Below are 72,089 nucleotides of genomic sequence, written 5' to 3' on the forward strand. Positions count from 1 at the left end.
GGGCAACGATGGAGTGGATGGTGACTCCAAAACCAAAAAGACTGTCTTTAAGGCTGAGGACACTTTGCATGAGAAAAATCTTTTTTTTTTCTGTTATTGTTTGATATTCGTTACTAAATTCTAACTCGGTATCACCTATTCTTCCAAAAAACATTGAAACCTTGAATGTTGTAGACACTTCATTTAGAAAGATTACTAGTTACTACTTAATAACTGAAATGTAGTTTTTCACATCTTTATGTCAAAAGATTGCTATAGATTTTAATTTTTTTTTGGTCATTGTTGCCAATACAATTATAATATTTATTTTTGCATCTGATCACTCTGTTACTGGTCCTGCAGGGATAATTGGGTGGCAGTATTGATGGAGCTTGGGGTAATCGTTATGCAATCCAAAGCTACAATATCACATTGTAATCCTGATGCTAAACTCCCCATTACCCCATCTGGGACTCAACTCCCCCCCAACGACACCACCACCTGCACACACACATGCACGCTCACAAAGCAACTGTGGCCGTAAGTGCTGTCTGTCCTGTTAGCGCCCGCCTGGGAGGAGGACGGAGGATGGAGGATGGAGGGGGGGGAAGAGGAATCATGTCCAGCAAATTAAAAGAGCTGGTGTAGGAATGTCGCCAAGTCCCACAGGAGCGCCTCGCACCCGTCCCTCTTCCTCCCAGTGCTGACCCAGTGGTCACCAGTGAATCCCCTGTTTGTATTCCACACACACACGCAGCCCCGGGGAGTGGTCCCACACGCCTCCTGTGGGAGTGCTGATAATTTAAGTCAAACATGATGTCCCCGCTTGTTTGACACCCATTTAAAGCTTTTCAATCACACGTGTTTGCTACAGTCCATTGCATAGCCTCAGAGTGAGATCCATGTCACACTCTTTCAAAGACCTAATCAATTTTGTTTGATCAAGTTCCTTGTGTCAAAACAATTGATTTTTCCTCCGAACGAGATTGTTGGAGTGAAAATTCAGAATCAGTTAAGAGTCCTTTTAGATGGGTTTTTTTTATTTCAGATAAAACCCCTCCCCCCAGTGTTCCTCCCCCTCTTCCCAGCATGCCCCTCCTCGTCGTGGGCTGACTAGTGTCAGTGCGCCACTAATTAAGGACTTTTAAAGAGCTATGGAGCAGACTCATTAATGAACTCGAGCATCCTTTACTGTCCGCAGAGCGGAGAGGGAGGGTCTGCTGGCACACGGTTCAGTTGGTGTCAGGGAAGCCTCACCGGTTTGAATTTTTTTTTAATCATCATTAAACTAAATCAACTGTATATGTATTTTCTGATTGAATAACTGTTCTCTGACCCCCCCCTTCCAAAAAAACCCCAACAAAACAATATTCAACATGTTCACATGTGTTTTGTTTTACAAATTCTCAGCCGTTTGCATGTATTAGGAGCGTCAGAAACTGTACATGTATATTCCCCGCTCCATACAAACACAGTAACAAAAGAAACAGAACAGAACAACAAATGCCAGCTGCCCCCTTCGTTGCCACTTGTTTATTCCATTTTCATGGAAATGTAAAACAAAACAAATGGCTGTGTTTGTCTTTATGAAAGTAGGCCAAACAACCGCTGACAAACAAGAGGGGGGAGTTGTAGGTCAGGGCGCCGACAATGTTGAAAGAGCATGTCACGCTGTAGTAAGCCACAATAGACACAAAAACATACAGAGACTCCTGCCAGAATGATGTAACTCTGTCTAGACTAAACAAAAACCCCATGCATGATTATTTTTAATATCCAACCAGTTCTAAAAAATATTTTAAAACTGGCATAGGACTTTTAGTAGAGGATTAAAGAGAAGTTCGGTTGTCCTTAAAACAAGCCCAAAACAAATGTATTACAACAAAATCCAACAATCGAACTTGATGTGAGAGCTGTTATAACGTCCTTTAACAGTCATAACTATGTAACACTAAGGTTTTTAGTTGTGAAATAATGAACACAAATACCTGAAACTTCCTCTATTAAAATGTATTTATAGGAAGTTATGACCGTAAGCCGTTTGAAGGAAATAAGAGACAGTAAAAGTTAAAATTCAGTCATGTTCACTTGCTCCGTTATTTACATTTTGGGAAGCAAAGTCTGTATCTGTGTTGATATTTAGCATCATTTGTAGATATTTATGTCTCTTCACAGCTCAGACTGATCTTGAGATGGTGGGTGAGGTCCTGAGTTGCCTCCTTTGTCCCCCATCACAGCTTGAATTGCGCGTTACGGTGCCTAATTTTCCTCTGCCAGCCTGGAGGTCAAGATCCTCGCGGCCTAGACGGGCTCCACTTGACATGACCCTCCTGATCTGAACCCAGTACCCCCACCGGGTGGCTGCGTTGTACCCCACTGGAGTTCATAAATCACTCCACAGCAGTCAATGGGGAACTCGGTCCACTCAAGGAAGCAAGGCATTGTTTTGTTTTTTTTTTCAAAGCAGTTAATTTAATTGATCTTTGAAGGGATTTGGGTGAGCAGAGCCGATCTGAAGTAAAAGTTTGTGAAGATGTTTAGTAATACGTCAAGCAGATGAGAGACTGTAAATCCTTTCATTTGAGTTTTAGTGATGTCATTAGGCTTACACAATACCTGCTGGATGGTTTCCATTAAACTTGGTGGAAAAGTGGAACATAAATGATCTAATGCGCATAAAATGTTGGTGTTGATCCAGTATTTGTGGTAAAATATGAGGGGTTTGGTTCATGGGTGCACAGATCTGAGATGATGTCTGCACTCTTTTGAACACCCTTTCCTATTTATTAGGAAAATGTAGCTAGAAAAGTACAGTTACTTTTACCTTCTTAAAAAAAAGAAAAGGAAAAAAGATTGCTAATCATTTATCAATTAGAAGTAAAAAAAAAAAAAAACAACAGATGTTTATAAATCTAGCTCAGGATGTATTGACAGAATTTCCAAAGATAATGTAATCTAATAACTTGCTTTCTTGGATGGTAAATAAAGAGAGGAAATATTGCTGCAGTTCTCAAGGGGTATTTACGTTTTCCATTCGTACTATGACGCATGCATAACTGCATTCTGCAGGGCAAAGTAGAGCAGTCTATATGCTGGTTGTTTTAAAATGCCCCTTTTTTAATGTATTTATTATTTTTTTACATGTTAGGAAATTAGTAATGGGCATATGTAAATAGAATAAGTGCGTAAGTAGCCCCACATGAATTTCATTAGTGGCAGAAGTTGACCTGTTATTACACCAACAACAACGCACTCAAGTGTGGACCTCATTTAATTATAATAGATGCAATTGTTTGTAAGTGGCCACCCTCCACTCTCACACACACACACACATCACACCCTTTGTTTCCTGCTCTCGTCTGGCATAATACCTCAGGTTAGACACACGCACACTAACACAACAGATGCCCCCTGACGCTCATTCATGTAAAGCGGGCACAGGATCGACAGGCCGGGCTCCGCGGGCCTGCCAGCCTCATGGCATTGTGTTCCCCCTCGGGCGGGCAGCCGGCCTCCCTAAATACCCTTTTGTCTTGGGTTGGATAACAAAGCAGCGGCCAAGCCGCCGGTGTGGCACGCGCACAACCACTCGTCCGCCTGGTCTGTGACCCAAACAGGTGGGTCGGAGGGAAGGTCTGGTGGTGGCGGGTGGAGACGGGGGGGGGAGGGAGGCTGCATCTGTCCCCACACTCAACGACTCCCTGGGTCAGCCACGGCCCCATATGCTCCCAGGGGAGAGGGAGGCACGCATGCAGACCCAGGCTAACAGGTGGAGGGGGGGGCAGACAGAGGGGGTTAAGAGAGGTAAAACTGAACAGAGAAGTAACATTTCATATTAGCTGGATGAGAAGAAAGAGAGCGATTTGACTAAACCCAGAAGATTTCACTTAAGTCATGAGGTTCTTAACCCGCGGGCCATATTAAGCTATTGGGGAGATTATGAGAAGCAGTTTTGTCTGTTGATTGAGCTCTCAGATCCTGCACCGCCAGGTCTTCAACAGGCAACACGTTGCTTGTCTGGCTTGACTCTTCTCCAGTCAGCATTTAATCAGAAATGTACTTGTTGACATACTCTATGAATATTCACACACAGGGAGAACAGTATCATCGTGCCATCTGGGGGCATTTGTAAACCTCAAGCCAGAACATTCAAATTATAGTGCTGCTCTAAAAAATGAAACCCTTGACATGAAAAGTCACCCTGCAGTGGATGTTGACTGGACGCTGGATGACCTTCTTTTGCGATCAAACATAAAACTGCTGTGGATGTACGTCTTGAGATGGCAACAGGTGATCAGGATCAGCGTGTGAACCGGTATTCAAAATTTCCATCAGAACTGCAAAAACTTTACATAGAAGCTCATGTATCACAAGTCTTATGTGGCCAGGGAATATTGTGCTATATATAAAAATGTACACTACTGTACAATGCTGAGATGCTCATAGGTTTATAGTTTTATAAAATAGTCGAGATGCCCCTGTTTAAAAACTATATTTTATTTTATTTTATGCTTTGTTACACTCAATACCGGGATGCTTGTGAGTCCATGATTATATTATGTCATTCTTAACCTTTCAGCAAGTTCGGTAAATGAGCTAAGATACAAAATCACTCTGAAGTACTTTACAAATAATTAAATAAAAGGAAATACAATTTTAATTTGAAAAGTGTAAAAAGTCTCCATTTCTGAAGTCACATGTTAGTTATATCCTGCCTTAACTTCCAGTCATAGAGACCCCCTACCCCCTGCTTCAAAAACTCCTGAGATGCTATTTCTGATTTACTAGTTACTTCGGAGAGCTTTGGCAGGTTCTCTGGGGTTGCAGGTGAAGAACTGAAAATGGAAAAATGTATTTCAAGTCAAGTTATGTTCACTCTTGAAGCCTCCGTTCTTGGATGAGGGGCCAAATAAAAATAAATGAAGTGTGCATTGTTAAGGTGATTACAAACGTAAGTCACTGCAGGCAGTTTTGGGATGTCGTAACAGAAGACACACGGGCATGTTTGACAGCGTTAACAAAGGTGTTTCTGCCTGGTACCTTCAGCTGTGATTGATGCTTTCAGTGTCATCTCTTAATGCTATTGTTTCTAACACAAATGGGAATTTTACCCATTAAAATGTCATGTGTTGATGCCTCTGAAACTGCTTTAATGATCCCTAAACTAACTCCAGATTTTGGTGTGGATGACCTCAGTTTAAATTGGATGAACCACATTTTTGCAAACTTGCCATTTGTAGAAAATTAGTAATTTTTTTGTAGCAAGAAAAATAGTTTAAAACAGTCTTTTACAACAATTACCTGCTTTTTCTTGGATTTTAAAGTCTGAAGTTGAGAACAGGAAGGAAAAAATAGGCTTGGTCATCTGGATTTGGTGCCAGCAGAAGTTTGTCTGTTTTAGCTGCTTTTTTCAAGGATTTGAAGCACGTTTTATTGTGTATATTTGCCGGCACCAAATTCAAAACTCTGTGATGACTCCCCTGAAACAGGTAATTGATGTATAACTGTCAATGAAATATTGAAATAAGCAAAGAAGAAATTCTGCCTCCGGGTCTGATCGCCTCTCCTTTACCTCTGTATAGCTGCTGCTGTCCGTCTGACGGCGGTGGGTTTATATATCGAATGGAGCTAATTAATATTTTGGTCTTTTTCTAGGCCATGTATGCAGGAGATTAAGTCATGTTTTAAACATGTAACTGTGTTAATTTTCATAATGAGCAGTCTCCTGAGAACAGTGGGTCTTTCACAGGTAATTCTTTTTTTTCTTTTGTTTATTGGGAATCAACTATGCCTGCGTTGTCTAAACAAATGTTCAGGGCATTAGAAAAGGTTGTATTCTGCTGCCAGTGTTAATGAATTGCTCTTAAATGTTTTCCATTTTTGACGTGGCGGAGTTAATGGAATCCGACATTTATTTGAGATGAATAAACTATATTGTTGTGCTACTTTTTCTCTGGTTATTTCTTTTTTTTTGTAGATTTCTTTATATTATTTTTGCAGCATGTGGTAAAAGCGTTGGTAGAATGGAGAGAAATTGGCTCCGTTCACCATGAAGTCATTAAATTTGCAAGCTATTTGTGATCAAAAGGTGCGTTTGAGGCCATTAACTGCTTAGTTTGATCATGGCTTGCTTGTAATGTCAAATGTCAGTTCTTCCTGCTATTTCCTTCAAATTTCAGTTGGAAGCAGGTATTAAAAGAGGAAGAAAAGGAAATGTTACACGCTTACGATGTAAATGTTATTAAATGTCACCACAGCAATGTGTTATATTTTGTATTCTTCACAACTTATTCTTTATGCCCAAAAACCCTCTCTGCTCTGATGTAGTGGGATTTGAAGTGGGTTTGACATTATTTTACTGTATGCATATTGGTTTAGATCACACAAACTTCAAACTTGACTGAAATATGAAATTGTTAGAACTCGAAGGGTGACTTTGATAAAAGAAACGGATATGAAAAAAAAAAGTCTTCTGAGCTTCCTCAGTGGAAGTCGCAGGACAAACTCACACGAACTCTTCGTGATGACTCCAACCACAGAAGAAAGCTGCAGAAGAGCATAAAATGCTTTTCAGCTTCAGTAATATTTATTTCCCTGGCTCATATCCATTCCAGAAATATTTATTCTACTGTATATAAACGGACTTTCTTCACTTGCTGATGATTTTTCTTCACCATACTATTCGTGCAAGAGGGAAACAAGTGGGAAAGATATGAGAACTGGGCGTCTCTTGCAGCTGAATGTGGCCCATTTTGCAGCCATATTCCCCCTCTGATCTGTATGTGTGACCTCCTGGACTTGAAGAGTATTAATAACCATTAGACATCACTTAGGGGTGATTACGCAGTACATATTTTAGCTTTGGTCCTCCCTATGCTGCAGGGTGCGGGTCAGCATCATTAGCCTGATGCAGAATCCACAACAACAACAAAATATGTCAATTTTTCTTGTTTAGAGTTTGTCATAAATGTCTGGGGAGGATTTACTGGCCATGATTTGTTATGTTGTTGCAACGTGAGGACAATTTTGTTTTTTATTTTACTATGCAATATGTGTATTTCTTTATTGGCACCAGTATACACTGTTTGAGCACAAGTGCTCTTTAAATGCACCACCCCGGTCCAGCTTTAACTAGGTGAGCTTTCACTAACTAGGTATTAACTCGGCCCATAATGTTTTTTAACATATGCTGAGGTCTGCTAATCTTCTTATGGGTTTGAGGGGTATTTTTTTCCCCTTCCCTTTCTGAATAGCTTAACAAAATATGCCTCAGTAATGGACGGTTATGTCCTCATCCATTGCCCTCCTCCCACCAACTATAACTTGAAATAGGCCATCAAGTGGCTAATGAACTGATAAGCCTTCTGTGTCCTGTGGGGCTTATGAACATCATAAGCCAAATGTTTGGGCACATTCGGTGAGAGAGTTTTTAAAGAGCACTTAAAGAGCAGAGGACCCTGTTGCTGCAACTGCCACAGGATGAAAGGGTCCCTTCACATGTGTGTGCTTGGAAAAAGGAAGTAAAAAAAAAAAAGAGACAGGCTCCAGGCTAGGAAGCAAATGATAAACTCTCAGAATTCCTGCTCAGAATTTTTCAGGAAGTCTCCGAAAGTTCTGTGAATGTGTGGCCCTGGGCTTCATCAGACCTCCAGCTAGTCAAGCTGCTACTATCATTATCAGTGTTGGATCTCTGTAAATCCACGGATTTGTGCGAGCAGTCTGAGAAATTAAAATAACATGCTTTTTACTGCGCTTACTTCAAATCTCTTTAGACTTCATTTTTTAAAACATCTAAATCTGTTATTATGCAAGCTATACAAAGCCCTTTTAATTTAATCTTTGACAAGATTATCAAATTCATTGATGATGTCACAAACTTAAATAATTTCATAAAATGTCGACTAAGCCTGGATAAGCACTTTCAAGGGGATACTGCTGGATTAGCTCAAAATATTTATTTTTGTTATTATTTTTTTTATTAGTTGTTGGCACAATTTACACATCATTATGTTGCCGGTTTAATTTGTATGTTTTATTGCAGTGTTTTGTAATAAAAACAAGTGATTTCATTTGAAGCAGGCTACCGTGGAGGATAGCACACAAATTGCAAGATGAAAGAATAATGTGGTAATTTTTATCTATTTGAGGGTTGTTGTTTTTTTTAGGTGAGAACCTCAAATTAATTTCTGTAATTTGGACAAACTGTCCCACATTCCTGGGCAGTTTGTATATATAGCCTCACAGTTTGGCTTTTGTATTTAAGTATTGTAATTAATTTAGTAATCAAGTGTACACACACCTGAGAGTTGAGGGTTGTGTGTGAGTTTAATAGTAAGCTTTTTGTGGAACATATTAAATATGTAGTAGAATGAATTGATTGCGTTGTAAAGACCACTTACTGTGATCTACTGTCACCAGCCTGCTGCTCAGACCCCCAGACCCCCCCAGCCTGCAGCCGCCAGGCCTCACACTGCAAAAACTCAAATGCTTAATAAGAATATTTGTCTTATTTCTAGTTAAAATGTCTCATTTTTAGTAAAAAAAAAAAAATCTCATTACACTTAAAAACAAGACTCATCACTGGAAAAAACAACAATGTTCACCTGTTTCAAGTAGATTTTCACTTAAAATAAGTAGAAAAATCTGCCAGTGGAACACATTTTTTTTGCTTGTAATGAGAAGATAAACCTTGTCCAACTGGCAGATTTTCTACTTATTTCAAGTGAAAATTTACTTGAAACAGGTGAAAATTGTCAAATAAGTTATTTAATGACTCTTTTTTTAAGTGTAATGAGATTTTCTGACTAAAAATGAGACATTTCAATTAGAAATAAGACAAATATCCCTGGTAAAATTTTGAGTTTTTGCAGTGCAAACTTGTAGCAGAGGCCGGTGCTCTGCAGAGAAAGCAACCGGCCATGCAGCCGTCAGACCGGGGGACGAGGGGCGCCTCGCAGCCCGCGGTCACACAAACACCAGAGGGGATTAATGCCGCGTCTGTTGGTCCCATATGCTCCGGAGCGCTGCTCTGCTCTTGATTAAAACTCTTTGTATGAATGAAAATACGGCGGAGGCCGGAGGAAGCTTAATCCCCCTCATGACTTGCGTGCTGTGAACACGCGAGACTTTGCGCTTACAATCACGTGCTGATATTGGTTTTATCATTGAATATTGATCAGGCTCATTTTGTCATTTTTTCGGGGGGGTGGGGGGGATTTCAAGTGACAAGGCCGATAACGGTTATTACAACGGTTATTATAACTTCCTCTGTGAGCAGTTTCCTTTGCAGGTCTAGTGTCATTTAAAAGTTATTGTCCTTGCAATTAATTTCTGAGTAGTTTGTTCAGTGAATATCTTCTCATCTCCAGTCTTGCACTCTCTTTGCTTCTGTCAGAAATTGAGATTTTGGGTCAGCTGTTATTTGAAAATAACCCTGCTGTTTGAAAAAGAAAAAAACTGTTTTCTTTTCTTTCCCCCTGTGAAGGAGTTATTGACACTGTGGCATCTCATGAATATTCAGGCTCCTGCAAATCTGAGCTATTGTCTCCAAGTTCAACTGTTTCATGTGAATGGTATTTATGTGCTTTTACACTGCACCATGTTATAATCGATTTCTGCTTATTATAACGCTAACATTTGAAGAAGTTGCACGGGTTGTTGTATGATTAAGCCTTTTATATTACAGTCCGACCACTTAAAACAAACAAACACACACACACACACACACACACACACACACACACACACACACACACACACACACACACACACACACACACACACACACACACACACACACACACACTCTTCTGTTTTTGACCACGCAGGAGTGGAATCAAAGTCTCTCCTCTCTTTAACGCTTCGATTATTTCAAGCAACGCTTTTAATTAGTGCGCTCCTTTTGCGGAGACTCCAATGAAAGAGAGATTATTGGCAATGTCAAGGATGCTAATTGAATGTTGGACTTCTAACAATTAGCCCGCTGCAGAGCCATGTCGACTCATTACAGATCCCATAAACCGGCTCTGACTCCGCCGCCGTCAACTTGAGAGGAACTCGAGAGTCGGGGAGTGCGACAAATAAAAACAAAAGCAGAAATTGTCTCATCAGTCTTCAAAATGTGTTTTAAAAAGTCCTTACATCATCTGTACAGGTTATACTATGAAAGGCAATATCTTCTAGAACAATAGAGAATTATGCTGGGAGAAATCCACTGACTTTTAATCTATTAAAAAAAGGTTTTAACAAGACAAAAGCTGTGAATGTGTGTTTTAGAAATGTCTAATTGGAAAGATTAATTTCCTCCTTGTCTGTTTGTCCCACAACCCAACCATCAAATAAGTATGTGTTTTTGTTAATTTCCACAAACAATTCACGGGACTTCAACTTTTCTGTCCTTTTTAAATCCAAATATTAATAAAAGCAGCTTCTATTTTTTCTTTTTTTGTGTGTGACTTCGGATCCCCTCGGATCGCTCATTTGGGGCATCTAGACTCCCGGAGGCTTTAGTGGGGCCACTGCCGCCCTGTGCCGCCGGTGAATATAGGGATTAACATGCAAACCCGAGATTAAACTCTGCTCTCACAAACCGCAAAAGACGGATTGCACCTAAAATCAAGAAAGATTAAAGTGCCGATTCACTCTTTTTTTGTTATTCAAATAGAAAAAGGTTTGGTTTATGTTCCTTGCACCGGATAGGGGGTGACAATCCAGTCCAGAACAGCAGCAGTTTGTCGGGAATTCGTGCTACTCTAAGTAATTATGCATGAAAAAAGGTGCAATTAGTCGTCAATTATTGTTCAAATGAATGTTAAACTGGATTTCCCCCACACCCACCTCTTAAGCCAAACGCATTTTTACCCACCTCTTAAGCCAAACGCATTTTTAAAATACATCCCATAGAAATGGACCAGGAATTTTTCTTTAATTTGTTTTCTTTGTTTTTTGTCTGTTTGGATGTTTTTTTTGTTGTTGTTGTTTTTTATTTTTTTTTTTCTTTAGGACTGATGTCACCCAGTTCGTTTTACGCACGTTCCCACAGCACCAATTCTTTTTCTTCTTTCAAGCACACGCGCCTGCGCGCACACAGCACCCCCAACCCACACACACACACACACACACACACATGCACGCACACACAGACGTCTTCGTGATGAAAGAATGAGCTCACAGGACTTTTATTCACGTCTTTTCAGCGGTGAGGTCACACCGTCTTTGGGAGCCCGTGAAGGATCCACAATCACCGTGTGTTGAGATCAATGGAGGAGGAGGAGGAGGAGGAGGGTGGTGTGTGTGGGGGGGAGCGGGTGTAGGGCTCTCAGCAGCCGAGAGTCTTTTCCAGTATGGCTAACCCTTCATTATTACCACCAGCATGTGTTTGCAAAGTCTCTTCTTTCTTTGTGATGCGGTAATTTAAAATTATTTGCATTTTTCCATTGTCAAAAAAAAGACGTTTGAAATCTATTAAAATCATTGCAGAGTCTGATGCCAGAGGGGGCTCACAAATTGCATACAATACAACAGATCACAGTTTCGAAGGCTAGCACAGATAAAAAAAAAACAAAAAAACAAAACACATATGTACCATTTACATAAGACACACACTGATTGTCTCTTAGAAACTACATATTGATTCCTTATAAACACTTTTTTTTAAATAAAGTAGTGCATCCATGTCCACGCCATCCCATGTTGCGTATAAGAAGCTTTGAGGACGCCATGCCCATCCCGAGGACTTCTCCACAATTAACTTTTGCTCATGAGTTTTAGTTCCGTGGCTGTAAGTGTGGGGTTTTCTTTCAGTTCACTCAGCTTCGTCCTCGGCGGGTGTTTTTTTATTTCTTCTATTTTCTTTTTAAATTTTCTTATTTTACGCACAGAGGCACATACTGACAGACATGGATGAGAGGCTACGACCTGTGTATGAAGGGGGAAAGTTTCAAATCTCCAGTGCTAAAATAAGTTAAACCTCTCCTCTAAAGGCTGATTTATGGTCTTAAATATATCAGCCTTTAGAGGACCAAAGACCGTCATGCCAAAAACTCGAGCCCCCCTCCTCCTCCTCAGAGAGCCAGGCCGCACCGTGCCAGGCTCGCGTTTTTACCAGTCTGATCGTTTCATTGATGTGACCGTCAGTGTTTGTGTGCTTTTTTTTTTCTTTTTTCTGATCGCTCTTGTTCACAGGACCTGGAATTTCCACGAGGATGTCTGATCCTTATAATCCAAGCAATCGGCATTGAAGTTCAGCTTCCACGACGCGGCTTGGTCCTTATAATCCAAGCAGTCCGCTGTGGAGTTGAAGCCCAGGCCGGACGCCCCGTAGCCCTGGGCGGACAGGGGCGCCGCCGGGGACTGGTTCAGGTGGCCCGTGACCGCGTTCGTGCTCATGGGGCTGAGGGTCGAGCCCGGGCCGGACAGCTGGTGGTGCATGGGGGTGAGGTAGGAGCCGCAGTCCATGCCCCCGAAGTAGGACGTGGAGCCCGCGTAGCCCTGGCTGTAGCCCGAGGCCTGCGTGTAGGTCATGGGGTAAGACCTCTGCATGCAGGACGAGGAGGTAGACAGCGGGTCCGACAGCGGGGAGATGGACGCGGGGCTCCAGATGGACACCGGGGCGGTGCTGGTGCTGGACACGGCCGGTGGGACGGTGGTGGTGCTGGCGGGGGGCGTGAACTGGCCGCTGGCCCCGCTCTCCGAGCTCACCTCTCTGCTCGGAGAACTCTTCTTTTTGGGAGGTCGCACCTTGTTCTGGCCTCCGTTCTGCTGCTGCTGCTGCTGCTGGCGACACTTCGCCCGCCTGTTCTTGAACCACACCTGGAGAGGAAAGAAGGTGGACTTAGTTTTTTTGATTAAAAAAAACAAAAAAAAAACAACTCTTTTCATATGAAATATCGATTTTAAGGAAGAAAAAAAAATCGAGAACGAAGACGAATTATTTTCGTTTCTATTCAAATCAACGTTTTGGTGGACCTCTTTTCAAATTCACAAATTCATTCATTAGGCTACTTCTTGCAGGTGCTTTAACATATTTGATTCTTTGTGTCAAATTTTTGGGCCCTTTCCGCAGATTTGTTAATCATATGACACACGGTTATTCCCACAAAGGCAAGGCAAGTTTATTTATATAGCACAATTCAACACAAGGTAATTCAAAGTGATTTACATCAACATTAAAAGCGGCAAGACATAATTAGACAGTAAATAACAAACAAAATGAAATAAAATTATGAGAAAAGAAGGTAAAATAATAAAAAGCAAAAGTTGCTGATTTAAGAGTAGCCTACGCTTAAATAACAAATAAATTAAATAAAATGATAAGAAAAGAGGTAAAATAATAAAAAGCACAAGCTGTTAAAAATAAGGGCAGTAGAGCAGGTAAGTATTTAATTTAGGAGTACGCTTGAGTAAACAGTAATGTTTTTAGGCCTGATTTAAAGGAGCTGACAGTTGGAGCAGACTTCAGGTCTACAGGAAGTTTGTTCCACAGGTGAGGAGCAGAATAACTGAACGCTGCCACAAATAAATAACGATTGAGCTAAAATATAATTCAAATGTATATAAATATGACATTTATTGCAGATCATCTCACCTGGACTCTGGACTCAGGTAGGTTGATTTTCAGCGCCACCTCCTCGCGCATGAATATGTCCGGATATCGAGTCTTGGCGAACAACGCCTCCAAAACGTCTAGCTGTGCGCGTGTAAAAGTAGTTCTTTCTCGCCTCTGCTTCCGTGGCGTGGCTGGAAGAACAAGAGAGGTGTGAATTAGATGATATATTGGGTTCTTCGCCAAACGGGTAAAAAATAAAAAAAGCGGTACATTTTCTTACAGAAATTAACAACAAACATAATTTCACCGTGACCATTTTAATCTGGGATTTCTAAAATAGATGATCATTAAGAAACATGTTCCTTGAGTTAAATACAGTCAAACAAAGGGGAACTTTGAGTTAAGAAAATACTCAGAAAAAACGAATAAAAAAAAGAAAGAAAAAACACTATTTGATGGTGGTACAAACACGCATGTCCAATCAATTTTGGCTGTCAAAATCTAGTTAAAAAAAAAAGTTACTTTAAGGCAGAAATCCAGCGAGCGTGTCCAAAGTATATACTTGTTTTTTCTCTCTCCTCCCAAATAAGGCGGAACCCACCTGGATAGCCCACTGATGGGTGTAAAAGGTCCATCCCGGAGGTGGTTAAGCTGAGGCCATTGACCGTGTAAGGAGGTTGCTTTAGATACGACATCATGCTAATGTTCGTTTGAGGGCTGAAGTTGGAGAAAATTTTGAAAGCTGGTGGAGCTCCTGTGGTGCTCTTGGTGTGTCCTGGTCCGCACTGAGCTCCGTGTCACTCCGGGTACCTGTTCCGGAGAAGAGGAGGGACAAGAAGATGATGATGATGGAGGTGGAAGAAGGTGTGGATTCGGGCGTTGTGAACAGCAGCCCCTCTAAAGGCTGATTTATGGTTCTGCGTTAAATCGACGCAGACCCCACGCCGTAGGGTACGCGGCGACGCGCACCGTACGCCGTAGCCCTGCGTTGGTGTAACGCGGACCATAAATTGCAACAAGTCACTTGAAAATGTAATTAAAGTCTCTGGTGCTTGTATCAGAAAAGCTGAAACACGGGAAGCTTACACGAAATCTCTTTAACCTGATCAGAAAAAATGAAAAGTTCATATTTGATTCAGTTTTTGCGTTATTATCAAGAAGTGCCACTGAAAATTATAAATGTAAAAACATCTCCCTAAATAAAGACACATAAACAACTTTACGACTTAATGCGATACTAGAAATGCAAATAAAATAAAAATGTTATAATTTATTTTTTCTTTCGTTAAAGAGGCAATTTATTTCAACCATAATTATAAGGAGGTAATAATATTTGCTTTTAAAGTGAAAATAAATAAAAGGACAGGATGGGTAAAAATTGTCCATATGCTTCCAGTGTGAACTTGCTCTTGCAGCAGCTTTCTGCAGAAATAAATGTTTGCAGTGCTGTTGTCTGGTGAACGTGATTGCTGTCACTTCAACTTCAGTGACCCTCGCCACCCGTTATCCCCACTGTGCCTCTTGATTAGTTGCAATTTTTCCCCCTCAATATCCAACGGTTTTAACCCCCTCATCCCAATCTGTCACACTTAAAACATCCCCGTCAGCGGTTGCGCACACACCCGCTCAATAATCATTACCCCGCGGCCAACGATTAATTACGATAAATGTTTTGCTGTTGATGAATTAACGAAGTAATCCGAGTGGCAACTAACTTGAGCTGCAGTCTGGTGTCGTTGCAGACTCTTGAAAATCAAAATCTCCTATTAATTTTTTTTTTAAATTATTCTGCGTGTCTGTTTATGGAAACAGATGGGTGTAATATTGTTTGACATATGTAAATAATCATCAGAGGGTAAAATTGAATGAAAAAATCTTCAAACAAAGACAAAATACATGTAATTATCATAAACGTTCATCAGATCTAAACTTATTAAAGATGCTATGCAAATTGTCGCTATAGCTTCCATGGACAAGTGAAACCTAAATGACGTATTGATTTATTATTATGTGAATTATTTATTCCTGCCAGTAGAAAATACATGTTCAAAAGGCCTCGGAAATCTTTTCAGCTGCTCTTATTATATGTGTATGTTTTAGAGCTGTAACGCCTCAAGTTACAATCTGCCTTTCTTGCTTTATCTCATTTTAATTTGTGCCAACAGGAAATGTGCAGTGTTTTTTTATTTTTTGCTTTACTTTTTCATATGCATTTTTTCTGTCTTAAAAAAAAAACAAAAAAACATGTCCTTCAAATTCGTACATCTTGTCCTCATACCCTCAGTTTGTGCAAGTTTTAAAGTGATTATATATCGTGTAGGTATAAGAAATAATAAGAAAATGTACATTTTCTACTAATAAATCCGGCCTACTTTTTATTAAAAAAAACGACAAAAAACAACAACAAAAAAACCCCGTCGTGATGTCATTTCATTTGTTTTTGAACCACAATTATCGGATGTGCACCGAGTTCATTTGCCTGAAAGGCGCCTTTAAAGATTTTTGTTTCTCTAAAAACGTTTATTTTTTTTTCATATACACAGAATGAACTGGAAGAATAAACACGAAATTTACAATGGTTTGCATACTTGCAGCTTGACGAGTAGAAAAGTTTTTTAATGGTTTTCTATTAATTCCTTTCTGGGTTTTATTTTCGAATTAGCCTGATCATACACCTGAAACATTTTGCTTCCACTCTGAAATGCGGGCTTATCTTATACATGGGAGCTAAATGTGTCGTTTTGGAGTCTTATATACCTATTCTGGTAGTAATCATAATAACAACAATAATAATAATAATAATATTAATAATAACAATTCACCATAAGAGTTGATAACAACAACAATGGCAATAATAATGATAATAAAGATGATAATAATCATAATAATGTGAACTTACCCAGGCATTGAGGTTTGGAAAGTTCTTTGTCTACTTGTTTCCTTCAGGTGAAATAATAAAAATGAGTATAAATGAATGAGGTCCTGTCGGATTTAAGATAAATGACCATAAAACCAGCCGGGAGCAGCAGGAGCAGGAGCGGCAGGAGTTGCAGGAGCAGCGCTCTTCACAGGCAGAATAACAGTGCAGATAAAAGTTGAACGTCGAGCGCCTGCGTGAGGATGTGGAGCGACGCGGCGGCGGGGGAGTGACGGAGCAGCTGCACGGACGCCTTTAGGATTGTTGGAGTGTTGGGACCGAGGAGGTTTCAGTTAGATTTTGTACAAGCAGCCAGCCAATGGGAGCAGCAGGACTGAGCTGAGGTCTGTCTCCGTCTCCGTCTCTCACACTGATGGGGAGGGTTCCTTTCTCTCCTTTTTTTTTCTTCTCCAGGAGAACAAATGTCTCCAGCTACTTTTTTTTTTGACGCACACTCCTCAGCCAATAGCAGCGAGAGGGCGACTGACAACATCCCCATCCCACCGCGGAGAGGCTGCACTGATAAATGAACGGTGTGAAGGTGGATGATGGGAAGAGGAGTTTAAAGCAAGAAAAGTGTATTTATTGAGCTTTTTTTTCTTCTTGTATTTAATGTTAGAAATAACTGCCAATGAGTGAGGTATTGGGCAGGAAAATATAAATAAATGGAATGCAGTGAAAAGGCGAAATACATGCAAAAAGTGACACATTTTTAGAAACTACATTAACAATCCCATCACTCACATTATTTCGTGTCTAAACCTTTCCTCTTTAGTTTTTTGAATTTAAAAAAAAAATCTTACTGGATTGTACACCTGGGGAAACTTTCAGAAAATAAAAGAAACAAAACTTAATCGTATGTGCCAACTGGAAAACAATAGTTTTATCACCTTTCAGAAGAGCATGACATAAAAGTAGGAATAATCTCCGAAGGAAAAAAAAAAGAAAAGAAAGGAGGTCTAAAGCAGAACTCTCTGTGTGAACCGTCCTCTCACATTCCAGCGCGTCGCAAAAAAAGGGGATTTAGGGCGACTTATTTCCTTAAAACTGTCCTCCCATCTGCAGAGCAGCCAGTCTGCTGCCATCAGCCTCGTGCAGGCCGACACTCAGCAGCACATTTACAGGTGGGAGACAGGACGCCGAGCAGCCGGGGACGCGCAGGGACCCGCGGTGATGCACATCCACAGATCAGGACAAATATGAGGGGAAAAAGAAATCCTCGGATTACCGGAGAGACAGCAGGAGGACTTTATGGATGAAGATGATCATCATAAACGTCTTTATATGGAAAGGTGGGCCTTTTAATTTCAAATTTGCTAAGAATTTTTTCGAGGGTTTTTGTGGTGTAACATATTAACGATAATAATAATAATAATAATAATAATAATAATAATAATAATAATAATAATAATAATGGAAAAGTAATAATGACAATAATAATAATAATAATAATAATAATAATAATAATAATAATAATAATAATAATAATAATAATAATAATAATAATAATAATAATAATAATAATAATAATAATAATAATAATAATAATAATGGAAAAGTAATAATGATAATAATAATAATAATATAAAATGTATATTCAGGTGATTTTATTTTGGTTAGAGCTCTTCGTGGAGGATAGATGTATTTATTGGAGGACCACCAAGCTCAGAGGGACAAATAAATCTTCTCTACGTCACTTGAATGTTGAACCTGCGTGCCCATCTCAAAATAATATGCCTAGGGTTTTTGTCACGGCTTGATAAATGTATCATCTTAAGAGGCTTTGTGGAACACCTACACACACACACACACACACACACACACACACACACACACACACACACACACACACACACACACACACACACACACACACACACACACACACACACACACACACACACACACACACACACACACACACACACACACACACACACACACACACTTTCTCTCTCTCTTTCACACACACATACACAGTGTCGCACACACAGCGCGCTCGCACGGACACACCCGCTCACTTCAAACAGATTTGAATATTGATTTAGATTTATAAACACTGGCAGACCGTGGGTTTTTACGAGTCGTCATCTTCCCCTCTCTCTCTCTCCATGGCTTGCGTTGGAAAGGCCAGAGTCAAAGGTGTCGTGACAGCTGCTGGGAGGACTGGTTTTCACTCAGAGCCGCAGACTGGTCGCACGGAGCTCCCACAAAACTCCTGCGCAGCAATGTGGCAACTCTGAGGAGTCGATGACGTCTCTTCTGACGGATTTCGATCGGAAGGAGCGGCTGATTGGATCTTAAACTTGGAATTGTCTAAATATCGAGTCGAAACCTGATGTCAGCTGAGGAGAAGTTTTGCACTGAGCCTGGAGGAAAGAGCCAACAAAACATGCATGTATTGCTTATTTTCCTCTTCTAGATATTCTGTATTATTTTATACATTTTCAATCTATATGTATACATGTATATATATATATATATATATATATATATATATATATATATATATATATATATATATATATATATATATATATATATATATATATATATATATATATATATATATATATATATGAGATCGGGGAACTTCAAGCGTCTGTGAGAGTCAAGTGTTGGATAATATTTTCCATTTTGCTGCTATTTGCACGGTATAAGGTTGTATAACAGACTTCTTGGAAAAATGACCAAGTTTAGGTGTGGGTGCAAAAGCCCTGGAGCTCTTTTACATTATTTTACACGCAGATTTATAGTATTAAAGGATGGCATAAAATCATATTTTTATTATAAGCTACCTTTTTTAATTATATATTTATACGCACACACACACACACACATATATATATATATATATATATATATATATATATATATATACAAATATCATAATCTATAAATATTTTCTTATAGTTTATTTAGCAGCTGCATGCAGCAGCATGGTAATGTTTCCTACTGCGAGATTTTCAAACTGCAGCGTGGAGAATTATGACGTCTGATGCTGTTATCTGCTGGATCTCAGCGTTTAAATTGCTAAATAATTTATTAAACTGTAAAGCCAGGCCCTCCGCGGGGACTTTGTATCTTAAAAGCGCGTTTAAAGGGAGAAGGAGTTAAACGCCTCTGGCGGGCAGCGCTCCCACTGACTCCCAGCTAATTGACGACGACGGCTTTTATCTCCGCCTCTGCTACACTCAACCCGAGGCTGAGCATTTCTGCGGGCCGCTCCAACCTGTGATTTCCACCAGCTAATGCGTGGCCGTGCGTGTTTTCAAATAGACTGCACAGGCTTGGATGTTTGACCCCTGTTTGATAGTGTTGAAAGGGGGCGAAAAAAAGTCGCGTTTTCAGATTGGATAATTACAGACAGACCCTGCTCTGTGCCTTTATACAGGCGTGAAAAGAAATAATCAACACTTTATAGAATGATTATATTTATGGGGTTACAATGAAGTGGAAAAATGTGAATAAATAAATGTATTCATTGAATTTAATTATTTAACACACCTCCTCATCAGGCGTTTTTCTTGCATCTACAGTCCTCTTCTCCTTTCTGGGTGTTTAGTGTGGCTGTTTATGAGGAATATTGTGGTGGATTTTTTTCTGAGCTTAAAAAAAATGTCCAAATCAAAATGACCCAAATGCTTTAATGTAAATTCATGGTTTCTAAAAGTTCAAGAAAACAAACAAACAAAAACAAATGATAAGAAAATTACCAAGTAGCACCTGTTCTCAACAAACAGTGAACTTTAATAGATCAAATGTAGGCAAAACTTTAGTCAAGGTCATCAAAGTGTTTATATCTTAAATTCTGTCCATTTCAACGCATACAGCCAAGATAAAATTCAAAAATGTGCCACTGATGCAGTCACTAATTGCTGTAGATATTTGCTGTGCTTTTGCTTGAGAGTGTGTGGGTGACAGAAAGAGGGAGAGGAGCTGAAGTAGGATAATCATAAGCTGTATTTTAATTAGCTTGGCAGGTTTGATGGATACATTGCAAGTGCCTTTGCTGTTTTTGTTTTTTTGTTTTTTGTTTTTGCTTTTTTTCTGCAATGGGAAAGTGAGAGAAATAAAAGGAAAAGGCTCTAAACAGAGGTTTTTTTTGCTAAACCTTTGTGTAATGTAACATGTAACTGACCCCAAAGGTCATCAAAGCACATCCAGGCTCCTCCCCTGAGATTAAAGGGGCACAAACCCCATTCAGGGCATCTTTGGTTTGAGAGTTTCGTGGTGTGCAGGCATCTAGGATTTGGATCTCTTAACTAATTCAGAAATTTTGTTTTGCCAAATCTTTAGTTTGAGATGAATGCATAGTTGCTTATGCTGTTAAACCACACCAAAATCTAGTTTCTTGTTTCTCATTTTATCTTGAGAAACAAGATAAAAAGTGTGCAATTTTCCCTGTTAATATCTTCGAAAATTCAAATGTTTAGCCTCCACATTGGCATAGTTGTGCGTATGTTTGCCAAGTTTATTCTTCCTGTTAATGTCATGTGCATTTTTAATCTGTGCCATAATTGTTTGTTGTGTTCATGCAGGAGTTTGCCAACAAACAAAGACACGATATTGTTCGCACTCACCTCCAGATTGTCAACAAGGAGACAAGGTCAAGATGTGGAGAGAGCTGACAAGGACAAATACAGCGAGGAAGAGTCATGGATGACATTAACTGAGGGAAGTGTGTAAAGAGAGCTTGTCTTTACACAGTCTGGGTAATTTTTCCACTAACAAACATCCCTCATTGGATTTTAAATCACAATGACTCATTTTAAAATTCTTGATTGATGTTTTATTTTAGTGTAATTGCTTAAAAATGAAGTCTTTGTCAGTTAATTGTCATATTTCTGTTTATTCTGACTTGTAATGAAAGATAAATGAGCAAATAAAACCCATTTAGTTGCTGCCATGGCTGGGGCTCCACTCTGTTTTCGCCGCTCCCTTCACCCAGAGGAACCCTCTCATGTGTGTGCTGAGGTGTCTGCGTGGCGTGGCAAAACCTGCCCTGCAGACCGGACCTCTCCAGTCTTCAAAGGAGGAAGAACTTAATGTGAGGGATTTGTTCAGGCTTATTTGGTAACCTAGGATTTGAATTGGATTCTTGGAGGCATTCATAACACATTTGAAAATGTTACATTGTGTGATTTTGTGTGTAATCCCCATAATAAATTTTGGAAATGGTCACAGCACTTGCACAACTGTGACTATTCATGATTTATCAAATGGTTTTCTTGTCTTGCCTCTTGGGGGGTGAGGTGTGCGTTGCCTGCAGCGACGGTCACAGCCGTCGGTTTGGAGGAGCCGGTGAATTCTGGTGTGCTTAACCTCTTTTTCTTAACTGTTTTGTTTGTTTGACCTATATATGTGATAGGTTCATCCACCAAGCTTTCAGAGGGCTTCTCACAAACCCCCCAACAGTATTGGAGCATTTCAGCCTCTAGTGGATTATACCTCCCGAGAAGGAGGGTTAATGTACATTTACACACATGACATGCACACAGAGGCTAACATTGATTAAATTAGGTATTTTCGATGTCCAATCTACTGTCATACCTTTCTTTTCTCAGTTAGGATTTGTAGAGTGTCCCACACCTCCCTGCAATGAAGTTAAAAACTGTGCAGCGTCACAATTTTAGCCAAGATTTTCAAAGATTTCCTCTATGATCTTTTCAACAGCCAACTGATAAATCAAATATTGGTCCAACCTAAAAGTCTTTTTTTTCTTCTTTTATGTTCCAAGTGTTCAAATCAGTCAGAGATTAGTTGCATTTTGGACCACGATTGGCTACAGACACCTGTGATGTGACAAAACTGGCCTCTTTTTACACCCACGTCTAGAGTGCAGACGCTTCAGTCGTTCCATCTTTTTCTGCAGGTTGAAATGAAAAGGGAAGATCAATGGAGGAAAGCAATGCAAAAAAGAAAATGTTTGGAAGTTTTCTCGGATGAGTGCTGCAGGGAATGAATAATCATCAAGTGGTCTAACACTATATTGCTGCTCGGAATTGTAGTGTTGAGCATGAAACTTGATAAGAGTGATAAAAATGTGCGTAAGAGAGTGTGTGTGTGCGTGTGAATCACTATTTGTGCCCTGTCCAAACCCCACTTTGCTTTGAATGACGTTTTGGCGGTGCCCGCAGCTCCCCACTTCGACTTCTCAGGCGTACCCCCTGTCAGTGCCAACTCTGCCAATTCCTCTCATGTCTTTAATATCTCTCTTTGGGCCCTTGGGTTTTGCCAGTAAAGGCTCCCCAGTGACAGTTGGACATCGCTGTCATATTTGGGAGACAGCGGCGGGTGTTTGTAGTGTTCCCAGCCCCAGGCCTGCGGGGAATCTGTGATGGCTCGCCTGTCAGCCGGCCCCTCCCCTGTAATTAGGAGAGTAAACACAGCGTCTGGCTCTGTTTGGGGGGACGAGTAGGAGGGATTGGAGGAGGGGGGCCGTCCGGCTTCTGTCCTGCTCCTACTTGAGCTGTCCCGGAGAAGCTCTCGATTGACAGACTGTGATCCGTACATCGTCAGATACAAGGGATGGGAAAAGAGCGTAACATCAGACCTCCATTTGTACCTTTCACGTGGAGTCTTTTCATCGAAGGGAACTTTTAAAGTCATCATTCAATACATTCTGAGAGTGAAAAATATAATGATGGTCATAAGGTGTGTAAGGAGTTTTTTTTGCTACTGTAGGACTAAAGCCAATAACTGAAAACACACCAGCACTAAGCCTTTCCCTCCCTTCACCTCTCTCCTGGCTGCTGGGGTTGCTGGGATTGACGGTCAGCGGTTAAAGGAATGTGATCTGGGCTGATATTGTAGCCATAGCTTGTGACCAGCTTTTGAGGGAGCACTATCCCACCCTACCCGAGCTACCGGACTCTGCCCAAGCCGGGAGGTGGGCTGCGGGAATGCTGAGACTAGGAGGAGAAGAATGTCACCGGAGGACCTGCCAGAGAAATGCCACGCAGGGAGCGATGAAGAGAGTAACCTAGATAAAAAAGTGAGAGAAACTGAAATCTCCGCCAATTGAAATGCAGCCTGTCAGTGTCATGTTAGTCTTGTGGGATGCTCACTGATGATGGGCCAGTTACTGGTGGCCACTCAGACACAGTGGCACCGTGTCTGACTCGGATCTTTTTCAGATGACTTAGAGTTCAGCAGGCATAACTTAAGAATGATTTCGACAGAGGATTTGAAATAATATCATCTGTCTAAATCGGCGTACCTTTTTATATGTGCACAATCACCTGTAATACTTTTTTTGTAAGCACATTTTCAATCAGATGGTGTGCATCAGTGCGTGCATGTGGCCGATAGGGAGCATACAAAGGGAGGAGGGCTTGAAGTGCCAGTGTACTTGCCAAAGTCTTTACGGCGCCCAGAGAGCCATGCTGCAGCATCATGGTCCACAGCATGGAAAGACTTGGGGCAGATGGGTGCAGTGTAGCAGCACAACCTCCCCCTTCTCCTCCCAAATGTGAGGCAGTAGTGGTGGGAATGGCACAGTGTGAGAGGGAGTCTGGGTTCATGGCTGAAACAAGAAAGCTGTTGGAGGGGCATTTGGGGGGCTGGGAGAGAGGGAGTTGGGGCTGAAAGCTGGTTGCAAGGGTGGGGGGCGGGTGTTCAAGAAGCTGTTGTTGGGGAAGGGATCTTGTGGTGGAGAGGGGAAACCAGCCCCCCCCCAATCACATCCCTTTGAAATCCAAGTGCAGGGGCACGAGCCCAGGGAGGAGTGGCAGCGTGGCCCAGCGCCTGGGCAGACAGGCAGTCACCGTACTGGGCTACCGTCCAGCTCGCCTCGCCTGGCTCCTTCTCGCTCGAGCCCACCCCGTCTGGCTCGGGCTTATGGGAGTCAAGCAGCCGACCCCCAGTGGACAGAGCGGAGCCCTGCACTACCAAGCCCCATCTCAGATCCTCCGCTGGGTTCAAAACAGCGGCAGCATCCCCTCGGGCAGAGGGGTCCTGCAGAGATGAGGAGGTGACTCCGCTGCCTCACAGCTTCTCCTTCACCCAGGCCTCTGGATGGGGGCCCAGAGTAGTGTGCTGCTGATGATAACCCCCACCTCACCATCAGGCCATTCTGCCTTCTGGGCCTGTGCAGGTCCACATATCCCCATGGCAACAGTGGCAAGGCCATGGACACAATGTGAGTGGGCAACAAGCCAAGTGCTGCCAAATTGGGATGAGGGAGATTCATTTTGGGAGAATGTTCAATCCAGAATCTTTTCACCTTTATTTTGTCTCTGGGTAATCATGTTTTTGGCTCCAGTGATTTAATATCAGAGACTTGGATAGTATTCGTTACTGAGCAGTGGTCAGCACCACCAGAGATACTCTGCTACAAATACTGGAACCTCCCTGTAGACGCCAGAAGTGTCAGTTTTTATAACAGCGACGACAGGCAGCACTTCTAAAACAAAACCCTGAGTCTGACTCGAACTGATACATTCAGAGGCATTGGTTGTGTTTTTAAACAGACCTTGTCACATCAATATTAAGCCCGCACAAACACAAGTAGTTCAATGACATTCACACCAACCACCTAAAGTTGATTCCCCACCCCCTCTAAGCCACTGGGAAGATACAGTATAAGTGGATGGGAGGTGTTTACTTAAAGTGGATATCTGCTGTTTGTTTTGTTGTTCTGCTTCCCGACCGTAAACATTGCATAGATTTCCTTGAGTGGTGTTTGAAACATGCATGTGTGTATGTGCCATGTGTTATGTTTGCTGATAACAGGATTTACTCAAATTGCAAATCACCAGTTGAGAAAGGTTAATTGTCAGTGCAAGTACTAGAATGGGTACATGCAATAATTATTAGTCTAAGTTGCTTTATTATTTAATGATGCTAATTAGGCTTTAACTGTGGTCCTCTTTTTGGATCACGACTTCAAATGCATGTCAAATTGCATTAAGCCCACTTTGACATCCATTTATCGAACTAAAGGGGTGCTGTTTTGTAGATGTCCTTAGCGTGTTTATAATTATGAAACTGATCTGTTCTTGAGGTACTGATCAGAAAATTGGCAGAGGGATTTTCAAAAACAAGAGTCAAACTTAAGTGAGCAAAGTAATTCCTAGTTGTATTTGCTGGGAGGACAGAACCATTTTTGATTGATATATTTTCTCAGTTGGACTCGGTTATTACTTGACTGAGAAGTATAAAGTTTGGTTTCTGTGCCACCCATGCAGAAAACACAAGCAGGAATCTGGCATTAAGGTGAGGTGGAAAGTGACGAGGAAAGAAAGCAAGAGATCAAGGCATGACTGCCAGTGCATGTCATTGCCCTACACTGTCATCAAATAGCCCCGTGCTGCTTATGTTGCTGCCCAGACGCAAATTAATTTGGATGTCTGGAAAGGCTGCAGAGCCCTGGACTCATCTCTGCCCTTTAAAAAAAGAAAAGACACCGATGGAGAGCACTCTTCCAACAAGAGGTGGGGGGGTGTTGATGGATTTCAGTGGAGGGCAACACAGTGTCTGGGATGAGATGGGAGGGTACAGAGGACACGGTTGAATATGCTTGTCCTGCTATGATGACAAGATGGCTCAGCCACCACTGTGCTGCCGGCCTCCCCCTGCTTTCATTCTCCCCTCCTTCCCCCTGGTACTCCCTCTTAGGATACCATAGAGGGAGGAGGGAGGCAGGGGTGGTGGTACTGCAGTTAGCTGCCGTTTAATCTTCTCCTTGGCTCGCTGGAGATTCTTTCACTACATGCCCCACTCCCTCATCTCCCCAAATCTGTACCTGCTCATCCCTGGGGCCACTTTACAGGGGAGCTCTTGATCAGTGAGGTGATGGAGAATGGCCCTCGTCACACACTCCAAATAGGATCGGATTGCCTGGGAGCAAAAGGTGAGAGCTACATGAAGCCTGTTTTTTTTTTTTTTTTTTCTTTTTAAGCAAAAGATAAGGTAGTGTTATAGGGATGCTTCAGCTACCAGACACTACCAAGAAATGAGCTCTGCTTGATTTGGACTGCAGAGAGTTTGAAGGTTTTGAAAGGAATTGTGCTGGTGCAAAACAAGCACAATTTTACAGTGCACATGTTTGCTTGTTGGTGCAGAGATTGGCCAACAGAGGAGGAGAAGAAGGTGGAGGCCTTGTTTTTCCACTGGCATGTCGTTGGCATGTCGTTAACCTCCCAGGGCTCAGGGGAAAAGACTCAGGCCTGGCTGCGCTTTAAACTCAAGGTTTGTTTGAAAGATGCCTGTGGAGAGCTGGACCCCTGCTGGTGGACAAGGTAACAAAACAGCAGCCCGCCGACAAAAGGAGGGATGGACACTGGAGTAAAGGGTTAAGTGAAAGCACATGCTGGGCAGAAGAGCGCCCTCCTGGGTTCAGTATTATACTTTTAAGTGGCCCATATTAGGTGTTCAATAATATGGAAATCCATACCTTTTCATTTTAACCCAAATATTCAGTCATCAGGTCCACTCCAGATATTTACAGAGGAAAAAATACATTAAATGTACTTGAAGAGTCAAAATTATTCCTTTTGTTCATTCATTTTTTTTGTTTTGTCTCTTTTGTCTTTGTGGATATTTTTCATTTCTTTCCATTGTTATTCCTTCCAGTATGTGCCCCCAGTCTCATTTTCATTTTTCATTTTGTCTGAATTTTGGGGAAAGAAGTGTACTTTTGTGTCTGCTTTTAGTTATATTGCATCTCTATTGTTGTTCAGTCCTTATGGACTTTTCTGTCTTTCTTGTGTTTTTTTTTGTTTTGTTGTATGCTGTTTTATATCTTGGTAATTATGCCGCCCCCCCTCCTCTTTGTTCATTTTACACCCATTTGAGCTCATTATCCTTCTCAATTATGTTACATTTAATATCATTTTGTGGTCTTGTTTCATCTCATTGGGGCAGTTTTGATTCTGATTGTGGTCATTTCCTTGTCTTTAGGGCATTTATTAATTCATTTCTTTTTCCATTTCTTTGTTATCGTCTTGCATCACTTTGTAGTCAATTTTTCTTAATTTATTTATTTATTTTTGTAATTTTGTGTATCTTTAAGGGAATATTGCAACCCATTGTGAGCACTTTCTGACTATTTGCATAGTTTTTACATGTTTTTTATGGTAATTTCCATAAACTTTTGGTCATTTTGTTTCTTTGAAGTCATATTACATTTATTTTTTGTTAAATAGATCCATTATTGACTGATATTTTCTATGTATCAATGCTCTGAAGTACCCCCCTCAAAACAGCATTAAAGCAGTAATTGAGCACTTTGAGAAATATGCTCACTTGTCTTTCCTGCTGGAGTTGAGCAAATCGACTTCATTGTCTTTATGTTGAATTTAAAGCTACAAGAAAAAGTTGCTGATCATTAAGCTTTGTTGAAAATATGCTTTAAATGGAGGGAAATAGCTGCAACACATTTCATATGGTTTGCTTAAACATAGAAAGGCAAACAAGGTCAAGCAACAGAATGATTTATTTAGTTTTTTGTTAAGCGGGAATATGAAACATTTTTTAGGATTTATTTTGGAGTCAGTGTGTGACCTGATAAGATGGAAAATGGAATTTGGATACAAAGAGATTCAGAACAAGAGCTTTGTAACTCTTGCTAGTCTTGTGATCAAACACCAGTGACACTACAAACTTCTATGCCCCCTTTTCAACTTTGCTTTCCATCCCCTTCTTTTCTACAGTAGTAATGCCCCTCACTATTTCTTTCTTTTTCTTTTTTTTTTTTTTTAAAACATCTTATCCCTTTTAATTAGAAAGCAAATTCTGCAGCCTGGAGAGACCTAATCCCTTACTGCCCAACAATGCACAGAGTGGCTTTGAACAGCCGACCTGCAACCTCAACCCCCAGTGCTTCAAATCCCCCCCACTCTGCTGGACCTTCAAGGGGGGGAAGGGACTTTTTTATTCGCTGAACATTATTACTAAATGATACAAGCGTTGCTGTATTTGCAGAACTACATACTTGCATTTTAGCGATGTTAAGAGTAATTAACCACTGACAAATGTGACAGAAACAACGCAAGCGTATGCCAACTCTATCTATCTCCCCCGCTAGAAATGTAGCTGCTGCTGATTTGCATATATATTAATGTCCTTTATTGTATAGATTAGATCCCATTAGCTGTGGTGATTTTGGTAGAAGGTGCAGTTAGTAGGATGCTGAAAGTCCTGTTATTATTTCACAACCATATTTAAATTGGTAGAGGGCAGGGAAAGGGAAAGGGTTATGGCACTGATAAAAGGTTAAGGACGATTAGACACCCTGACCATCTTGACAATAGGCTGCGATTAGACTCTAAAAGCGTGAAAAAAGGAAAAACCATCCATTAAATGGAACTTCATTAGCTGTCTGCATATTTACACTGTTTGTGCCTAAAATGACCAACTTCATAGCTTAATAGAAATGTGTCTAGATGAAGCACGCGGCCTGCTGAAATTCAAATCTGGCTTGACTGCGGGGTTGGTGCGCTTTACATCATCGCTGGGAGTTATCACGGGCGCAAAGTGATCATATGCTGAGCCGTTTGTCAGGAGAATTATGAAGCTGTCAGAGCCTCCTCCTGTGCCTTCGAGAAGAGAGGTCATCAGATAGAAGAGATGATGAGAAGGAGGAGGGGGGGGGAAATCAGGCACAGAGAGAGTCTCAGACAAAGGCAACTCTTTAATCTGCTGATTGCTGCTTGTGATTTACAAGAAAGCTGAAACCTTGCAAAGTGAGTCTTTGTGCTGCTTTGCCTCCAGAAGCCAAAGATTTGCTTCAGATGGAGCAGAAAGAGCAGGGAGATGATATAGCAGTTTGTTTGTTAGAGTCTTTCCTTTGTTGTGGGTTTTAGACAGTCAGTCATAGACATCAATTTATTAATATTAATAATACATGTACATGTTTAGATCCCCAAGAGCTCTTTCATATACATATGTTTAGGCGTGGCCTAACGTTACAATAAGAGCCACAACATCTGCTAGTTATCGTTATCATCATTAACTAAAAACTAAAGGTTAATCAGCACCACAGCATCCAACTTGAGGAGCTTGAGGAGGTGGTCCGGTTCTGCACTGACCAGACCCACACAAGTGGTAAGAAATGGATGTTCTGGCAACTTCATTATTTGGTTCACTGTCACTGCTCTTCGTCTCTTTTGGTAAATTGGGCACCTGCTTTTAGCAAAGGGTCTCTCCTGCTGTACAACCAGGGTATGTGTTCTGGCCAGCACCAAACACCAAACACTGTTTCTGTTGGGTGCAGGGCAGATATGGTGTTTGGTGGGAGAGAGCACCAAGCAGTGTTTGATTTCATCTTTCCCGGCTGCCATCAGGCAGTGTGCGGGGCTACATCCTGGACAGGTTGCCAGTCCATCACAGAGCAAAACACAGAACAAACACACAGCGGAACATCTAATAGTTTTCTCATGTAAATAGTTGCCTGGTAGGAACTATAATGTGGTGATTTTTCTTTTTTTAATTTAGTCTACAGCTTGATCATCGACCCAGCGTACCAGGCACGGACAACTGAAAACAACTAATGATGGCATTGTGTGATCATTGGATTTAGGAAAAGAGAGAATCCATCTGCTTAACTTCACTCTTCTGCAAATTGCTTAACATTTATACCAACTGTCTGTGACGCATGGAAAAACGCAGAGGGTTATTGTGTGCCTGTCTCGTCATGATGAAAACAATATCTTGGCTGCAACCTACAATTGCTCTGGTGTGGTCCAGCCACCCATGTTTTAGTAATACCAGCTTTAATCTGTGGAGACTTGTGAGGTCTGGACCCTGTCCCAGTTGACACTGGGTGAACGGTATAGAAGCCCCAGGAATTCTTTATTATTGGATCCTTTTGTACGACTCAGATTAATTTATACAAATATTGTGCCAAAAGTGTAGGTGCTGTGTAAAACCTAAAATCCAGAAGCACAATTAAAGTAAAAAAAAAAGATATGTTTTTTAAATAATATGTTTTAGGAAATGAAAACAAAGTATGGATATTTATCACTGTGATGTTGTATCACCTCCAATCATTTGGTAACCGAGGAGACCAGTTGTAATCTCAATAGTGACAGTTTTTCTCAGTCTTGGTTTATTTAAAGGAGCATGAGGCAAGAATAGGAAATGAGACTCATTAGCGCCACCACGACCGTCGGGGTTCCTGCAGCCAACAGCGAAGCCGGCACGGGAGCGCGTGTGTGATTTTCAAATCAAGCTCTAAATATGACTTACAATGTTATCTTACCTGGTCAGTAGGAAATGAGCCATGTCAGCATCTGTTTTCAGTCCCAATTCAAGTTGACGCTGCCTCCATGACTCAAACGCGTATCCAATGTTTACTCGTGCGCCACCGAGAACGCGCATGCAGCGTCATGTGACGTCACATCCGCAGGACAGCGCGGGAAATTCCGGTCCGGAATTGCAGCACATTTTGCAGCACACAGCCTGTTCAAGGCAACGGAGAGATACACTAGAGGGCTCATTCTTTTTGGTTTGGAACGCTTCATCTGACATTATTACTAGAAAACTTAAAACGTATATGCATTTTTTTCATAAAAAGCCTCATGCTCCTTTAAGTTAATTAAGTTAATAATGTTAATTGGCTGCCCCCTCTTTCTATCGCAAACTCAATCTTTATCAAATTATTTCCATCCATCCATCCATCCATCCATCCATCCATCCATCCATCCATCCATCCATCCATCCATCCATCCATCCATCCATCCATCCATCCATCCATCCATCCATCCATCCATCCATCATCCCACTTATCCATCCATCCATTATCTATACCCGCTTCCTTTGCAGGGTCACGGGGTTCTGCTGGAGTTTATCCCAGTTCATTACAGGCAAAAGGCAGGGGGGTAAACCCTGGACAGGTCACCAGGCAGACAAACAACCATGCACACTCACACTCACACCTACGGGCAATTTAGGAGCATCAATTAACCTGGTAAACATGTCTTGGGACTGTGGGAGGAACATCCCACTTATTTCTATTAAAAATCACTGAGGTCTGCTGGAGTCCATCCAGCTCTCTTTGGGTTGAAGGCAGAGTTACACCTGGACAGGTCAGTAGTCTGTCACAGGACACTTGAGAATGGTAAAAAAAAGAAAATTAGAAATGTCCACAATTTACATTTTGTGCGTGATTAAAGTTGAAATAATGTGTAATTTAGTCCCACTTATGGGAGAGGGTCTATGTTTTAGACATTTTTCCGGAGCTCTTTTTACTAATAAAGAACATATATAAAAAAATAAAAAACAACAACCAAAAACACAGAGGTGAAAAATATTTTAAATATCAGAGGTACAGAGATTTTTTTGTAACTTTTCAATCCCAATTCTCCATCTAAACTTCATATATGGTAATTTCTCCCCTTATTTTGCATCTCCACCTCGTCGGTCCTGTGAGATTTGAAAAAACACAAAGGCATCAATGCCGATGAGAAAGTCGGGCCATAAACCATGTTTGAAACATTTGTGCAGGCCTATTCTATCTTTAATTCAGCTATACAGTTTTAACAATAATATGTTCACTCCTGCACATTTATCTTTTAAGAAATCCAAATCACGTTGCTGCTGCACATCACCTACCTGCAGATCTGAGCTTCTGCTGCTGCTGTCTAACCTTCTGTGTTTTCATGCAGCTTCACTTAATCTGATATGAAAGAGGTTGAGTTATAATCTCTATTTGTGTCTCACATTAAACTAGAGCCAGTTTTCTTGTTATATATTGCAGATGTGAAATGCTGCAATTCAAGGTGAACAGGATTTCATGTTACACAGATTGCACATGGGCCCATGGGGCAGGAAGAGGATTTAAAATAGTGGGGGGGGACATGTCCCCCCCCTGGTCCCCAGTGGAAAATATGCCCATGGACTTGGAGAATGCTGACAATGTGTTCTTAATAGTGTTTTGCGTATCAGCCTCTGAGGTTCAGGTCCTATAATTCTTATTAAACTGGACTCATTCCTTACGGGTGTTGGACTCTTGACTGCACATTTGCTTTTTAGAGGTGCGGGCATGTTGGCTAATTGAATGAAGACCTACAGCAGGCACTGAGACAGTTTGCAGCTGAGTGTGAAGCAGCTAGGATGATAATTAGCTCCTTGGAGTCTGAGCCCATGTTCCTCTGTAGAAAAAGCTCCCGTTGGAATTAATCACTGCCTAAAGTAGAGTTGAGGCCGTTTTTTCAAAAACCAATTACTATACTGCTAGTGCATACTGGTTTTGCCAAATGTAGTACATAGTGTGCAGTATGCAAGCAGTTTCACTCTCTGTAGTATGTGAGAAGACCTGGGTGGTTCCATACTTCTTGGGAACTTTCCCTTACCTTTCATCAGAGTTGCCATGAACATGTCTCTTCAGTCCCTTCTTCTCCCTCAGTTGTTGCCGGAGCACCACACCCATAATAACTTTTGTTTAACTTCTTACATCATCCTGTCTTTGTCTGGTGGAAGACGTCTCAAATGCAATTTTTTGATCCCAATACCTTTTTTTTTAATTGAGCTTATTTGTTATGTCAATGCAACTAGAGACAGCTCCACCTTCTACCTGCTATCCTACTGCCGTCCAAGTTGAGTACATAAGACACCAGTGCATCTTATAACAAGCTGTAAACAAACTGAAAGTCAAGTTAATTGGCAAAAAGGGTGATGAGTCATTTCCTCGGTCCCAATAAAATAATTAGGAGTATTTTGAACTATCTCAGCCTCCAAAGATGTTTTTCATGTCAATTTCTGAACTCTTTTTTCGTTATTTATTATCGCAATGTAGTGAAAAATGACTTTTATTGTTGCCATCTAATCAGTTCAACACTTGAAGTTCATTCAGTTGTATTTGTGTAAAATTGCGAAACCTTTCAAGTATTTAAATGCCTAATTTTTTAACCATGTTATTTTCGTCAAATACAAAATGAGCATTTATTTCAATATCTATTTGCATTTTGTGCAACATCCTGTTTATATGGAAATGCATTTGCAACTAGGAATAATTGTAGGCAAAAAAATGTTTAGTATATGAGAGTTTTGAGACATGATATGTATGCTAATGTTCTTTTTGTATTTATTTTCTAACCTAATTTCATTTTTCCATGAATCAGTAAATTGGGCCTGTGTGTTATTCTTGGTCGTTTTCAGGCTGCATTCTTGATGGCTGCGTTTCATCTTTATTTTCAGCCTTTCAGCTTTGTCACCTCTTTCTCAGTGTAACAGTGCTATCGTTTGTTGAGACAATTCCAGTTACAGGAAATAACTTCATTTAGCCTTCATATTTATCATTGCTCAACTAATTAACATTGATGGAGATGCCCTGAGCAAGATACTGTTCTTTCTTTCTGTGTGTGTGTGTGTGTGTGTGTGTGTGTGTGTGTGTGTGTGTGTGTGTGTGTCTGGGAGACAAGGGCATTCTCCCACTTTCATTGACTCAAAGCTCAGAGGATCTATTCTGCATCCTGTCTCAATTAGTTACTCACGCTGCCACTCTGTCTGTCACATCCTGCTGTTTAGCACTGAAACAACTGTGGAGTGGGCTGCCTGGGTGAACGTGAGCATTCACATTCACATGAGAGCGTGGGTCACACTCTGCGCCTGAGGCCACCGTATTCCTTTCCTACTCAAGAGTTCAATTTTAGAAAGCTACTTAGGTATTATTCTAATCCCCACCCAATTTCTTCTCCCCAAGGCCAAAACCTCAGGTTACCATTTGGGACATTCGATCAGGCACAGTACGAAAGTTTGAAGTTGCACTTCATGGTGCGGCAGAAGAAGCCAACAATGGTAGATTTGAAGTATTCCGTCTTGCCTCAAAACTGCACTGGTGTGGTGCCGCCAGCTGAGAAATTTGACAGCACAGGGGAAGATTAAGCTGCCAATCTATATCTGAGGGAGTAAGCGCCAACGTATTAATAAAACATCACCTCCTAATTTGCTATAACAGCATATTAGCATGAAAAAATCGATAGCTTTGATTTGGTATTCATGCATTTCTCTGAACATATTTGCTATTCTCTTGGGCATGTCTGTGCTCTGATGTGCTGTATCCTGATACCGCTGCAGATGGGGGAGCAGCGGCGAATACAGCCAGGACTGCTGGGAGGTGTGGGGACGGCGGCCTCCACGGGATTTTTTTTCTCTTGTACAGTTTTGTTGTCTAAATATTTTACGAACTTAATTGGCATCCCTGAGGGAAGGCTGCCAGCTGTCTGCCTGATGGTGAGGGTTTCTAATTTGTTGCATAGCGAAGGTTAGCTGACGGAGTAGCTAGCGGAGCGGAGCAGGGCATGCAACACGCAGCGTGCTGCACATGGCCCGATTGAGCCCCAGGTTTGCTTGTTTTTCCCTCGTTTGTTTTGAACCAGCTTCACCGAGAAAAAGTGAAACAGCTGCCATCTTCAGCGGTGTGTCGAGAGCTCTGCCCTGAGATGATGGAGAGAGAGAGAGAAGTTAAAGAGAGCTGGCTAACTGCTGGTGAACCTGGCAACAGCCCCTAACTTATAGATAGATCCTTTCTTTCAGTCACAGTTAAAGTAGGATTTAAGAAATTACTGACAATGTTTCTCAAAGGTCTTTGAACTCTTCCAGTCTCTCCCCAGCAAACTGACATTATTACCTTCCACTCAATAACTCTCATCTATTCCTCTCAAGTAAAGTCTTCTCCTTAACTCCAGCCAGCCCTTTAAATTTCACAATCTGATGCCACAGAGGGATTTCAAAGGTCAGGATACCAATTTAAAAAGGCAACGTAAGCTTGATTTCTGCTTTAAGCACTAACTTTTATAAAAAGGTGGAATTAAGAGCTTCGGAGAATTAAAAGTTTTCTGGTGGAATGATTGAGGGATACAAAACTGCTGACGACATAATGCACTTTGTCCAAAGAATTTTATTTACAAAAATAAATTTAGGGTTTTGTATTTCATATTCCAAGTTTTTATTGTCATATAATTTCATAAGCTTTACTTTGGTTAGAAAAAAAAGCATCACTTCATATGCTGATGCTCACATGTTTCGTTCCAGATAACCCTGATGATATTTTGCTCTTTGTCACCTTTAGACCAAAGCATATGCTCCACGTTGCTAGAAAGTGTCTTTATACACATGCATACACAGTACATGCAAACATTCATAGCCTACCTTCATCTCAGCTAACAAAAGCGTGCAATGCTGTGGTGGACTACATGTCCGGGTGGGCCGTGGCTTGCTGTGTCTAACCCCTGCCAGCGAGCTCCGTCTGTAGAACATGTTGACTCTGCACACATTATCGCCAATGCATGGTGCTGCATAGTCATGCAGGATAATTGGGCTTCGGTGGCACAACAGTGGGAAGTGTAAAACTTTGCTAGCTTTTCAAGGGTAAACAGGTCTCGTCTCTCCAACAAAGTGGGGATGACGTTTGAGCGATTTATAAAAATGCTTTTTTTTTTTTTTCCCCAACAAAGTTTTGATTGCGGCGTGGTGAGGATCACCTCAGAGAGCCAACCGTCCAGGTGAGCAGAAACAGAGACTGCTCAAACGCCCTCCTCCGTAAAATCCCGTGTGTCAGAGTGCAGTTTTGCTTTTGTGATCAGTCCAGCAGATATTGGCTTAAGTACGCTATCAGGAGATGACTAACAGCTGCAACCTCTCCACAATAGATGGGATACTCTGCAAAATTCTTGGCTCAAGGCCCATTAGGATTTCTTTTTTTAGTTTTTTTCTTCAAACAAGAGGCCGGATGTGGAGGATGTAGAGGATCAAGGGATATAAAGCTTAGTAAGAGTACTGCATTCATGGGGCATAAGTCTGGTGGCTGGGACTGGAGAGAACATATGCTGAGGTCTTTATTGGCATTCTGGGGGAGATTGGAGGGGCAATCAATTAGCTATGAAGCTGCATGTCCCCAAGGGTTCTTGTGATATCCAGATGATTTAGGGGCCATGCACATGTAAAGCTGCTAAGTCACCGGGCTTGATGCGACAGACAAATGCCAATAGGTGAATTCAACCGACTGTCTTTTAAAGTCTGACTCATTTATTGGCAGGTATGGGTGAATAAGGTGGATATGTTGAAGTTTTGTATCTGATCCTCAGCGGTGCACTCAAGCTTGGAGTTGGTGTAGCCGCTCTTGACTCTAATTGGCCTTATAATAATCTAATTGATAAGTGTTGTGAGTGGGAGAGGGAGGGGGCAAAAGGTTGCTCTGCACCCCTGGCTGTGGTGCAGACTTGAGAGGAGCATGCGGGGGCAGTGCTGATTATTCAAGATGTTTCTCTAATCCCAGCCCTTGTGGTAGGAACCTGTGAAAGAGCCTGGTCTTTGTGCTGGGGGGCTAATCGTGTTTTGGAAATGCCGATCGGGGCTAATCTTCTGGCCTGCCTCTAATGTGGAGCCGCTGATATCCTCTGCTGTGATAAATTAAGCTACTTATTAATCTAATTATGGTACATTCATCCCCACAAACTTTCATGTGACTTGGAAAGCCCCCTTCACCATTAACTCACGCTCCCCTCTCCCAGCTCGGATCTTGAGACTGACTGCCCTCTTTCTCTCTCAGACTCTTTGGCCCTGGCTGGCCCAATTAGGAGCCCTCAGGATCTTACCTCTAACGAGCCTCCAGGCTCCAGTCAGCCTCTCCACACAGACTCAGGACGGTCTTATTTATTCTCCATCCACCCCCCTCCGGCCCAACTAAAATCTCCACCTGCTCCATTCTGATTTTTTTTTTCCAACCATTTTTTAGTTTGCCTTTGGAGGGCACACACATTTTCTTTCATATTATACCTTTACATGCTGTTAGTCCTCAATTGTGACCCTCTCATGGACTTGTTGTACATCTTGACTGGTGCTGACGTGAACCTCTTAATAGTCAGTGTACCCTCTTTCTGCGTGGTGCTTCTGCTTCCCATAGTCTCACTCTTAACTTTGGCCTGATCTTGCTCCCGCTGCGTTTGCTGGTTTTTCACAGGGTGCCGCAGCTCCGTTAGGTGGGAATTTTGAGGATCTGGGAAACTCTGTGGTGAAGTGAGAGCAGGATGACAGAGCCCTTCCTTCCATGGACAGTGACCCTGAAGGGAGATGAAAGAAGTTCACGTCTGCACTTTAGTGGCTTAAACAGGGCTCCAATCATCCATGAAGGCTTCCTTACCCATCCCACCCCCACTTACTCTCTTTTGCACTTCTCCCCCTCCCCACTTTCTTTGATTTTAGGTGAGGTGGAGGGAGAGAACTATGTGATGTTTGGATCTCTCTTTTTCCTGGCCCACTCCTCATATCTCTCATACTTTCGCTCCTTTTCTTTTAGGATAAATAATTCCTTCTCAGACTTTCAATTGCACCAGGAAAGCTGAGTTTGTTTTCACCGAGAACATTGATTAGAGCTTCTTTGTTGCAGTTCTGCACCTTTTCAGAAAAGGACCACCTCGATGCTCTTTTGCACATGACAAACAACATTCTCTTTAATCAGATTGTCGATCATTCATACCCCTCCACTTCACTGCCCATCTTTAAAGCCTCAACTCCCCTCACCTTTCACAGGTGTATTCTTTGTGGGGCTGACCTTCCTGTGGTACCCCAGTGATGTGAACATTTTCTGTCCTCCAAGTGAAGGGGTGAGGCGACAGTAAAGAGCTCTCCATCGTTTGTTCTCGGAAACAAAGGTTCTACGCTGCTATCAAGCTCCCATTAGATATGGAGAATTGAGTGTGCGGTCTTCACCACATACCAAACAGTGAGGTGATAACACAACGCAGAGGCAGGCCAGGATACTAATTGCATGCCGAATATTTATAGTCTAGACAATTAGCTGTTGCCTTTTATATGCAAAATAACAACAGCAGCAGTGGCAACAGAGAGAGGGATGGGGATGTGGGGAGGGGGTAAGTAATTAAGATGCTCAAAACAGGACAGGGACATGCAGTCTGTTGTGCTGTGATTTGTTGCTAACAAACACAATAATTAGCCTGTTATTGCGGGATAATGAAGTTGCCAGTGTCCTTTTCCCTCAGCCAAGTGCCGTCCTGAACAAGGACGTTCCCAACACTGCTGCTGTTACTGTGGAAACGATCCTGAGGATGAGGATGTTGAGATGGTCAGGGGCATAGTTTGTTTCATAAATCTTGTTATGGTAAGACAATATAAGTTTTGTGCTGAGTGGTATTCATATGGTCAGGATAAAGGAGTACGATTGCTTGATGCTGTTGGAGTTAGTTTTAAAACTGCCAATAAATAAAATAATGAACCACATCTATTTGTATGAGAATGCATATGTGTGTCAGTCCACATGCGTGTATGTATGTGTGTGTGCGCGTGTGTACGGACGGCCATATGGTTGTGACCGCAGGTTCACTGAATCAACAATATTGTCTGGCAGGATTAGGTGCAGCTAGAGCTGATTTGATATTTGTGGCTGATAGTGCTTGTAAGCATGCCTTTGTTCCCTCCCATTGTGGCTGAGATTAAGGCAAACCTCCTCTTCATCACCCTGTTTGGGTATAGTAATAACCTAGATAAAGCCACCCTTGATTGAATCATTGCTCCGTGCGTTCAGGACCTCCTCACGCTCACTCCCCGTCACATGTCGCACAGGTGTAACATGCTTCATTTTTTACTCTTTGTTTGTTCTCATAACTTCATCACTGTCCTTCATTTCTGTTTTTATTTTCCTAACTATTCATCTCTAATACCTGCCACTCACTGCCAGACACTAATGAGAATGTTTTTGTATGTTGATTTTCACTAATGATATCTAGAAAACGGTTAAATATTCCTTTTTGTTTGCAAATGTTCAAAGTGTATCTCAAACTGTTACATTAACTTTGAATAGTCAGTGACTGCATAAAATATCTGATTTGTTAGTTTGACATTGATTTGGATAAACAGAAAACAAATTTGAACTGTTCTGTTTAGGAGCCCAAAAATGCAGGATAAGGATTGTAATGTCAGAGGATTTTAAAATGTGGATACATTATTGTGATTTGTTTGTTGTCATGCATACGTTGAAAAGCTGAACAGTTGCAACCCTCAAAAATAAGTATGCCATACTGGCACAGAAATCATATATTAGGCGGACAGGTAATAAACCATTAAAAAAGAAACACCTAACTAGATGTTTAATGACTTTTTTTTTTGTCAAGCAAACATCAATTCCTGCATTTCAGTGTGATGTTCCAGGATATCAATAGAATAAGAATTTCACTTGCTATGTTGTTTTGTTTGTCTTGCAAATATACTTACAATGACAAATATACATTTGAAAAACAATACCTCTCTATCTTTTTTTAATGTAACTGAGTTGAGTTGTTATGATTGACGACCACAGTATCACAGTATAGATCACTGAAATAAGTTATGAAAGAGCACACTTACCTTTGTCTGAAGTCTGTTGTCTGAAGACTTGTATGATGCAACTTCCTGTTTATGATTTCATATGGACTGGTCCAATTTTCGCTGAAGGGGAGGGGGGTAATGATTTGTGGGACGGAGTTGAGCGAATACTAGGGGGACGGGATTAAGTACTGTGATTTTACTGAAAAATCATAAATATATTTTGAACAAAAATATTGCAAACAAAAAAGCACAGACAGATGCACATTTTGATGTGGTCATTTATGTTCTTTATCTCCATTATATTGTCCATATCACAAGTACACTTTCATGGAAGGCTATGGGGGACATGAAAAAATAGGTGGTGTCAGCTGGAAAAAAGACACGTAATCTCTGATAGAAATGTAGTATTTATATATGTTTTATACTGTATTAAAGGGAACATATTTGTGCATAAGGAGATATGTTAAACATAGATTTTGGTGAAAGATTGGATAAAATACACTTATAAACTTCAGTGGGACAGGAAATGTATCGGTTTGGAAGAATGACCCAAATACATCTCAAGTTGTGCAAAAGTGCAAATAGTTTTTTTTTCTTTTTTCAATTGAAACACCAGTCAGTGAACGATTTCAAGTTTCTTATGTCTCACATGTTCTACACATTGTAAAGTGAGCAACTGTATAGAGTTGTCATCGCTGTATTATTCACTTAAATATTCTCTACACGCTCTCTGTTAAGACCCGTCACACCTGGATTAGCTAGCATATACCAATGTATCAATATTTCTCTACAACGCTGGTATACGCTGAACTATCAATGTTTCTTTTTTCTATTTTGACATCAACATAGCATATTCATAATGAGTTGGACGTGTACATAACACACTCAGCGTATAGTAATTTTTATAGAACGTTGTATGTTGCCAGCGTTCACGACTTATGCTCAATGGTGTCTAAATTATCCATAGCACATATCATTGCTCCCCTCTGATGGAGATGATGCAGGTGCCAACACTTCGCGGGCATCGTCAGTGGCATTAGTGAGGCTGTGTTCGTGGCCTCCACCTCCCCTCAGCCCTCATGAGCTGCTCATACATGCCAAACGTCCAAACTGCAGCAGAGGGGAGCCACACTTTGCTCCAGGGATGAGCAGCGTTTGTGTTTAAAAAATACGGCCACAAATTGAAAACAGCAGCTGGTAAAGAAGACCTGGACACTTTTCTAGCTTGAGAAGCTGTAGCGCCTTTATTTCTGTACGAATACTGAACATCCTGAATCTAACCATGATGGTCAACTTCTTTACAGGCTACCAAGTTGTTACTCTCTTATCCACGCACCTCTCATGTGCATGCATACTCACACATGTACTGTGACCTATGCTAGGATGCTTCATCATGCTCTTAACTTATGAAAAACCTACCCATAACTTATTTTAAGGTATGCCAGCGATTCAGCAAATTTTTCACAAGTTAGCATAAACAGGGTAAACGTGACAGGGGCTTTAGGGACATTTCAGGACCACAGACAGATCTGTACCCTCTTCTTCCCCAGCCATACGTAAAGTTTGCACTATTCGGGTTTGCAATGTTTTGTTGAAAAATAACAAAGATGGACATGGGAAACAGGTGGTCTTGAAGGTAGCATGTGTTGCATTTTCATTTTGTACCTTTTTGCATTAATGCAGTCATCACAGAAGCGTTGATGACCTTGGCACATAGCATTGATAAGAAAGTTATCAATACAAATTTGACTGACCACAGAGCATATTTCCACTGTGTGATGGTCCAACCCAGATGTTTCAACACTACATGTGGACATTTCTTTTCAAAATATGCAGGATAAAGTTTTAAGAGGAGTTTGTCACTGTGACTTTGTGTTCCCTTGTAAAGAAATACAGAAAACTCTCAAAAAACTGTACACGCCTCCATTGCAGTCAACCATTTCCTTTTATTAAGTGATTTTGACCAGGTAGAAGTACAATATCATGAATTAACCTGGTTATCACATACTCATGTGCACATGTATTTGCTGGCACTAGTCCTGAGCTAAACTTTACAGTAGAGTTGCACTCATGGTCACAGACGTACTGTACCTTTCCTGTTTATCTCGGCAACTAGGACTGCCAATTGACAAAAGACACTCCAAGTCATTGATGTGACTGTAGATCTTTTCTCTCACTCCCTCTTTCTCTCACACACACACAAACACACACACTAATCTCTACAGGTATTTCTCTTCGCCTGTTGTTATTAGAATGCAGCAAATGCTCTCTATTGATGCATGTCAGAGCCTCATTCTTTCATCTCCAACATTTAATTTACCATCCTGTTGTGCCACTAATCCTGTGTCGTGCCATTTCCTCCGCTCCTCAGATTGCTCTCTCAAAGCCCCCTCTCTGCCAGATAAAGAGGAAGGTAATCGCCATTGTCTGGCTACAGATACACCAGCGCTGGCTCCCCTTCTTTCTGGAGCTCCAAATTAAAGGGCAGTCCTGCCCTCACGCCCCCTTAATCACTGGCCTCGTTGCTCTGTGCGAGTGGACCCCAGGGCTACTGCACTTTCATCCTTTCAGCAAGAACCACCCAGAGCTGGCCCCCTCACAGCAGATCCACACACACTCCTGCTCTTCTGCTTCGCTCTGCTCTTCCTGCAGGAGTCTCACTTCTAGTCTCATACTTTTGCTCTTCCTCAACCCCCTTCAATGATGGGACAAGAAGATTTTTCCACTTTATTTTTTTTGTTGGTCCCAGAGGAATTTAGTCTTTCCTCTCTCCGCAAGAGGTCTTATTCACAAGTCCTTTAGGAACTTCAAAGTGGAAGCACACAGAGTCAATTCAGTTGTTTTAACGCAAGTGTAGCCACTAACACTTTCCACTGTTCCCATCACTGCGGCTATAAATAGAGAGATGTTTAAGTAGTCTTGCCTGAAATATCACACCAAAGTTCAGAGTGTTGCTGCGGATAATGCTGCCTGGTAGTATTATGCACGAGTGAAAATACAATTGACTGGTCAACCCCCTCAAAATACACAAAAATCACTCAACAGCATTTAGCTAATTTCTGCTAATTGTGGCTCTCTCTCCTCTCAGCTGCAATGACATAACGCCAGAGGGCTCAGCCAAATCATCACCATTATGACATTAGCAAGTGCTTATCCAGCGCTAAGAGCTTGAGCCGATACCAACACTAAGGAGTTTATGATGCTAAGATGAGACCAAGCAATCACAGTAGCCGCCGTAAGACTGATGGACAACAATGAAAGTTTACAATAAGGATCAAAAGATCCTTGCAGGGTTAAGGGGACTATCCAATTAAGGAAGCGTGCCTTTCAGTGCATGTGAGGAAAGAGACAGTGCTCAAGTTAATGCAGAAAAGCTGCACCCCTGTCTACTAATAACAAGCTGTTTAGCTTGAGTGACTGCAGCCATGTACAAAGGAGTGACTGCTCTTTGCTATATGGTTAGCCTTTCTGCCCTGGGCTTATTAAGACTCCTCTTAGAGGAGATCTCAATTTTGATTAACATGAATACAGCAAATTAGTAGGGAAGTAGTGTTGTGCCATATTGAAACAAAGCTGAAGAGGACACCAACTGAGGGGGAAGATGATTGCTTGTGATGTGTCCCAGGTTGTAATCCTCGGACGAGATCGTGGGTTCTTTTTTAAATCATCACAAGGGCTCTGGCTGGAGAAAAGCACTGGGCTTGCTTAATTAGACATGTTCAGGGAAGCAATGTGCTCTAGGTGTAGCTAATTAGGATCATAGCTGTGGTTGAAATAGTTTAAACACAGCAATACCAATCAGGTCCCAGAGGAGAAGGACGATACTCGTGAGATGCTATCTTTCTGCAGCCTATCAATGCATATCCTACCGCTTAGAGGTTAGGGTTTGTTGCGTGGAAATTGCTCACATTTCTTGGCATTTATTAAAAATAAAGCAGGAAGTATCAACTGCTCTCATCAAGCTTGTGTGATACCACTTGATGTTAAGTCTGTCTTGTAATATAAATGAAGAAAATTCATTAATTCATAACGCTTTTATTCAGATATTACAGTCGAAATCATTGCAGCTCTTTCGACAGAAGGTCATCTGGCAAATTGTGTGAGTCTATCTGCTTGTTCCTGGGCCTGTTAGCGCCTGAGACACTTGACAATAAGAGTGTTACTGAATCTAACTGGAGCCCTCTTGTGTCTTCTGGCAGGCAAAATGGTTGGAGGCCAAACAGCCGTTCCCATAATCCTCACCATTGTCAGGGCCTGCTCTGTTCTCTGCCTGATCTGTTTGGTCTGTGAAGTTAAGGGAGCCCCTCTCCTGCTTGTGGGAGCCAAATCTATAAACAAACCCTGAACTGACACTGATCTCAGAGCCTTCCCCATGTATTGTCCATGGCCTACCATCATCCCTGCTGCTTCAATGGGAATCATTATTTAATTGGCCCCTTGCAACAAAATAAGCATTTTTTTTTTTGTTCCATGTTCGAATGGAGGGGGGGGATTATATTTAAATTCACACATTTGAGGTTTGGCGGCTGCTCTGTTATAAAGTTGGGAGCTCACTTCATATTTTGAGAATGTGCCTCACAGCAGAATAAAGGTGTGAATGAATAGAGCTGTAGAGAAATACATTAGATATTTCCCTGGAGCTTTTCAGCCCTTTCATCATTCCCTTCATCTTTGTTGAGACCAGACCTTTCTCGCTGTGACTTTGTTAAATTGCAGTATTTCATCTCTTGTTCATTTCGGCTGAGGGTGAAGAGGGGAGGGAGCTTTCTAAATGTAGTCGCATAGCTGTGATAACCAGGCTCTCGCTCTCTCTTTCCCCTCTGACCAGTAGTCACCTTTAAATCTGCCTTTTCATATTCTTCTCAAAGAGTCTTGTCCATTGAAAAGGCGCCTGCCAAACCGGATCTCTGGACAAACAAGAGAAGTGGAGAAATGGAAAGATGGGAGACCTACAGGAGGCAAATAACCACTGGTGAAGAATAAAAATGCTTCCTCTTATGTCCGTCGCAGTCTCTCATTTTCCACATTGCTTGTGGAAAATGAATAAAAGGAAAACAAGCAAATTTGTATAATTGCAAATAAGTATTGAAGAGCCTTCAACAAAAAAGGTTACTGATGTGTATAAACATTTTGACGGGAGGAACCATGCTTCTATAGGGTTTGAGTGACAAATCTGGACAGATGTGGGTGCATAGAGTGTATCCACCTGGGTGGCTGTTGGGTGACTGGCTGTGGGAGAGCGCCGTCAGCTTTGACCGACAAGCCTGCGATGGGTTACGACAGGCCGGCCTCCACATCCATGAAAAGCTGGAGGCCCAGCAGCACCTTCAACGAGATCTGTCAGGGCTTCAGGAAAAAAGGAAATATTCAAATGGTAATCGGAAGCCTGTGAATCATAAGCCCAAGGTAAGCTATGTAATGCTGGTAAGACTGTGAGTAGTGCTTTATTTGTGGAGAGGGAAATCCTTTTTGCCATTCAAGAGAAGAACTGCAACAGTAATAGCATTAACTTGCGCCTTGAATCACCAAATGCCGTTTAATTGCCAATAGCACCCCATTGTTTGGAGTGGATGAATTTAGGCTTCATTGCAGCTGTGTTTATATGTGTAAGGGTAAGAGGGGGTAAAGATGTAAGGGTTTATGTTGCAAGGGTGTTGTAAGGGTGTCATAGTGTAAGATCTCTGAAGAATGATGGCCCCTCACACATGCACAATCACACACAAGCAACCAACGCCAAACTAAAGCTCCGAAGTAACTAGCTTAACTAAAGTCTTTAAGGAACATAAATTCGGACAAACTCCTTTCTCCTTAATACCTGATTTGTTCAACAACATGATTTGGGGCGCGTCTATTCAAGGTCTTTTTGGGCCAAGCCGTGGTCTTAAGGCTCAAGGCTTGTAACTCGCGGTTATTGTGGGCTGTTTAGGGTTTGTCTCAAATCTCCTTGTGCGGGTGTGTGGACGCTCCTAATGCTGGCTAATGGGCTTCGGCAGAGTAACAGTCTCCCATGTCCCATTGAGGACCCCATGGAAAGCGGCATAAGCTCCATCGAATAAAGGCTCTGGCCAGACCTTTCTTTGGAGTTTTTTTATTATTACTGAGAAGAGGCCACCCTCCGACACCCCCGTTTTTGCCCCAAATCTCCTGTTCATTCTCTCTGGATCTTCAGTCCCTCTCACATCCTCCTTCCAACCTGACCAACATCAGCACCCAAACCAATCAGCATTGTCATTTATACCCCCCACTGCCCCCCCAACCTCCTCTCAAAACCTGCCACAGTCCAAGACGTTGGCCTCCACCCCCAGCCTTGTCTCATACCGTCGATGCTGACCCTGACAGCCATGTCCTGGGGAGGGCTAAATTGAATGTGAAATGCATGGTGGGTCCTAGCAGACTCCATTGTACAAAGGGGGAGTCTGGGAGGCGAGCAGCGTCACTGCTCCTCACTGCTGATCGAGTTTGACAGCACAACGGGAGGAGGCAAGAAAAACGTTCTCTTGCTCTTTTTCAGAAGTGAAAGAGGGCCTTTTCTGAGTTCCCCGTCTCTCCCCCACCGCCACCTACCCACACACCAATCAGCTCTCCCTTCTCCCCATCATATCACCCTTTTTCTTCTTTTCACCAGGAATTGAAACAAGCTGCAGCTTTCATTCGACCACCAGCTCTTCCTGAATCACTATATGTTTCACTGAACTCATCCTTGGAATGAGAACAGATGGAGTTTCAGCTCAGGATAGAGCGCTGTGACTCGTCCTTGCTTTGTTGGTCTTTGAATGGAAACACTGGGTCAATTCTTGTCACCTGCACTTCCAGAATGCTACATGTACAGTATGTAGATATTAAAAACACTCTTCTTCCTCGGACAAAACTCATACCTCAATGGTTTTCTTTAGTCAAACCTAAATAAAACATGCACAAACCAGGAGTTTTTCCATATAGGCATGAAATGTACAACCGAGCCAGTGTGTGTGCTTGTATTTGTGTGCACCACTGAAAGTCTGCTCCGTTTCAAAAAGCCCCTCACCCCTGGATGTGGCAAACCCCTCATTTAATGCAAATGATAGTCATCTAGAATCCAATGCATCTCTCGCCGCTGCACATTGCCTAATCAATGTGAAGTGCTGTGTAAAAAAATACATTGCCTCTCTGTAATAGTTGTTTTTGACCGAGTCAAGTGCAGCTCCTAGAATTAATCCCAACCTGAGAATCAATTATGGGCGCCTGGCTAAGCAGGAGAGGGATAGCACAGTGAGCAGGAATGAGGGGGCTGTGTTCGTATGCCTGTATGCTTTTGTGATTGTGTGAAGTGCATTTATGCGTGAACTATCCTTGTTTGTGACATGTGGGTGATATACAGTACATAATATTGAAGATGTGCTGTTGTTCTTTGCCCTTGCTGGCTTGAATCAGAGGCAAGAGGGCCCTCCAATCTCTTCCCCCAGCAGTCTTGCCATCATTCAGAGGCAGCCCACGTCGGTCTCCAAGCATGTGGCCTGGTCGGCGGAGGGAGATGTGGAAAATTTTCTGGTGGAAATTCACTGGTGTGAAACCTCATTGTCACCTTTTTCTAATGAGTTCCCTGATCATCAAACGTGTTCTCAGTTCTTGAGAAAAGGAAGATGAGAAGACACAGACAACTTGGTTGCGGGAGACAAATAGAAGCAACACAGGCACTTCATCAATGTGCAGGAAAGTCAGGCTTCCGGAAATTCACTTCTGCCTCCTGTGCCAGATAAGCATGTTTCAGGTCAATGTTTGTGCAGTCTGTTCAGGGAGGAGACTCGGTGCTCATTACAAGGTGTTAGAGTCGCTCTCGTAATTTTTATTCACATTTACATACCGTTGTTGTTGGGATCCATCAACACCTCAATCGTGTGTAATGACCAATTTGAGGATTTTAGATTAGCCCCCTCAACATGCACCTCCTCAGAGTAGACAGCCGAGAATTAAATGCAGAATCACAAAATAAGATCACAATAGACAAGATATGATGGCAGCGGTCATGCACCAATGAACAAATAGTGTACATAAAACAACCTGAGTTGCACTGCAGAAACAAATCTATGTACTCTCTCATTCCACATTTACTTTTTACTTGTGAGTAATACTGACTTGAGCATAAAACACATTGCACCTTGCAATAACATTGATTTTTCAATTGTGTTGTGGTGGGCAGTGGCTGCATCTCGTGAAATATCTGCTTTTTTGTTTCTTGTTTGTTTTTTTGTCACAGAGGTTCACACAGATCATTACCATCATCCTTGCAACCCAATGGCATTTCTATAGATTTCCTAAACTTTCAGAAAGCTAAAAGAAACACAATTTTAACAATTAAAATTTAAACATATCGAGAGATTGTATAATGGCCAAAAGTAGCAAAACGTTTGCAACTTTACCACTGATAACCTGAAACGTCCCTCTTTAAGACCCGACTGTCGACTGTGTGTTTCATGAAATCCCAAAGTGATTTTTTTTTTGGAAAAAAGAAAGGTTCGAAACTTGATTAGACAAACTATCATTCACTGTAGCATAAAACCTTTCTAGTCAGGGAACAATTTTTAAAAGAAGCATCAACTCATAAACAAGAATGAAGGAATCTAGTTAATGACACTGTAATTACTTACTTGGGGAAAGTATTTCTTTACAAAGAAATAAGAGTATTTTATAATAGGGTTTAATGCATTTTTAAATGTGAATTTAAGGCCATCACTGACACTAGGTTTCAAGGCATTTTCAAGTTTCAAAGACATCAAAACAGTTCTGTGAAATCAAATGTCCAGTCAGTTGTTTAGACTTTTGTTCAAATAAATTTTTTAAATTATTTGGAATAAAGAAAAATGACAGTTTCAAGAAGAAGAAGAAGATGGAGAAGAAGAAGAGAACCTTTATGTGTTCTACAGTGGGGAAATTGCATTTTTGCAACAGTAAAGAACAAGATGAGAAGCGATAAAATAAGAAATTCAAAACTAATAAAAAATATCCAAGATTAATAAGAAATTAAAAATATTCAAGAATAAACATGTTTATCTAAATATTCAAATATACTTTGACTATGTGGCTATGAGGATGTACACGGTTAGACATCAATAAATAGTCAATAAAGTGATATCACTTGTTTCAGACCGGTCAGCAGAATGAATCCAAAATATATCTGCATCTCCAACAACAAGAGACATTTTCAACATAGGAAATTGACAAAAATAGGCAAAAGCACCTCTTGGTTAGAGTCACTATTAGTGATTAATCAAGTCATGGAAAAAAGACATCACAAGTATTACAAAGCTACTGAAAAGGCCTGAAATTATGCTGGAGCCATGTCGTCCCTCTAAACAAACAAACAAATAAAAGTATTTTTAAAACACATATATTTTTTGGGAAGATTACTATCTACTTTGATTTGCTGTATAACATAGTTTACCTGAAATACATTGCTAATCCAGAAATGTTTCTCACTGCAAAAACTTAAAAAAAAGCCTTGTTTGAAGAAAATGGGAAGACTATTTTGGACTATTTGCTAGTTTTAAGAATTCTTGTCAAAAAAATGTCCTACCCCATTTTCAAAGATATTTTTCTGCTTAAAATAAGACAATTTTGACCAGACTTATGGAATATTAGGCTTATTTCTAGAGGTTGTTTCTTGCAGTGTGGGACATTGCAACACCTTGACTCTTTTCTTGTTCAGTTAGTTTTTTAGGGTTTTGCTGATGAGTTTGGTGGAATTGCTGCTGGATGATTCAATTTCAACCAAGCTTTAACTATCAGCTCAATGGCTTCACATTTGCCTCCAGAATACTTTTGTATGCAGAAATGTTTTTCAGTAAATCTTTGCTATTTGTCCAGGTTCTTTGACAGCAAAGAGGCATAATTCATCATTAGTCCACCACCGTACTTGATCATTGTTATGATGTGTTTGGTTTTCTCTGTCACTGTCACTCTTTTTTGTCCTGGCCAAATGACATTGTTCAAGAAGTCACGTTGTTAAACAAACCTAAACCATGCTATACTTTTGCAGCGTTTTTCTAACTTTACTGCCTAAACTTTAAAATGTAACACATGAACTAAAGTCTGTAGGCTCTCAGACGTAAACTGTCTGCTTTTTATTGTTTTTGGCAAATTTTCTCTGAATTTCTGAACTAGCTGGGATGTCAACCCAACCAATGTCATGAATATTTTTTATTCGCAAAAGTGTAAAAATGCATGAAAATGGCCCTATAACCTCTTCAAGAGTGACGGGGCAGCAAGAGATGCTTCTCTACGATCATTGCTGAGGTGTTTCCTCCTTGGAATTGTGTTAACAGACCCTTGAAGGTGCTGGTACAGAAGAATGCAAAGAACTCTGCTTTCATAGAAGTGTTCACACCTGCTGGATTTGATCAGTGATCTGGTTGCTACTTACCCTGACTTATAGAAGCTTTTTCAACAAACTGCTTCCACTGTGTAATTTGTAATGTGTTGTTCCTCTGTATTCACCTAATTTTAAGACCATATGATAGTTATTATTATTTAATATGTAAACCTTTATAACTGGAATATAGTATACTTTCTTTTTCACATGTATGTTTCATATTCTGTTTATTATACCCTATACATTGAGCCTCCACCAGTCCAAGGACATTACTGTTGTCTCCCATCCTCCCCCCTTCTCTACCCTTCCCGACAGCAGGCCAATGACAACATAAACACAGAAAAGGCAATTTAGCTCCTTCTTTTAGAACTACTTTGAAAATAAAGGAATTTTAATTATGGACACAATAAAAAGGAAAAAGGACTAAAAAGGGAGAAAACATTCACGCACAGTAAACAAAGCTGAAACAATTATCTTCTGGTGACCAGTCGGTGTTTTTAGAACAGTCATTCTAATCTTTTATTTACTGCAAACAGAGAGAGGGGGGGCGAGAGAGCAAGAGACAGAGAGCGGAGAAGAGGGATGCTGATGGGAGGAGGGGAAGCCAGGGTGAAAGAGAGAAAGATAATATGCATATATTTTAAATGTCCCCACCCTCATAATCAAAAGGCACTTTTTTTTTTTTTTTTTTTTTTTTTTTTTTACATTTTTTTATTAGAGAAACAATTTCGCTACGCATCCACATGGAGGAGGGGGTAGTTTGTTATTTGCTGTTGGAAATTGCTAGCAGTCAATCCCCAAAGACACCAGTGCATTCTCCCATTCATCTGTGAAAAAGAACAGTGACTTTGTGAGTTTCTTCTGGTAGAATAAAACCGACCTACCCAATACGACGACGACGATGACGGTCATTTTAGAGTTGCCTATAACTGATGCTTCAAAAAGGCTTTTGATTACCTGTAGTCATTACCAGGTGAGTGACATATGTTGACCTGATGTTCAGAACTTTACATTTTTATGGTTTATTTCCGATCAGAAAACACCTTCCCTTTCCAGCAAAAAGAATTGCAGTGGCTTGCTGTGATGTAAAATGGCGAGGAAGAAATGGAGGCCTTGTTCAGATTCGATGTGATTGCAGCCTCCTCTGGACTTATTATTTGCAAAGGAGTAGTGCTATGGGACGCCTGTTTAAATGAAACATAATTAATCTATCACATCTATTCCAAATGAGCCACTGACACCTTGCCTTTGAAGCTGTGCTGTTGCGTAGATGTAGATGCTTATCAGCTGTGTCTGGCCCCTGGGTGCCTCAGATATAAACATTCACTTCACCGGATGCTGTTATCCTCTATTGAGTGACACTGATGCGTTATGTGGGATTGGCTAAGATAGCAAGGCAAAAGCTACAAATCTCCATTTGCAATGAGGAGAAAATTCCATAGGATTAATTTTCTGTATAAGACCCCCACTTGGGCCCCCAGCCCCCCACCCAGTCCACAACTTCAGCTGTGCAGCCTGGTGTTAAAAGACCCAGAGGAATACAGTCTTTGTCATCCTGCCGTTTGCGGCTAAAGAATAAGAGAAGTTTTAATCCCCATTGTCCACGAGTGGGGTTGGGAGGGGGTCGGCGGCTGTAAGACGATCCAACCGGCCACACTAATCCTTCCATACCACTTTCGCCTTCACATCAAAAACACCCCCCACCCTCCCACAAAGCAGCGGCCTTGTGCATTGGACCCCAATGTGCAAATTCTAAAGAGGAAAATGGAGCAAAGAAAAAGTTGCAACAACAGAGCAGAATAGACTTAAAGACAGTTGCACAGACGACGGGCCGAGTTCTGGGGTGAGGGCGGGGGCATCGCAGAACACATGCTCCCTCTGCTGCCGCTCTCCTCCTCAGGTCAGGCCCTGATGCTGCTGCTGCAGTTGCTCTTTTATAGGTCTCCCTGGCAACAGGAATATTTCCCAAACCCTGTGTATTTTTTTATTTTCCAGAAGGACTACAAGCCAGGGGAAAAGGGACAGGTGCCAGTCAGCCGAATGCACATGGGCTTACCATTGTACACAAATACCAACTGTGACACACCGTCTTGTTTCTTTGTAAATCCTGCTGGATTTACCAGCAAACAAAAGGCAGCCAAATGTGAAAAACCGAAGATTTAGGCATTGTATCTTCGAAGATTTTCTTATTATGGATCAAAACAAACTAACACAAAAAAGATAAAGAAAATTAAAGTCTCACTTGTAAACTCACCAGTTTCACCGTAGATAATGAAGTTTCAGCTTGTGAGTCACGAGTATTTGAAGATTTGTATTTCCTTTTCTTTTTCAATTTAGTCCCTAACTGTTAATTTTTTATAAGGCATAAAATCAGGAAGGGATTCTGCCTTTGTGATTTACAGTTAGATACAGAAGTATTAAGACAAAAAAAAAATGCTTTTATGATTTTGTGTGAAGAAACCAAAATGAATTTGAAATAAAACAACCAGTACACTTGGAGACTTTCAGCTTTAATTTAAGAGACTTCCCAAAAATATTGCACATAGTATTTACAACCATTTTAAGCAGAAGACCTCCATTCTTTTTTTTTTTTTTTAGTATTTGAATAAGGTGACATAATTGTATAATCATCATTTCTAATTCTGGTTGAAAATCTTTTGCAGTCATTGAGAGTCTGGAGCGATGAGTTGTAGATACTTTGTCAGCCACATTGAGTTGCTGCTTGTTGGTGAACCTTTCTGCCTTTGGCTTTGTCTTCAGAGTGGGTGCTTTACTAGGTGGAGAGGAGGCAGCTGACTTGGCCATTGAAGAATATTGTATTTCGTTGACTTCAAAAACTCTTAAGTTGGTTTTGTGAATCTGCACTATCAACCACCATCCTATCCTTGTTTTGTCCCAGCATATGGCAAAATGTGAGCAGAGTATAGTGCATGGACCTGAGCTGGTCTCCTGTACGCTCCTATTCTATTCTACACGAATCTGAACATAGAAGAGTACAGGAAACCAACCCATATGGACCTGAATCCATCTTGCTACTTCCCTCAACAGTCACATGTTCAGTAAACACCAGTCAGCCTGAACCACCTGTTGTTAAATATTGCCAGTGGTTTTCACCTAAACCCTCATTTGTGGAGGTGTCTCTGGGCTACAGATTACGCCTATCTCCTCCAAACTATTTTTGATTTCTGCTGATTTTGTGATGGGGGTTTTCCTCCCTAAGGAAAGTATTCTTCCATTGTCTTCCAGGTCTTCTGATGATGTTGAGCTCATTAGTTTCTTTCTACATGTATCAGTTGTGCGTACCATAAATATATCAACACTGTACACTGGAGTTATTCATGATTTAGTATTTTTACACAAAACCTATGTGATCAATGTCTCCAAATTATCTTACATCAGAAATCAGAACAGGATTCTGGTCAATGTATTTCTAAGCACTTTGATAAAATCCAGGTCACTGATGGTTTTGATGATGAAGATAAACAGATGTTGACAGCATGTCTGCAGCGAGACAGGTGACAAAGTAGATGAGTGATGAGGGCCAAAGCGCAAGACCACTGAGGTATTCTCCATGCAGCCTCTAGGGGCACACACACACATGCACACACTCACGCACACACACACACATACAGTACATACAAACGCCAGAGATGAGATGCTCTGATGAAGTTCACTGTAACAGAGAGTGTGAGGAGTCAGAGTGGGGGCAGGGAGCGACGACAAGTGTGTTGGTGTGTATTTGTATGCGTGTATGTGAGGGAGCCAGGAGACAGCCGTTTAAAATTCTGTTTCCTGCAAGTGAGGAGGCTAATCCTGCCCCCATAATTCCCTGCAGCCAAAGCACCCCTCCTTCCTCAACATCACCACTCCCTTTTTCCCTATCTTGCTCTCCCTCTATCTCTCTCATTCTCCCTCTCTCTTGGTGCACACTCCATGAGTGACAGCACAATGCCCAGGCCCTCGCACGCTTATCTAACTCTAGCAGATGGTCGACTTGGATCAATGCACACACGCCACGATCAATGGCTGCGATAAAGAGCGGCGGGGATGGAACCCTCTCCCTAGCTCCCTCTTTCCTTCTATCTGCCTTCCCTCATGCCCAGCCTGCTGCCCCCTGCCCAATTGTTTCTCTCCTACGCTTGCTCATCTGCATCTGCACTGGCACCTACCCGGCGGCAGGCCCTCTGCTGGTGCTGAGGTCCCGCTGATGGCAGGGGCGCCCGATGTGCTGGCCGCTGCCTCTATCTGCCTCCCTCAACCTGCTCCCTTAGAGAACTCTGAGCCCTCATTCTATTTGGCTTATCATGAGATCACTGCTTCATCTCCTCCTCGCCCACCCTCCTCAACTTATCTTACGCTGTCTTTCTCTCCTGCACTGGCTCAGGCTGTATCTCACATGTTAATCTCCCACGGCTATACTCATTCTCTTCAGACATACAACAAGCTCTCTGCTCCTGACCTTCCACGCTCTCCTTGAACGCATCATTTACTATACACTCAACATCGTTTGATGATGCAAACCTCTTCACCGCCTCATGAGTGCTCGGTTCTTATGGAATATTTCTGTAAAATTTCAGCTTAAGTTCAGAGGTGGTTGTCTAATGGGACATTGACATAACCAAAGTCAATCAAAGTGGGTCAAAGAAAGAACTGTGTGAGGAGAAAGTGGAGCAGGAGTCTGACAGAGCGAATCCCCAACAGGAACTATGGGTGGAAGTGGGCCATGATGCACGCTGCTAAACAAATTCAAATAACATCACCAAGGAACGTATTGTGAAACCAAAGGGGGGGTTCTGAGTCTCAAAAGTCAAAATACCATTAACAAAAAAATACATCTACTGTTCAGTGTCATTTTTGGAAACGCTATAACATCAGTGCAACTTAGGACTACTCACAGCCCAAATATTTGCTGATAAACAAGTCAAAAATTCTATGTCAAATCCTGTTGAAAGTCAAAAGTGAAGTTAAAGCAGAAAAGGTCAAGTACAGTATGTGTGTACGTATTTTAATAGGGTTGTCACAGACAATGGCATAAATGTTATGTTGGATACCGGACCAGGCACAATTCCCCCTGTTTATCCAGGTTTGGAACCTGTACTATGGGACTAATGACTCCTTAGTGGCTGGGACAATGTTGGGGTCATTGTGGTTCCCAAGGACACTTCAACACATGAGGCTGGGGATTGATCCCACGACCTTTGAGCTGACTTACGATGGGGCCGTGGTGGGTGGAATGGCTTTTTGCTCAAAGTGCATTTCAAATTTAATACAATTTTTTTGCATCTTTTGCCCTCCTTTGAAAAAAACCTATAGTCTAGTGAGGAATACCCTTACTCCGTGGTGCATAAACTACTGCTTATGAAATAACTCCCATCCAATAGATAGTTAAAACATTTTAGAGGTAAAATTGTTGCACTGTTCAAACTTTTGTTTGTAGGTTGTCCACTGTAAGAAAAGGATGATTAAGAGAATATATAAAACTGAACATCCATCATCCATACATTTTCCTATTCAGGGTTACAGCGATGTGCTGGAGCCATATCTCTGCTGCTTTTAAGCAGAAGGTAGGGGAACATCCAGTCCCGGTCACAAATGCCTCACTGGGTCACATATATTTCAGAATAACCAGTAAACCTGACAAACATGTTTTTTGGACATCAGGGAGAAGCCAAAGTAAGCAAAGGACATCCACACAAGCACAGAACATGCAAACACCACACAGCCTTCTCACCATGAGACAACAGCGGTACGAGCCACACGCATGGTTCTTAAACCGAACATCATATGAAACTTATATGAACTTAAGAAAGATTCATCATATTTTGTATGAAACATGATGGTTAGTTGCACTTGGTATTTGTGCCAACATGCATGCATTCATACTTTTACTTTACGAAAACCAGTTTACAAATGTTTCATTAAAGCTGTGGCATCATGCCAATTTGAACATAATACTTACCTAAAGGGGACATATTATGGCATTTAATGTATATTTTAAACAGGCCTTGAATGTCTTAAAAACTATCTAAAGCTTGTTTTTTCTACATGAATCAGAAATTCAGTCTCTGGGCCATGTTTTTATTTTTTCCGCTTCTAAAGCCTTTTTCTGTGCTTCATTTTAAGGGTGGGGGGGGGGGGGGGGGGGGGGGGGCTATGATAATGAGGCTCTGCGCTGATTGGCTGCTTGAATGACGTGTAGGAGGGGAGGAGAATAAGCCTCGCTCCGGCCAGAGCAGCCGGCTGCGTCGTAAACAAAACGTGTCCCATGCGAGAAGCTTCTGCGACAAAATCAATTCCATGGCTTTATTTTTTTTGTATTACTGTCCTAACTGGCCGCGAGTTTAACAGTTTCAGTGTGGACAGAGAGCGTCCGATGTCATGCAGCTCGACGTGATAGTCGGACGCTCTCATTCAGTTACACGCTGTAAACGGATCTTAAAGCCTGATTTACGGTTCTGCGTTAAATCGCCGCGTACCCTATGCCGTAGGCTCTGCGTTGGTGTAACGCGGAACCATAAATCAGCCTTTAGTCACCTCGTCTTCACACAGGAAGATTTCTCATCATTTATGTTACAAGACAGATGAATCATGTTAACTGTAAATAAATCACAACACTGAATTTTCACAAATGGCAACTTTATTGTTAAAAAAATAAAATATGAGTTGTATATAAATAACATTTATGCACTATTGCTGGCTCAAGGAAGGACCGTGCGTTTTCTGAAGGTGTCGTTGAACAGCTTCAGGTGCTTGGAAGATCTGAAACCAGACAGAAAAAAATGTATTACTAATTTACCTAATGAGTGAGTGGCTCCGTTAGGGAACACTGGAGCCGGGCCGGTCCGTGAGCAGCCCCCGCAGCTCCGTATGCAGCACCGGGGCTCCGGAGCTAAGCTAAATACTTAGCCCATGCAAAGATCATACAAATATAAATAACATAAAAAGAAAGGAACTTACCGCTGACTCGTGTGCAGTTGCCGGGTCCGTGCTGTGGGAACTGATCCTTTTATGAGGGTAAATGTCGATGCAAAATCTCATTTCTACTCTCCCTCGCTGTTCAAACAGCCACCGCTTCTAAACAATGGCGGAGCTCTAGCCGGCGGAGAGAGCTGGTTGTGAGCGTGGTTTCAGCAGCGGAGGCCGAACCTCTGCGCCTCGGGTGACGTCACCCTAGGCGCAGATTCTAATCGGCTCAAAAAAAATCACGTGACACTGGGGGATTCTGCAGGGCGGGGGTCACAGACCTTGCAGAAATTCATGGGATTTCGTCTCCCCTCTACTGGCAGGGTGAGGGGAGAACACTTTATATATGTTAAAACAAGAAAAAACGTGTTTTTCATAATATGTCCCCTTTAAAATAAAAAAAGAGGTTTTGCAGTTTGTCATGTGAATAAACTTTGCCTGTGAAAAGGTTCTGTCTTTTCTTTAAAGGAATTTGTAATTGACCATTGGTGATGTAATGCATTTCATAATAAGCCCATTAAAGGCTTTCTCTGTACTGATAGAAAAAGCAGTGGCAATACGGACACCTCCGCTATTTATACCTCTCAAATCCTCATGCATATTCACACATTGCAGAGACAGGCAAAGAGCAGGCAGACACTGACAAATAAGTGCCTGGATCTCATTTCTTTTAGAAACTAAGCTATTCCAGCACACTGGGGCCTCCTCGCACTGAGGCAGCAGTGCAGCTTTATCTATTTTTTGATTCTGGCTGCTTTCGTTTTCTCCTGGTCAACAGGACTAACTACTGAGTCCTGCTTCCATAGCTTCTTCAGCTTTTGCATTATCCAAAACTGTTTGCTTTCGGGAAGTGGACTTCTCTTAACGCAGCATCACGTTTAATTAATTAATTTTAGAAAAGGTTTAACAAACTTTTAGCATCTTTGCCAAAGTTCTGTCGTCTTCTGCCAGCTAATGGTGGCTAGAAACTTTGTGGAGACACTTTACATGTTCTTGTCCTTTGTCAGCCATATCTCCATGTTATTGTTATGGTCCAGCCCATGATGGAGCTCTGCTGGACACCGACTGCCGGACCACTCTTAGCTATTGTCACATGAGCCGCAGTCTGAAGAAGCCGGTGCCCCCCCTCTGTCCCTGGGTGTCTCCCTTTGTTCCCCACCCACACTTCTTAATCCTGCTTAATTTGAGCACAAAGAAATTCACATGTGTCAGTGAGAACATTTACACTTCCGTCGTTTTTGCCCATGAAATAAAATAGAGCTTAGTTACTAAGCTGTATTGATCTTACAACTTGATAGTATGATTAAGGGGGAAGATGGTGTCTCAAAAAGCGTGCAAACATTTAGATTACAGGCTACACTACAAAGCTGGTAAATGGGCTTGGCTGCAGAACATTAGCTGGGAAGTTCTCCTCAGTTTCAGCATCTTTGTGTTTTCAGGTTTCTGTGAATGTGTTAGTTCTTCTACTTCCAGTGGATCAATGAGACAGGAAAAGGGAAGAGGTGGTTGAAACTTCCTAAGTGGTAACTTTGAACTGAATAAATGTAGATTTGCACACAGATGTATTTTGTGTGTCTCTTGTTGAGACTCGGACCTCTGAGCCTTCATGACCGCCCGTTAGGAGGAACTCTACATGGCAGTGATGAAGGGCATTAGTTCAGCACCAGTTCTTCAGCTCACACACACACTGACAACCCAGAAGTCTGCAGAAGTGGTGGCTTTGATCTCCAAATCACCAGCCGTCATGACAATGACACGTCAACCAGTTCCATTTAACCAGCTTCCCCTAAATTACAAAAAAATGGAATTAATTTTTCCCCACTCAACATCAAAGTAGAAAAAAAGACCTTTTCTTCCACGATCCATTTTAATAAAAGACAAACTTCTTTTCAGTGCGTGTCTATTTTGGATTTTGTACACATGGTACTGAACAATCAGACAAAAGCAAAGCCATCTCTGAGAAAGCGGGTAAAGGCTGTGCAGTACTTCCCTTAGATTTTGTACACATCAAGCCAAAAGGTAAGCAGCAGATCACAAAAAAATCCTCAGTTTACAATGGTACTTTTTCATTGTTTACAACCCTGAATATGGTGTCTCAGATCTCATTGGCATCTTCCTCTGGCAGCCTCACTTGCATCGCTTTTTGTATTTTCTTTGTGGATTGTTGTTTACTGGCTTCAGCATTATATCAGTGTTTTTGTTTTTTTCTTTCTTTCCTCAAACACCTACTCATTTGAGGGCTGATTCATTCCAGGCTAATTCATATTCCCAAGGATTAGAGACATTTAATTTGGTGATATTTTTGTCATCCGCACTTTGGATGTAGTATTCAGGCAGTCATCCCCCACCCCGTTAACCACAAGCACAAACACCCAATAACAAAAACACCGTACTATTGTGAAGTTATCTCTCTTACCAAACTAAGTATGTTCCTGTGCGCTTCAGAGAATAGGCACCTAAGGGTTCAAAATAGGGACAGGAAGAATTAAAAGAGATCCGTGGGGATATTTATTTTGAAAAGAAAAGCTTCTGTAGAAAGCATGTGTGCCAATGTATCTAGATAATGGAAAGAAGGTACAGTAGATGAACCAGTTTTAGACAAGACACCAAACGATGCTACAAGTAGCAATCATCTGGTAAAAGGAATCTGAAAAATGTTAAGTGAAGAGTCAAAGATGATAAATTCATTAAGGCCAGATACAGTACATAGGCTAAGACATACATTTTTCCCTCTTACTTTTCTCTGGGTATTACACATGCATGTTAATTTGATCTGATCTGATCGGTTATCAGCTCCTCCCCTGATGACAGGTGGGATAGGGTCAGTGTCCCCAATTACCCAAATAAGACCGAAGCAGTATAAGAAAGAAATGAATATACAATTTGCAAAGCCAAAAGAAAGAAATCATTACTCTATATTTAAATCTCCAATTGTCACAGACATTTAAAGACACTTTTAAAGACACTACCGACCAATAGATACTTAAACCAGGGGCCTGTACTACGAAGCGGGATTTGGGGTTAGCGAGGTAACTTCAGGTTTAACCCTGGGTTTTCAGGACTACGACGGTGGTTCACTTCTTAGCGGGGCACATCGCCATGGTAACTTATGCTGAACCGCTAACCTGCTCCGGAGCAGGTTATGTTCGAGATACAGATCGCCGGGTGTAAAAGCACCGCCCACTGACCAATCAGCTCTCTTGGAAAATGACATGCCCTTTCGAAGAGAATCCAGTGGAGTTTGGTGCGCGGATCGTGAGAGGATCCCTCCAAAGAGAACGCGTATTCAGGGACCACCAAAACCCCTTTGCTTTCCCTGATGAGTACATGAACGATCCAAAAAAAAAGGAAAAAAAGAAAAAAGAGGTGGAGGAGAAAATAAAAAATAAATCAATCAATGAATAAATAAAACAAATCATCACCCAAAATCCGATGTACAGTCAATCCAAAACTAATACCAATTAAATAAATAAATCAAGAAGAAATGAAAAAGAAGATGCATTTGTAAGGGGATAGCAAAAAAGGGATTTTCAATTTCGTCCCTCGAACATTCTGAGAAGTCACTTTAAAATACTAAATACCCCCCTCCTGAAAAAATAAAAAATTAAATAAAATAAATAAAAAACCCAATTCTTTGGTACAGCATCAGCACAAGTTATCGGTCAACAACAATAGTTATAGAACCAATATATACAGACTGTCTCAGAAAATTAGAATATTGTGATTTTCTGTAATGCAAACACAAAAACAAAAAAAATGTCATACATTCTGGATTCATTACAAATCAACTGAAATATTGCAAGCCTTTTATTATCTTAATATTGCTGATCATGGTTTACAGTTTAAGATTAAGATTCCCAGAATATTCAAATATATGTTTATATCCCTATGAATTTACGCATTTATACAGTCAGCGATCTTTTGCCAGCTGTCTTTCCTGCATTTTGCAGCTGCAACTGTGTTGCTTTTTGCCTGTATTATATGCCTATACTCATCATATTTCCGTAAAATTATTGTTTGCTCTTCGCTACTGAAATAAGCGGCTCTGACAGCGGACTTCTCCATGCTTGCGATTGGTCATGCGCTGAAAACACAGCCCCTTTTATGTGCACGCGCTCATATCCAGATTGGAGAAACCTGGGTTGATATACCGAGTTGATAACCACCGTCGTGTGACCGCTTAGCGTGATTGCAATTGTCCCGCTTAGTGAATCTGGATAAGGAAAAGATATCCTGGATATGTTGAACTTGCTTCGTAGTACAGGCCCCAGGTTGCACTACCAACCCATCGCATTTGGACTCGTTGTCAGGAACACAGAGCGTTGTGAGACGCTGTATACGAAGTAAAACTGTGATCTTTTCCTAACCTTGATTAAGTGGTTTTAATTGCCCACACGAAACCAAACAGAAGGCAAAAACGTATAAGGATGTTTTCATGTTTGGTATGGGGTTAGACGGCCTGCATTATTGGGCAATATTTATTAGAAAGGATTAACTGTATTAAAGGCTTTGTATCTCCAGCAGTTTATGTTAATTTAGAAGAAAAAAAAAGAAGAAGAAGAAGTCTCACACAGAACTTAATTTGAGTCGCCCCTCAGTTACGGATGCTTTCACGCCATAGTTTAATTTACTCTGATCCAAATTACTTCATGAGTTTGTAAACTTAGAGTGTTTTCAACTTGGTTTGGTTTCTTTTCGAAGAAAATCAAAATGAGTCTCTTCAGAACTCTTCAAATATACCACCACCCTTTGGTCAGACGTGTCGGCCTTGGGAACAAACTGTGTTGAAGAATGAACCAGTGTACTGCTTGTCCTTTGTGATACAGCGAGCCTATGTGGATTACTTGCAGTATTAGTGATTCTTTAGGCTATTTGTGTTCAGCACTCTTGCTGGTGTACGTACATCAGTTTTAACATGAAGAGCAGCAACAGCTGGAGAGGAAAGTTTAAATGTATTTAAGTCACTACAGGATTTAAGAGCAGTAAATTACACTATTGAACAATGCTATAGGTAATTCAATGCCCCAAACCATGGGCTTCTCTTGGTCCTGCTTGTTTTGCTTTAGGTTTTCACCTGAAGGACTTCTTCTGGTCTAGTGTGTCTAGTGTGATTTTTGAGTTGAGACCACACGAAAATGAACCATACAAAGAAGGAAAGCAAACCTAAATTTGTTTCAAACAGAATAAAGCCTATAGGCTTGAGAGATACAATAAATATTTATAATTCAGACCGTCCTACTAGAGCCGGGGTCGGCAACCCGCGGCTCCAGAGCCGCATGCGGCTCTTTAGCGCCGCCCTGGTGGCTCCCTGGAGCTTTTTCAAAAATGTTTGAAAATGGAAATAAATGGGGGAGGGAAATGTATTTTTTGTTTTAACATGGTTTTTGTACGAGGACAAACATGACACAAACATTCTGAACGTTTTCGAATGCTGTAAAAATTTCAACATTTCCGTTAACGAAGATTTGCACGGAAGAATATCAGGGCCATGCAGGAGAAAAAATATTTGAGAGGGGAAGATTTTTTTTTATTGTGCACTTGTGAAAAAAGTCGAAATGATGAGAAAAAAGTTGAAATGTTGAGAAAAAAGTTGAAATTTCGAGATTTATGTTGAAATACAATTTCGAGAAAAAGTCGAAATATTGAGAAAAAAGTCAAACTTTCGTGAATAAAGTTGAAATGTTGAGAAAAAAGGCGAAATCTCTTCTCGATATTTCGACTTTTTTCTCGACATATCTTTCTCGCTTATACAAGACTTTTCATTCTTTGCGGCTCCAGACATATTTTTTTTTGTGTTTTTGGTCCAATATGGCTCTTTCAACATTTTGGGTTGCCGACCCCTATACTAGAGTCATCTGTGATGTACACATTCTATTTTAAACTTTACAATATTTGCAAAGACATATCTTTGTTTACAATGCCTCCCCGATGTCCAAGGGATACCCCTTTACTAATCAAAGGTTATAATTCTCCTCACACAAAGTATTTCCCATAAATTCACAGCAAACTGTCTGTATGTGCAGGAAGGAGGTCTGGTGCACCCTCCCTGCAGACAGTGACTTCTAGATTCATAAAGCCAAAGTTTTGATGCCTTTTCTCCACAGTGTGCCCTGGTTTTCAGGGGGTGGTGCGACAGTGATGGATAGCTGTACCAATAAGAGCCTCCAAGTGGTCAATGTGGGGCCCAGGACTCCAGTAGATGGGCCCTCCAGGAGATCCACTCTAAATTAAATCCTCTGAGCCTGCCAGGCTGCAACACAGCCCACACTCATTTTTGACCACTGCTTCCAGCCAACCTCACTTTCCTTCACCAAGAACAACTTTTTCCTCCTTAATTAATTCAACAAAAGGTAATTAAACCTTTGCATTTTCCCGACATGCCTAGTCAGCCCCAGTCTTACGGGACAAAAAGAAAAGGTAGGATGGAGAGAAGGGGGGTGCAAGAAATTAAGAACATTCAGTGCCAAATGACTGTCGGAAGCAGAACAATATTAGCCCCCGGAGTTAGTGGCCGGGACTCATAATAAAGGAACAAGAGTGGGTATAGGGCTGAGATGAATGCTCTGCGGTGGCAGTGCAGGTTGTATTGTTCAGCAGGGAGGTGGATGCTGCTGAGATAGATGGCTGTAGCCACAGAGGCTGCTCTTAATTTGCTGAGTGATGTAAGTCCTCAGGGGTGCATGTTGTTTGGCCCAGAAGGGTAATAATGTACTTGGCAACTTCACCACATTTACCCTGCATTAAGCACCTTTATGTGGAAATTTTGGGGGTGGAGGGGGGGTTCTTATAAACTGTTATTTGGAAAAAGATGGGACAAAATGGGATGGGAAAAATCCAAATGAAAGAATGATGCAGTGATTTCTAAACTTACTTTATTTCTATTAATATTTCTTTGGCATAAATTTAAGATATTTAGCGCCCGAGCACTTACAGTGCGAAGGCCCTATTGTATCTTTAGGAATTTTTTTTTCTTTCTTTTTCTTTTTTCTTTTTTCGACGAAAGGAGGGCCTTTTTGCCCCCCTAAACGTGCCCCAAAAGTCACCAAATTTTGCACGCAAGCCAGGCCTGGCGATAAATTTGATATTTCATGGTTTGCATTAATGAGCGTGGCCTAATAGCTCAACAGCGCCCCCTAGAAAACTTTGTGCCTCAAGCCCCACAATACGGTTTGACGTACATGCACGGAAATCAGTACACACCTGTATCATGTCGCAACTTAAAGAAAAGTCTCTTTTTTTGGCACAATTTATGCCATTCCTTTGCCAGTTAATACGGCCCGAATCGTAACGTGCACCCAGGTGTGTTATACATCAAAATGTGCGTCTCGATCCTGCAACGACGCGCCTTACTTTTCTCAGTCAAAAGCGTTACCGTGGCGACGATAGATGCCAAAAAGCGCGCCCCACCTTCATCTGATTGGTCCATATTTGATAGTTCCTACTTTCTGCCATAACTTTTGAACGGTTTGACATAAAGACTCGTGGGTGGTGTCATTGAACTCGGTATTGAGTACTTGACCTTCATTTGCATGAATTATCCCCGCCCCTTCTTCTGATTGATGGATATCTGATAGTTCCTACTTTCTTCGATAACTTTTGAATGGTTTGACTTAGAGAGTCGTGGGTGGTGTCCTCTGCTAAATGTCCAGGCCTGAAGAATCTACATGCAAGTCATAAAAGTGCTTCCACTACAGCACGCCTGAACGTGCACAAGGGTGCGAGGGCCTGTTCATCGCTGCTTGCAGCTTTAATTATTATTATTATTATTAGCACTATCAGTTTATGTATATTCTATAGGTAGTTTACAAGTTTCCCTTTTGTGATTGTGATGAGTATTGTTCAATTTAAATTAAATTTGTGAATGAAGCTCCATATTTTTTTGTTCGATAAAGGTTTCCCACAGTTATTGTCATAGTCTAGTGACGCCTCGCCTCATTTCCTTTCTCCTGTTTCCCTCTCTCGTCTGTGTCTGGTCTGTCTCTCCCTGGGAGTGGCCATTCCCCTAATCACCAGCTACCAACCTGACGCACCTGCAACCAATCCACCCTTCAACTCAAGCAGTGTACAGTATCTACCTCTGCCTCTACGTCCAGTCTTGGCCAGTTTGTTGTTTCAGCTACTGTGGTAGTTACAGTCAGGCCTCTTTTGAAGCATACTCTTTAACCTGTCATTTTGTGAGTTTGTCTCTCTCATCCCTAACGTGTTTCCTTGTGTTCATGACCACATCACCAACACCTGCTGGCTGCTGCCAAAAACTTACCTGCCTGCTTGAGCAACTGCTCTCCAGCCAGCCCACATCGCTTGCTTTTAGCCACCTCATCTACAGTTTGCTTCAGCTCTGCCATTCCCTCCTCCTTGGCCGTTTCCCCAGATCCCTGACTACTGTTCAATAAATCATTCTGTTGGAATATCTGTCTGCTTTTGGGTCTGTTCTGTAGTTCCCTAACAGTTATCCTTTACCCTTCTAGTTTCTTCAGCTATTGATGAATGACAGTTCTTGATGTAGTGGTGTCAGGGGGATTGGTAATTAGAGATGTTTGTCTGCGTCCTTGTCTCTTATGCTGGGAACTTATTTCAGATTCCTTGAATGGATTAATGATATCATCCACTAGAGACATATCTCCATCCCTTCCAAGCGTTCTTCAAAGTACATTGTTTTAAACAAATTTCAATGATTTTCTTGTGCATTGTTTGACAAAATAAAGATCCTCTTTCCATATTCGCTACTTTATTCATGATGTTGACACATAACATACCAATTATAAAAATATGAGTGATGGGCCATTATGCTTTGTCACTTTGTCTGAAGCAGTGAACTCATTTACTGCCAAACTTATATGGTGTCAAACAAGTATTTTCAAGAAAACCTTTACAAAAAGCTTCAGGAGTCCCATGTGGCATCTCACCCTGGCCACGGGGTTTTAACTGCTTTCTTTTTTTATATATAAAAGCAAAATGAAATTCATTATTCTGAAAGATTTACACACATGTGAATGGGTGAAAGCTGCTGTTGGTCCATTGCATGGGAAGGTAGTGCTCATATGATACGAGAACAAGACAGGATGTGTCTCACCTCCACATCAGGTTAGGTTGTCATGTAGAAGAAAGACACTGGGCTGCAACTAAGGTAACATCCTTTTACATAATGCACATATTGTAGTTAGTTTACCTTGTATTCACATAGTAGTTTCTTTTACCCAAGTGAGGAACATGTTGGAGGCTATATTTCAACCTCTAATATGCTAATTATGAAACAATTTACACCTTACAGGTGATAAAAGTATCTTCGTTCTGAAACAAACCTTACTAGCAGTATAAACAGGACTGGAATGATAATAACTAAATTCATCAGCATGGCCAGATTTTAAAACAGGCCTTACAAAAACACTTTTGCATCCACGATTTTGCTTCATTTGGGTACAGCTCTAAGCTACGTTTAAGTTGTAGAAAGTCTAAACCATCAAGACAACCAGTCCAATCAGGAATTTTAAAATAGAAATTGAACAAATTCTACATAAAACCAAGAACTAGAGTAAAAATGTTGAGAAAGACGGACCGAGCAGCCTACAAGGATGATCCGGCAAGAAACAAACCAACAAATAAAAGGAGTTTCTATACATGAAGAGTTTAACAACTCATGGACACACAAACAAATACAAGAGGCACAAATGACAAGTTAATAGAAACTCAAAATGGTGATAGAAACACCTACACTGTATTCATTGATAACAGTTATAATCCTATAAAATACATAACAAAGTTATTATGCTTATGCTTACTTTGACAGTGTATTTTTGTTGATAATGCTTGTGTACCTTTCCCAAACATATTTAAATAGGCAGTCCTACATGAAGAAGAATAGTGAAACATAGAGTTAAAGCCAAATGAAAGCCCTGTCTACTTTTATTAGTCTTGCTAAGTTCTAAATGAGCCATGACCTGTGTCCTGGGTGTGGTTCAGGGATGGCTTGATTATTTGTCGAGTAAAGAAAAAAGTTGGTTAAGCCCATGTCTTTGAACTATGATGTTGGGTCAGACAGCAAAGGCAGATATTTGCCAAGCAAATATTTTAATCCACAGCTAATCACTTGGTTGGTCCAGAGGGTGGAGGCTTGGGGTCTGTGTGTGTTTGTGTCTGTGTGTAGGAGGGGGGTTGCCTCAGTGGCTTGGCAAATTCTTCCTGTCAGCGACACCCTCTTTTTTTCCAGGGAGAACTGTGGGAGGAGTCACTGGGTGATAGGAAGTATCAGGTCAGGTACTGCAGGAAGGCCACACGGATGTACGGTACAAGAATGTCCAAACTTCCATTGAGAACGAATATGAGATGTATTTATTTCAGCTGCCATTGATCTAAATGTTAAGTCTGAGGTATTTGTAAAGAGAAGCCTCCCTGAAGAACCTCCTTTCTTTCAGATTACATTTCCTTTGAGTGGAATTGCTGTGGTGCACCTCTCGCACTGAATACGCTTTCCACAGATGCAGAGGCACACACACACTCTCTCATGCTGCAGCGCTCCAGATTCCTCAGCCGTTTGGAGACTGTTGGCATTTTTGCTTATTATCAGAATACTCTTAATCATAGCGGAGACAGTGCCAGTGGAGAGAGCGAGCCGAGAGAGACACGTCAAAACATCTTGAACCGTAAAGGACCAGACAGCAAGCGTGATGGGCAAATTAGTCAGAGGCACTGCCTAAATGGTTGGTGAGGGCACAGTGGGAGAGACGGGGAGTACGAGTGTGTGTGGAAATTGGTGAGGAAGAGCAAAACAGAAGGAGAGGAACCTTCCATATTTTCACCAGTCAACAGTGGCTCCTATTCCCGAAGCACTTCGTCAGATCACAACTCACTAACTGATAGAGAAATAAATTAAGGAAAAGGCTGCTCAAATAGATATGATTCTGAAGTCGATTTAAGGAGTGGAACTGATTGTGCATGTCTGATTCCTTCAGAGTCCTCACCCGGGGGGCTTGGCTTTCAAAGCTGAGTGACTTGCATGGAGAAACACTCCATTAACAAAGTTCAGCACTCCTCTGAGTCTCCTCCGTTCTCCTCACCCTCAACCCCGCCACAGAAGACCTCTTCCAGGCAGCAAAGCTTTTTTTTATAAAGATATTTCAGGGGGCAGTGCTTTCATAAACATTAAAAATGTGTGAAAGACAGCAAACAGTTGGCAAAGGGAGCTCCAGGCACGGTTACACCATTAAAAGTTTACTCTTTCAGTTGCTTTCATTCATGTTTGACAAGTTGCCAGTTTATGAAACCAGTGGTTCTAGTCTATATGATGCTGCACCCCATAAAACCCAAAACCTTAAAGAAAAAGGAAAAAAGAACCAACTTAAAATAAATAAATAAATCAACAAACAAAAAAGGAATAAAACAACCGGATAACATATTTTTATTAGAATGAATCTTGTACATGTTGATTATATGTGCAATGCAGCTCAGGACTTTTGGAACCAAAATTGGGTCAACAAAGTCACCAGTGTCACGGAATTATGCATTTGGAAACGAGAAAGAATTTGTTGAGATGTACCCACAGTTTCTAGTAAAACAACAGCTGAAGATTCAAATAAATTTAATGGAATGGAATTGAGGTGCTATGGATATAACAGATCACAAACAAAATGTGATGTCACACGTAAAATGTGCGCTTCATGGGTATCTAATTTCAGCTTTTTCAATCTTTATGCAAAGCAAAGTTGCGAAGATGGAAGATGATTGGGCACATACTGCGGCAAGACCACAACAACGACTGCAACATAGCAATGACTTGGGCACCAGAAGACAGGGAAGACCAAAGACCACCTGGAGGCGTACGGTCGAGAAGGAGAAAAGGGAAGGAGGATGGAAATCATGGCTGGAAGTGAGGACTGCAGCAGCCGACCGTCAGAAGTGGAGGAGCTCTGTTGAGGCCTTATGTGCCACAAGTAGGGTTGCCACCTTTCAGAAATAGAAATAAGGGACGCCCCGATTTCAGCAGCGCAGGAGCCAAAAAAAAGCCCCAAAACTTCTAAACTGAATAAAAATGTGTTTATTTTATATGAAAAAAACAAAATGCTTTGATTTAAAGTTTAAAGTGCTTTAATAGCATTGAACTTGTATGACTGTATAGACAGCCAAACATACTAGCAACTGAAATAGCCTCCTATGCTATGTATGTCCACATCAGCCAGGATATATAATATAGTTACAGGTAAAGAATATGGTGTAAAAGTTAATTTATTTCAATAATTCAACTAGAATATGGTTTAAAAGTTAATTTATTTCAATAATTCAACTAGAATATGGTGTAAAGGTTAATTTATTTCAATAATTCAACTAGAATATAGTTTAAAAGTTAATTTATTTCAATAATTCAACTATGGTGTAAAAGTTAATTTACACAAACAAAGATTTTGCTGGCCTTAATGTTTCCTGTGTTTTATTTTGTTCATTATTGTTAAATTTAGTGTTGATGTGTGTGTGACAGACGTGTGTATGGGGCGTTAATGAAAATACGGGACAAATCGCGTCCTGTATTAGTTCAATAAGGGATGCAACATTTTTTTCTCAAATAAAGGACAATTCCGTATTTTACGGGACGGGTGTCAACCCTAGCCACAAGGCACGAAGTGGATAGGTAACAGGTAACATGCAAAGCAAACCAGCTGCCAGTTTTAGCTTCGTATTTAGTGTACATAGGTAGTACGGAAGTCTTGTTGAGGTTCTTTATTTAACTCTGAACCATACAGAGGGTAAGTGATCAAAAACCTTGAGTTGAACTAGTAAGAGTAATAAACTTCAATGGTAAAATACATGTTTTTGATGCAGAATTAGCTTTAGCACTGTCAGCTTTCGGACTGCTGAACTTATTCATGCATTCTTAAATTGCAGCAAAGGGCCAACCTCAGCAGAGGCAGTTCAGAGACACAGAAAGGCATTGAGCAGGCAGCATGGAGCAGAGCAGTAGCTCGGTCCCGAGTACAAGGATTAGAGTCATGGGACTAGGCAGAGGCAGGACCATTACCCTTCTGTGGAAAGGCTCAAACCCAATGACTCTTTCTCAGATCAGATGGCGAGGAAAAGACTTAGAAAAAGAAGAAGCAGACAGAACGATAGAGGGGATGGAGAGCGTGCGTCTGAGAAGAGGACTGCAGTAGTCCAGAGCAATTAGGTGTGGCGGGATGGGGAAGCAGTGTTTTTATGGCCAGAGAAGAGTCTTGTGATCACTTTGAAAGAGTATGTTGATAATCTCCATGGAGGGGTGTCTGCACTGAGAAAAACTGCGGGAATGGAGATTCATGTGGGGGAAGCCTGGATATGCCATCATCACAACCATCACAGCACTTCATGTCATTTTATGTAGCTTGTCCACTTATCCAGCTGATAATGGCCCACCCTCCACCTCTTCAAATCCCTGTGTTATTCATATTATCCTTTTGGGGTTGTTATCACCTGAATGTGTTTCATATTTTTCACTCAGGTCATGCAAGGACTGAGCTCTGGACTCTTTAACTTGTCAGTGCAGCATTGGAAATATTTGGATTTCTTTGAATGGTCAAGAAAAAAATAAAAAGGAGAGATGCCAGGTGAGTGTGGATAATTGAGCAGTCTGCAGGCGTGGAGTGCAGAGATAAGTGAAAGAGTCAGAAGTTGAGTGCGATGCTGAGGCAAGGGCCAGGCCCTTTATTTGATGGAGAAAAAGAGAAAACGGTGAAAAAGGAGCGGAGGATGTCTCTCTGAGGAAGAGATAGACGGCAGCAGAGCGAGGGACTCAGAAACAGACAAGGGGAAAGATATGGATGGCAGGCAGCAATTACTGAGACTGAGGCTCTGTGCAAACACAGCCAAGTGTGTATGTGTGTGTGTGCGTGTGCGTGTGTTTCTGTGTGACAGTATGTAAGGAAAAAGAGAAGCACAGAGCAAGTGGAGGGAGGGTGTGGATGGGGGGGGCGCAGCAAAGGGAGGATTGAGATCTCTGCCTGCCTGGGCCCCTGCTGACTCTCATACAGGCAGATCACAGGCTCATCATGTCAGCTCTGTTTGTGGAAATCCTCCCTCATCAAATGACAAATTTGCTACACGTTTACCTTTATCAGATCAGGGAAGAGCGGCACAGGAGATGAGCGAGGAAAAGGGTGTGTGCGCACGGGTGTGCATGTGTGTAAGTACCTCTCTTTCTGTCTCCGTTTCCATCGAGGGGCCAATTACTTGCTCCTCCGAGAGCAACTCTGCCATCTCAGGCCTTTCATTCAGTTACCAGCCCTCCTCCTCCTCCTCCTCCTCCTCCTCCTGCTCAGCCTCGTCCTGCAAAACATCTGTCTCTGAATATGCAATGAGAGTGTCAAAGAGTATACATCCACATCTGCAACAAAACCAATATTTATCAACATCAGACCTGTCTGTTCTGCCTCTAGTGCCATGTACTGTATGTTCCTGGAGGAGGATGCCACCGGTGCTGGTGGTATCCTTTCCCCCTCCTGCTGTAAGATTACTGGCCTTGTTACTGACACCATGCCTCGCTGCCCTCCACTCCTCCTACTCCTCCTACTCCTTCTGCTCTTCCTCCTCATAGGCTCCCCTTTCAGCCATCCTCCTCTTATCATTCTCCACCGTCTTTCCCCTCTTCTCCATTAAGGCTTAATTAACTGGACTGGAGTCTCATCAGCCCTCTACAGCTTTCTTAAATAAACATCAATATTGACCAAAGTTTCGTATGTCCGCTTAGGATATCTGGAAATTTATGGATCATAGATAATGAGCACATTTAACCCGTCTGTACTTGCTTACTTTAATAATAAAATATTCATTCTGCAGCAGAATCCTAAGATCAATAAAGAGGTGAGGAGATGTGATTATCTCAAGCTTAGTTATCTTTTTGTACTTCTGAGGGATAAGATGAACATATGAATAATATATATATATATGTTTTCTAGGGAAAAAACAGATTTTTATTTAAACATCACTGACTACAAGAAACAGAAATTGATGCTCAAATCTGTGATAACCCATTACCACTAAATAAACCTGATCTTTTTTTTGGAAACATGATGCTATAAAAATGGTCGGTATTTCCACCAGTTTCATTGATTGTT

General features: G+C 41.4%; 1 protein-coding gene and 1 long non-coding RNA gene across 2 annotated transcripts; one reads left to right on the top strand and one right to left on the bottom strand.

Annotated features, from left to right (window-relative positions):
* Positions 1 to 12,085: 12,085 nt before the first annotated feature.
* On the bottom strand, positions 12,086 to 16,797 carry otx2b (orthodenticle homeobox 2b). Its single transcript, XM_061743050.1, has 4 exons — positions 16,425 to 16,797; positions 14,127 to 14,335; positions 13,565 to 13,716; positions 12,086 to 12,789 (listed from the first exon to the last, which is right to left on the bottom strand). Exons 2-4 carry the CDS (start codon positions 14,221 to 14,223, stop codon positions 12,157 to 12,159), a joined length of 882 nt encoding a protein of 293 aa, XP_061599034.1. The 5' UTR covers positions 14,224 to 14,335; positions 16,425 to 16,797; the 3' UTR covers positions 12,086 to 12,156.
* Positions 16,798 to 17,531: 734 nt separating this feature from the next.
* LOC133462564 (uncharacterized) lies at positions 17,532 to 21,612 on the top strand. Its single transcript, XR_009784259.1, has 3 exons — positions 17,532 to 17,734; positions 18,572 to 18,840; positions 20,984 to 21,612. It is a non-coding gene; the product is annotated as an uncharacterized LOC133462564 (long non-coding RNA).
* Positions 21,613 to 72,089: the final 50,477 nt, after the last annotated feature.

The sequence above is a fragment of the Cololabis saira genome, chromosome 16 (assembly GCF_033807715.1).
Source record: "Cololabis saira isolate AMF1-May2022 chromosome 16, fColSai1.1, whole genome shotgun sequence".
Taxonomy (NCBI): domain Eukaryota; kingdom Metazoa; phylum Chordata; class Actinopteri; order Beloniformes; family Belonidae; genus Cololabis; species Cololabis saira.

Bases quoted from the DNA above. Each gene is read 5' to 3' on its own strand.
- otx2b (XM_061743050.1), bottom strand. From the start codon at position 14,223: ATGATGTCGTATCTAAAGCAACCTCCTTACACGGTCAATGGCCTCAGC. The intron at 13,717-14,126 runs GTGGGTTCCGCC...TTGTTCTTCCAG, and splicing joins CCCATCAGTGGGCTATCCAG to CCACGCCACGGAAGCAGAGG. The intron at 12,790-13,564 runs GTGAGATGATCT...TTTCCTCTCCAG, and splicing joins TACCTGAGTCCAGAGTCCAG to GTGTGGTTCAAGAACAGGCG.